Raw genomic sequence first — 72,089 nt, 5'->3', positions numbered from 1 at the left:
TCCGAATCCGACCGAGACTCGAGAGAGCCGGTTAGAGAACTTCATCTCTGTTTCGTTCTTCGCCGGACGTTACCGCTGTCCGTCGGCTTCCAACCTTCGTCGCCGGCATCGTCTCTACCTCCGGCCACTCACTATTGCTACCCGACGCCACCAATTTCAGGAAATTGCAGCACCCGTGAGAACGAGTTGCTGCCCGAGCGAGAGGAAGAAGAAGGGGAGTAATTCATCATTATTGAATTTAATTTTTTATATAGTTTGAACTTAGGTTTTGAATGTTAAGTGAATCTGATTTGATAATTAATGTTTATTTAAGATTTTTTTCTGGATATTTGATTAAATTAGCTAATTAGGATAGGATTATAATTGAGGTTGGATTTTGGTATTTTAATCCGATTTCTGTCTTTCACTCTATGCGACCGAGAGGGGCTAGACGCAAGGATTGAGAAATCAGATTCGTGATTACGTGGCGCTCGAGAGAGGCACGAATCATGGTAAAATCCAGAGTAGATAATTTTAGCATCATCACAATAGGAAATTGATTCTCTGTATTCTATTGTAATCCGCTCTTTATCATTAACTCTAGGCGCCCGAGAGGGGCTAGATGCAAGGTTTGAGAATCCGGATTCGTGGTTTCGTGGCGCTCGAGAGAGGCACAAATCACGGTAAAGTCCAGAGTTGACGTTTCCTGTTGTGTAAGTAGTTAATTAGATTATTGCTTGATAATGTAGGATATAATTAGTGTTTAGTTCAAATTAATTCATCATATTTGGTTAGGCTAGTTGACTGAAGAATACACAAAATTCAATCCTCCCTGTGGATATGACCCTCGCTTACTGCTAGATTACATGAACGATTCTTACGCTTGCGAGGTATTAAAGCCGATGTAACTAAAATTCTACATCAAGTTTTTGGCGCCGTTGCCGGGGAGGCTCCATGGTCTTTGGTTAGGATAAAAAAATTTAATTAAAAAATAAATAAATAAATAAAATAAAATAAAAAACGTGCTTAAGACTCCTATTGGGATGTCTCCATTTCGCCTAGTGTTCGGCAAAGCATGTCATCTACCTGTTGAGCTTGAGCATAGAGCTTATTGGGCCATTAAGGCTTTGAATATTGATTTGGCTCAAACGGGTGAGGAGAGAAAATTGCAATTGAATGAGTTGGAGGAGATACGTCATGATGCTTATGAGAATGCCAAATTGTACAAGGAGCGAACAAAGCTTTTACATGATAAATCTATTTTTCGCAAGTCTTTTACTGTTGGGCAGAATGTTTTACTTTATAACTCACGATTGCATTTGTTTCCAGGGAAGCTGAGATCTAGGTGGTCCAGTCCATTTGAGGTTACACAGGTGTTTCCTCATGGCGCTATTGAGATCCGCAATCACGGAGACGGGTCGGCCTTCAAAGTTAACGGTCAGAGGCTCAAACCGTATCTTGAGAATGTTCCCACACCGGAAGAGGTGATGGTGATTTTCTTGGAGGAACCTGTCCATTCATCTTGACTGCGTCAGAGTCTTGCTTACGACTATAAACTTAGCACATTGTGGGCAATCCCCACGTTTCTATCCTTTTGTACATTACAATTTTTATTTTTTGTTTATTCATTCTTATTGGGATAACCTTTGGTGTACTCTAGTCTTGATTGATTGGAGGTCCCCCGGTGATGCCGGCCTCATCATAGACTTGGGGTACTCTCTTGCCAGCTGAGAGCATAAATGGTTCCGGTAGTCGATGACCAGACTTTTGGTCCCTAGTTTGAGAGGTCTGTACTCAAACAACCGTTCTGGGATTGACCAGTTCAATCTTGAAGTATTGAATGAAAACCTTATGGTGAGTAACTTAAGGACTTGTGTTCAGTGCGTGATTCCTGCTGCCTTCAGTGGCCAGTCACACGGAGATTTCTTCAAAGTGTGATGTGGGATAGCGGTTTCATCTACAGATGATTACCTACGGGTACGGCTGATACGAGTAAACCTTCTTCGAGGGAGACTATGTATCATTCCTGGGGGTCTTTATTGACTTTTCGATACTATTGTTGATGACCAAACACATATGGTCCCACCTATGGATTTAGGAGCCCTGAGGGAGCTTAACCCTCAACCTGCTGGAGTATAACTAGCTAAGTTGTTATTCCTTTTTGTAGTCGTTCTAGTGTTTTAACTTTTCCCCATTGAGGACAATGTCAGGTTTAGGTTTGGGGGGCGAGAACGACTCTTTTATGTTTTAGCAATAATTTTCTTTTGATTTCTGTTCCCGGTTTTCAAATTACTCCTCTTAGTATGTGGTTAACATTAGTAGAGTTAAAATAAGTTGTTCAAATGTGTTTCAAAAATTTTCGTAAATTTGTGTAGAATATGCCTATTAGAAATCTGATATCATTTGTTGTGATTCATGAGAATTCAATGGGATAACTTATATTGCATTAGACTTGGCACTTAGTTGCAAAAGAGAACATGTAAATCTAGTGTTGATCTATGTTAGTCTGAATAGTCTTGTATGCCTATTTGAACTCAATCTTTTTTATACCTCAGTGAAATTCCTTGTTGTAATGTAGGAATGCAAATGGAAATGCTCTTGCTTGCAAAAGACAGATAACTTCAGAAACAGCCTGGGTAAACCTAGGGACATGCACTGGAACAGTCGGTTACTTAAAAATAAGTGCATGTGCAGTGAAGACGAATACAAAATGGTGGTAATACCAAAAGTATTCAGTGAAACAAAAAAATTACGCTGGTAATAACAAAAGTGTGTTGGTAATAGCGTAAAATGGTTTTAAATATGGAAGCAATGAGTTTCCTTAACTTTTATGATGAATTGTAATTTGAAAGAAGTTGCAAGTCAAGACTGAAATTCGTATATTTCTTCTGTGAGATTGTTAGACAACAGGTTTACTCTACTATTTTCTCTTAATTGTGATGTGACCAGGATTTTATTGTTATTTGTTGCCTCTTTGTTCTGTTGAAGTAATAGCTTATGGGTCACATTGGTTCAAGTGGAGTAACAATGAGTGTATTTGGATTGATAATAGGCTATATTTTACACAGGTTTTCAAATTTCGCAAGATCTCATATGATTTTCAGATATTTTACGATACTAAGTGTTAGTCATATGCTAATGAGGAGTAAATGTTCTTCATTTTTTCTTTTTATATTATTGATATAGATGAATTTTGTGGGTAAATTCCATGCAAACCCTCACGAGACATAACTCGTCCACTACTGTAGAGTAGGGGTTTAACGGCTTGTTGCATGTGCTAAATGCAATCGTGCTACCTACGAAAGTGGCATTTTGTTTTCCTAGGCTTAATTTTGGTTCGATTGTTGTCTTGCTAGGGACTAGCAAAGATTTAGGTTTGGGGGTGTGATAGATGTCATGTTCTGACATGAGAACTAAGTTAATTATAATAGAATAACCTTTATAATTATGTTATAGGTGGTTATTTATCGGTTTTCAAATGAAATGAGCATTTATTGAATTTGGCATTAATCACTGTTGATATTGTATATTTTTCTCTCCTGAATTATATTTCATTGTTTTTAAGGTTTATTTCTTCCTGAAATGCTTTTTATAGATTTAATTATGGAATTTCAGGAGAATTTTGGTGGAGAAAGAGATATTTACCAAAATGGCCTTAGTGAAATGGAGGTGATTTTTAGGTCAAATAGTTTTAAAATAAAGAAGATGGTATTTAAAGGAAGTAAGAAAGACCCGAGAGGGGAGACCCGGGAGGGAAAACCCGAGAGGGGAGACCCGAGAGGGGGAAGCATGAAGAGAAAACAGAGACGGAGACCAAAACAGAGGACTTTGACCGGAAGTAGGGGAGGACCCGAGAGGAGTTCCCCACCGTCGTTCGCCGGGCCTATACCTTCCGCCGCGCCACCGTCGTCCACAGCCGTCCACTGCCATCCAGCAACCGAGAACAAACCCGAGGAGAGCTCGAGAGAGTCTCCGTCGAGGTGAGTTCGACAGTCGTCGCACGCCAGGCCGAGAAGTGATCTGAGAGGGCTTCTCCGATGCCAACTCCGCTTTTCGACCATCCTCCAGCGTCGGTTACGTATTTCCGACCATTCCCGGAGCGATTCCGACTCCGACCGAGACTCGAGAGAGCCGGTTAGAGAACTTCATCTCTGTTTCATTCTTCGCCGGATGGTACCGCCGTCCGTCGGCTTCCAACCTTCGTCGCCGGCGTCGTCTCTACCTCCGGCCACTCACTATTGCTACCCGACGCCTCCAATTTTGGGAAATTGCAGCACCCGTGAGAACAAGTTGCTGCCCGAGCGAGAGGAAGAAGAAGGGGAGTAATTCATCATTATTGAATTTAATTTTTTATACAGTTTGAACTTAGGTTTTGAATGTTAATTGAATCTGATTTGATAATTAATGTTTATTTAAGATTTGTTTTCTTGATATTTGATTAAATTAGCTAATTAGGGTAGGATTATAATTGAGGTTGGATTTTGGTATTTTAATCCGATTTCTGTCTTTCACTCTATGCGCCCGAGAGGGGCTAGACGCAAGGATTGAGAAATCGGATTCGTGATTACGTGGCGCTCGAGAGAGGCACGAATCACGATAAAATCCAGAGTTGATAATTTTAGCATCATCACAATAGGAAATTGATTCTCTGCATTCTATTGTAATCCACTCTTTGTCATTAACTCTAGGCGCCCGAGAGGGGCTAGATGCAAGGTTTGAGAATCCGGATTCGTGGTTTCGTGGCGCTCGAGAGAGGCACGAATCACGGTAAAATCCAGAGTTGACGTTTCCTGTTGTGTAAGTAGTTAATTAGATTATTGCTTGATAATGTAGGATATAATTAGTATTTAGTTCAAATTAATTCATCATATTTGGTTAGGCTAGTTGACTGAAGAATACACAAAATTCAATCCTCCCTGTGGATATGACCCTCGCTTACTACTAGATTACATGAACGATTCGTACACTTGCGAGGTATTAAAGCCGATGTAACTAAAATTCTACATCAACGAACAGAAGAAAAAGTATGAAATTCGAGGGTCCTCTGTTTCAGAAAAGCTCCCCAAATGTCCAAAATCCGACGGAGGGGACACCAATTTTTAAAAAATGGAAGGGTATTCAACTCACCCTTTCCCAATGGACATCGTGTGTCTCTCCAAACTGAAGCTACAACGGGGAAGTGATTTCCTAACAGAGGAAATTCCAAAATCATCGGCACTATACGATTTGGGGGTGACCTCAAATCCAAAATCGGAGGGGAACAGGAAATTCCATTGGCACCGTAGGCGAAATTTTTGCGGGTCTCTATTCCGGGGGGCTGAGAAACAGAGGTTCTCTGTCTCGGCAATGCTCCCAGTGGCAAAGCCCCAACGGGCTTCTCTTCACCACCAACGAAGCAGGAGATTTTGTCAGCACCGTAGGTGACTTTTTCGTAAGGGATCTCGATTCTAGGGAGTTGAGCAACAACGATTCACACATTTTCGAGAGCCCTCTATCTCGGAAACTATCCAGGCGACGAAGCCCCGACGGGCTGTGATTCGCCATCAGAAAATCAGGCGACTCCATCGGTGCCGTGAGAGAGGAAGGAGATGTTCGTCGCCCGCCTTCGTCGGTGCCGTGAGGAAAGGATTCGCCGGCCGCATTGTTAGGGAGCTACCGAAGGAAGAAGATGGGTTTCGATTAAATTTTCCTAAGTTAGGAAAATTTAATCAGAGTCAATGCAGTACGCTGACTCTTGCGCCGGACTAGGCGGACCGAACCGAGTCAACCTAGGCCAACTCGGACCAGGTCAACTCGGAAAAAAAATAAAAAATCTTTCTTTGGCTTGAGGCTCTCTGATACCGCGGTTGACACTTACGTAGGGATGGTGCCATCGGCACAGGCTCACAGACACTACTTCCAAGTTTGAGGACAAGCTCGTCTTCCACGGGGGTGTAATGTTATGTATGCAATAAAATTATTATTTTAGTTATTTTCTTTAATTTACTTTATTTTATTTCAGTTTTAGGTCATAGGGGTATTTTTGGAATATTTTATTTATAGGGGTATTTTTAGAATATTTATTGTAAACCCTAACAGGGTGAACCCTTTTTAAGGGGTAAGAGTAATGAGAAAGGGAAGCATTGAAGTATTAAGAATTAGGTTAAATCTAGCATAAAGAGGCTTAGAGTTCTCCTCAACATAATCTAGGGTTTTCAAGCTTCCCTTTGGCTTGATCTTTTGTTTTCGTTCTCCATGTCCCCCTACAATCCCTACTATCCATACGGTAATCGTGGCAGATTAAAGATCCACCCAAAGAATCCTTGTGTCAGATCCAGGACCGTAACAAACAATGGTCAGAATCAAAGAATAGAAGATCAGAACTAGAGATTGTCAAGTCTCCAGAAACAACAATGTCATCTTCGGCAAAACACAACCTCGGCACAATAGCAAGGCAACATTGAGAACTAGCAAGAATTACGACAAATCAGCCAAGTTGATTCATCATCCAAAAATGGCAACTCAGCAACAGATAAGACGATAAATTAGCAGGGTGACGATTGCAACGCAATCTCGAATTATTCTCCAAATGAGATTTTCGACATCATATAATGAGAGAGCTGGTAAAAACCAATGGAGAAGTAGATTTTCTGGTGTCGTCTTCTCCAGGGTGCCAATGTGATTGGTTATGCTTTCAATCAGCGAAAAATACTGGAATGGAAAAAAAGAAAATAAGGCAGTAGTAAATTCGGTCCAGATTCAGAATGAATTCGAGAGCTTCCAAATCCGAGTTTGCAACAGCAAGGAATGACAACGATGATACCAGACAGTCAAAAAGATTTTTGAAAAGTGACTTCTACTCCCCAAGATTAATATTGTCACAGGAGGATGGCCCCCATCAGTGTAGGTTCTAGAAATGGCAGGAACAGCCGCGATGGTGACGGGGAGGCTTCGACTGAGGATGGTAAGCTAGATGGGTCGACTGATGAAAATAAAATAAAATAGAAAAAGATGGGCTCTCTTGTGGTTGCCTCTGGCATATCGGCTTGGTGGAAACTACAAGTAGAAAAAAGCAGGGGCATGGTAAATAGAAAAAAATAAAAAGGGTTTGAAATTTTAAAATACCATAGTTATGAGTCCGGAAAATCAATGCTCTGATACCATGTTGATTTTCAGGACTCCATGGATTTAGCTCATGGAGAAAAAGATAAAGACACCCATTGGGAGAAAATAGGAGGAAGAAGAGGTTATGGACTTGATATCCTAACCCTTCCCCTGAAGCTCAATTTATAGATTAATCAAACTACAATATTATAATTATGCCCCTGGAACTTAAACCTAATTACATCAATCATGATTATCCAAATCTACATAAATCAAGGGAAGATAAAACAATTACATTAATCTAAGAAGATTTGCTAAATCTTCCAACTCATGTGATAAGGATTCCAACTCATGTGATGATTCATCATACCACCTCATGTGATCATGGTGGGTCGCACCAGCTCGTGTGATCATGGTGGGTCCATATCTTATGGGCATCAACCCATCTTCCAACACACTTGAATATGTGGGTCTTCCTTGGTTGTGTGGGCTTCAGCCCATCTTCCAGCACTCTTAGATATGTGGGTCTTCATTGGTCTTGTGGGTTTGGGCCCATCTTCTAACAATGGTTTTTTGTATGTCTTACTCTCTAAAGAGCTCGGTGAAGGCTGATTTTCTGGTTACTGAGAGGAGGACTTTTTTGAAAAAGGTGTTGTTCTTTTTTGTACGATTTTTTATCTTCAATTGGTTGTGTTATCCTCTGGATTATCTTACCTAAATAAATCAAGGAAAAAAGGGTAAGATCAAGTTGTGATTTTAATCACAAAGTTGACACACTTTACATAGAAGGAAAGTTCCTTCTTCTAGAGCTTGAAACAAAGGAAGGTTGGAAAAAGGAAAGTGTTGTGATTTATCTATGTAAAGGCTTCCTATATTAGACTATTCTCTGAAATTTCTTTCCTAAATCATTTAGGAAAGAAAGAAGTCAAAGATTGAGATCTTCTCTTCATAGTTGGCGCCAGAGTCATAGAAGGAAAGTTGCCTTCTTTGAGAAGATCTTCTAAGTTGGTCAAGATCCCTTGAGATTTCACTTGCCTTTATAATTCTTTCTTAATTGAGGAATATTTTAAATCAATCTTTTTTTATTTGGATTAGGATGTGGAGTCATAATCTCTTTGATTACGTGTATTATTAAAGCTTTGGTTTATTTTCGCTTAAGTGTGAATTGTTAATTGACTCAGTTTGGCTCAATTTGGCTTGATTGGTTTCCTTTCTTCTATTATTGGTTGTTTGATATATTGCATTGAATATACATTGGTGATGGGTAAATATTATGTGAATATGAGTTGTAAAAGTGACTTACTTAAGATGACAACAATACCCTTGAGAGGGGTTATCAAATTACTTGAGTTGGGTTCAGTTAGTTAAAAAATTCCTTACCACTAGAGATTTCTTAGGACATTTTTCTAAACCAGTCCACCCATTGATGAGGATGATTGTTCCTATATCAAATGACTAAAAAATGATACACTTGTCATTAGTTGGCTTATTAACATAGCATGGAGGAACATGTGGCAAATATGTTGTCCACTTTGAGACCGCAAAGCATATATGGGACACTTGCTCCAAGTTGTACTCAAGCATCGAGAATTTATAGAAATTATATGATGTGCTTCAGAACATGTTTGATACAAAACAAGGAGAGAACCTGCATGAGTTCTTGGCTAGATTTAGAGAGCTGACTCAAGAGTGAAAACTTGTTCAACCCTATTCAACTAATATATCTGTTCAAGAAAAAGCACAGGAAGGCCTTAGCAATTGTTATCTTCTTGTCCAATATCAAGCCATATCTTGAAGTGGCCAAAATCCAACTCCTTAGCTTCTCTGCACTTCCATCATTCGATGACATCAGTGCAACATAACTTTGAATACCAGATCATTCCTCCACCTCTCATGCTGAAGTATCATTTGTTATATACTCAAGAAATAGGGGTACATCTTCTACCACCTGATGGCATGGTAGAAATTATACAGGAGGTTGAGCAAGAGGTGGTAGAAATGGCTCTGGTCCTTCAAGGTCAAACAATCGGGTATGCACTCTGTAGTCGACTGAACCATTTAAACTTGTTGGAAGCTTCATGGCAAACTAGACTGGGTCACTACCATAAAAAGCCTCTGTTCAAAATGAGACGAATGTTGCTCAATCTGAGTCACAAAGAGGAAAGCAAACTCTCACTGATGATGATTATGACTTCTTCTAGAGGATGAAAACTCTGATAGTATCTCCTTCATCTTCTCCAGCACCTTCAACTACTACTGCTGCCACCACTGTTTCATGTATGCTTTCTACCACTTCCTCCTCCTCATCCTGGATCATCGACTCAAGGGCCTTCAAGCATCTTATAGGTAATAAGAGTCTGTTACATTCTTTATCTCCATGTCTACCAAGTAAGTTTGTTACCATTGCCGATGGATCCCAAACCAAAGTTCTTGGGAAGGGATCCTCCCTTGTTACACCATCTCTTCTGCTTGTCAATGGCTTGTTTGTCCCTCAATTTTCTTTAATTTTGTTAATTGTTAGCCAATTAACCAAATATTTTAATTGCTCCATTACCTTCTCAACTCCTTCTTGTGTCTTCTAGGATCTCACAACAAAGCAAGTGATTGGTGGCGGCCATGAATAAGGGGCCTTTATTACTTGAAACTACATCCATTCACTGCAATTGCCACTTTTTAGACAGGGGCAAGGTTATGGTGCAACGAACTTGGTCATCCATCCATAGCATCGCTTCTGCACTTATTTCTATCCTTAAAAACTTTACCAATTTTCAACTGTGAAGTCTGTCAGTTGAGCAAACACCAGAGGACATCATATTCTCCTTGACCAAACATAAAGTTGTTTTTCCTTTTTCATTAATTCATTTAGATGTATATGGACCCTTAAGTATCTCGAACATATCTCAAAGTCAAGTGTTTTGTCACCTTTGTTGATGATTTTACTCGAGTCACATGGCTATTTCTATTTAAAGAACAATTTGAAAATTTTTCCATATTTAAATCCTTTTATGCTATGGTGTCCACTCAGTTTGGAAAAAAAATACAAGTGTTTCGATCAGATAATGCCAAAGAGTACCTATCTAGTAAATTTCAATTCTTTTATCACGATAATGGAATTATTCATCAAACATCCTATGCCTAAAACCCTCAACAAAATGGTGTAGTTAAAAGAAAAAATCGACATCTCCTTGAGGTAGTCTGTGGCTTACCCTACTCTATGAAGGTGCCATATTATTACTAGTCTCATGCCATTCTTATGGCATGATACCTTATTAATAGGCTACCTTCTTCAATCCTTAGCCAAAAATCCTCATACTCATTATTATTTTTGAATGAAGACTCTTTCTCTCTTCCTTTGCAAGTTTTTGGTTGCACATGCTTTGTTCATATCACATCTCCTCAAAAGAGTAAACTTGAGCCAGAATCACTTAAGTGTATCTCTTTGGGTTACTCTCGTACCCAAAAAGACTATGTTTATTATAATCCCTGACTTAAGAAATTAATTGTCTCTATGGAGGTCACCTTTTTTTAGGACACACATTTTTATTCCTCAAAAGATGCACACCCGGGTCTTTCATCAGTTCAGCCAGCCCCGAAGCCCGTTGTGCCACTTGATGCGATGCTACTTCAACTCCCTGAAGACTCAGCCAACACCACACATGTGGAGTTTATGGATCCCTCCAAAGTATGTCCATCTTCCCCTATTGTATTTGGCTCACAATTTGATACACGACTCATAGCTCTATAGAATAAACCTCGAACTTGCACTAGGCCCTCCACTTCTCATCCTATTTCAAACTTTGTTTCTCACCATCAATTGTCTTCTTCACGCTTTCAGTTTCTTGCATCTATTTTTCCATCTCTATTCCACAATCCCATTAGGAGACTCTGAGACATCCAGGATGGAAGGCTTCCGTGGAAGAAGAAATGCATACCTTATATGAAAATCAGACTTGGTCCCTTATCCCTCTTCCTCCCAGTAAGAAACATGTGGGTTGTAAATGGGTTTTTACTATCAAACACAACCCAAATATTTCTATTGCTCGTTGTAAAACCCGACTAGTTTCCAAGGGATACACTCAGTGTTATGGAGTGGATTATGAAAAAGTATTTTCTCCAATGGCTAAATTAAACTTGTTATGCATCTTATTATCTTTAGCTACTTATTCCACTTGACTGGTATTTCAATTGCATGTCAAAAATGTTTTTCTTTTTTGAATGGGGACAAAAAAGAAGAGATATATATGCATTAACCAACTGGTTTTGTGGTTGAAGGGGAGTTTTTATGCAAATTGAGAAAGTCTGTATATGGGCTTAAACAGTCTCCTCGAGCTTGGTTTGACAAATTTAGTCAATCAATGTTACGGTTTGGATTCAGCCGGTGTTCAGTAGATCATTCTGTTTTTATCAAGTTGAATTTATGGAAAAGAGAAATACTTCATTGACTTATCATAATAAGAGTACATGAACCTCTATTTATAATAGAGGAAGGTAGTAGAGTCTCATTACAATAAAATTACTCTTGTCCCAATTACACCCAAACTCTAACACCTAAAGATAAGTCCTAGCATAATTAAATAACCCAATATAAATAGAAGACTAACATGACTAAAACTCCTTTAAACTAAAACTCCTATGTGAGACCTGTTTCCATAATAATTCTAGCTCTATAAGACTTCTTATTTTGTAAGATTTCTTATGCCACCTCACGTGATCATGGTGGGTCCCATATCTCTTGGGTTTGGGACCATCTTCCAACACTTCCCCTCAAGCTGGGGGGTGAGAGAACATCATGAACTCCCAGCTTGTTGCAAATGATGTATAGGATCTTCTCGTATAAAATGGCAGTCCTTCATATCTTCTAACACTCCCCCTCACGCTAGTGGTCTCTTCCATGAGGCCCAACTGGCATAAGATAAGTGAGAGTAAAATCACTCCAAGCCGTATGACATTGTCTATACGTAATGGTCAAAAGTATAATAAAACTCCTCCATCACTGTGTCCCTCCACAAGACAACGACTCTCAAATGGTATGAGTAATAAATACCAATTAAGGGGGGTAACATATATGTAGTAATAAGCTCCTCCATCACGGTGTCCCAACCTGGGCACCGACTCTCACAGGTAGAAATGGGAGATAAATGTCTGTCATTCACAAGATGGAGACATGATACATGATAAATGTCTGTCATTCACAAGATGGTGTTAAAAGACATGATAAGTGGGTAATGCCTGTCATTCATAAGATGATGACAAAAGATCCATGGGTACATAAAAAATTCTCAATGAACTTAAAACACCCTACCATGATGGACTTAAACTCCCAACCAAAGCAACACACAAAAGGTTGGCCCAAAGATATATGTGAGAGTCAAATAAAGGATGGTAGGAGTAAGGTTGTCAAATAACAATAGGTAATAGGTAAAGAGGAAGACAAGATGTTGAGGCCACCACTTCTTCAATAATAATGTCTCATCCAAAGAGACACAATAACTGCAGCTGAAATGGGCCACGACCCAATATAATAAAAATCCTTGTAAAGGACCCATGAAATAATCCGATGTGAGTATTTGCACCAAGTAATATGTTGAAAATACCTCAAAATAATAATCCAGCCAGATAAATAGAATCGAGTTGCCCCAAGTCAAATAGTAGACCAATATAGCGAGTCGCGGCAGAAATATATGTAAAACTTGGGACCCGGACCCGTATATCCAATGCAGAAAACAAGTCATCCAAGTCAGATTGACCTAGATCCAACTTGACTCATTGAGTTGACCAGGACAGAGTTGGCCAGAGTTAATTCAGTAGACTGGTGCTGCTGGACAATAGCTAGAAGGGCAGCCCAGTTCGCTGGGTTGACTCGGGCGGGTCTGGTCTGAGACTCAGCAGGCGCTGAACCGGTGCTCAATTAAATTTTCCTAACTTAGGAAATCTGATTTTTCATCATTTTCCTCCCCATGATAGTGGAGTCATCTTCCCCGCTTCCAAATAGAGCGGAACAGCAACAACATAAGGTCGGTTCGAGACTCGAGCAAAAGATTATAATCTTGCTACCTATCTTGGCGAGATTTAAATTCAGAAGCAGTGTGTCCTTCTTCCCTGCAGCACAAAACAACTTCGTAAACCAGCCAGAGAAAAGGGAATGGACAACAACACAGTGACAGAATGAAATCCCATCAATTTGGCCGAGATAGTTTTGCCATGCCAGCGAAGAAGTAATTCCAGAAATAACCAGAAACAGCAACGGAGATTACAGAAATTTCCAAAACCAATAGAGGGATTGCAACTTTTATGCAATCAGATAGCGACAAAAAAAAAAACTTCTGATGATAGATGGCAGCCATCAAAATTAGATTTCTTGAATGAGATTACAAAGATAGCAGAGAATCCCGGGTCGACTGGGTGAACAACTCTATTTCCGATTCTTCCTACACTCCAGGATATAACTTTCCAAGATAAACAACTTTAGTGTATAACTTGTTGGATCCTTGATTCAAGCTGATTAGTACAACCAGATAAGTAACGAGATTAACTCGGAATGAATCCGATGACCTGGCTGGATGAGAGAAGATGGAGTTGTGAGAGCAGATTGTGATCCTTCTGAATTGGTTTCAGACCTCGGATGGAAACCAAAAAACTTACCAGTAGGAGACTAACACCCTGGACTCGCTGAATTACTGTTGACTACTTGGAAGGAAGATAGAGCTTTCAAAAATATATGGACGCCTTTAATTCAGCTTAATATGAAGAGATACAAACAACAACGAAATTTGTTTTTGAATGTTGGGTGTTTGTTGGATCGGAGATATCATATCACCGAGCAGAAGAAATCATAATAGAATGATGCTCGGAGTCTCAGGCTGGATGTGTGGAGAAGCAGGCTAAGCCAGTTGTAATAAAATTATAGGGTGCCATGATAGCGATGAATAATTCTCATAGAGGAAGCAAGATAAGCCATCTATAATAAAATCACAGGGTGCCACGATAACGATGAATAATTCTCAGAGAGGCAGCCACGAATGAAAGTAACTTTCCGAAATAACGTCTCAATCATAAACTCGACATGAAGGATGGAGATGCAGGATAGCATCGACATGAAGCTCGACACCAAGGAGGAGAAGCTTCAAAGACAGAGAGGGATCATGGCGGTCAGCGGTCATGAACCAGAAACTCTTGGAAATAAAATAGCAGTATAGAGGTGCTTTAATGTAAAACAAATAATGGGTATAGGGACTAAAAATGATAAATACGAACCTAAAGTGTTAAGATAATATATCAGAAAATATCACATTACCTCTGTGGGTTGACCGAGTCAACTCACATAACCTGCTCTGATACCAGGTTGAATTTATGGAAAAGAGAAATACTTCATTGACTTATCATAATCAGAGTACATGAACATCTATTTATAATAGAGGAAGGTAGTAGAGTTTCATTACAATAAAATTACCCTTGTCCAAATTACAACCAAGCTCTAACACTTAAAGATAAGTCCTAGCATAATTAAATAACCCAATATAAATAGAAGACTAACATGACTAAAACACTTTTAAACTGAAACTCCTTTGTGAGACCTGCTTCCATAATAATTCTTGCTATATAAGACTTCTTATTGGGTAAGACTTCTTATGCCACCTCAGGTAATCATGGTGGGTCCCATATCTTATGGGCTTGGGCCCATCTTCCAACACTTGGATATGCGGGCCTTCCTTGATATTATAGGCTTGGGCCCATCTTCCAACAATCAAGAATACCTTAAAGGGAAAGGTATTACTAGCAGTTTATGTGGTTGATATTGTTTTAACTAGTAGTGATGCAGACAACATAAAATAAGTCAAATAAAAGGTATGCCAAGAATTTAAAACAAAAGATTTTGGTCTTCTAAAATATTTTCTAGGAATTGAAGTATTCCAGTCAAAGCATGGGATTATATTATCTCAGAGAAAATACATCTTGGATCTACTAGGGGACAGAAGGATGATGGGGAGTTGACTTGCTGATACTCCTATGGATGCTAATGTAAAGTTATGTGCAAACTCTAGAGAAGATGTTGATATGGGAAAATATCAGGGGCTTGTGGGAAAACTTATTTACCATATGATGACCATACCAGATATACCATATGTAGTAAGTCTAGTGAGTCAATATATGCACAAACCACAACTTACCCATTGGCAAGCCTTGGAGAGGAGACTAAGATATTTAAAAGGAGCTCCAGGAAAATGGTTTCTCTATAAGAATCATGACCACTACAACATAGAAGGTTTCTCAAATGCATATTGGATTGGATCACCTGATGATAGGAAGTCCACTTCAAGGTATTGTACCTTAGTTGGAGGAAACATGGTTACATGGAGAACCAAAAAAAAGAATGTTGTTTCAAGGTCCAGTGTAGAAGCAGAGTACAAAACTATGACATACATAGTACATGGGCTTCAATGGATCAAATCCCTTCTTACTGAATTGGGAGTCTATAAAAGAGCATCTATGGAATTATATTGCAACAGCTAGGCAACCAGTCATATCACTTCAAATCTTGTCTTTCATGAGAGGAAAAAACACATCGAGGTAGACTGCCACTTTAAATGATAGAAATTTCAGACTGGTATCTTATTTCTTCGTCATGTTTCATCACAAGGGCACGTGACAAACATTCTTACAAAATCAGTCACTTTCAAGATGTTAACCACTACATGCAGCAAGTTGGATATCTACAATGTTTTCTTCCTACCAACATGAAGGGGAGTTTTGGAAGACACCTTAAGTGGCATTAAGATAATAACCTTACTCCCGTCAAGGAAGTGGCACAAAGGGTAATTAAGTGCTCTTCTCATAAGGACGGTACAAGGGTGTAATTATGTAAAATGATATACGTCTATTTATGTTTTTTCCTTTTGAAAACTTATAACCCTAAGGGTATTGTAGTCATTATAACTGTTATGAACGCAATAACATTATTTTTTTTCATTTACTTTATTTATTTCAGTTTTAGGCCATAGGGGTATTTTTGGAATATTTTATTTATAGGGGTATTTTTATAATATTTTATCTTAAACCCTAATAGGGTGAACCCTATTTAAGGGGTAAGAGCAATGAGAAAGGGAAGCATTGATTTTAGGTTAAATTTAGGTTAAACAGGCTTGGAGCTCTCCTCAACGAGCTCTAGGGTTTTCGATTGATTTTCATGTTCCTCTCCATGTCTCCCTGCAATTCTGCCATGTTGTTCTACAATTCCCCATGGCCGAACCGGAAAGTTAAAAACGAATCCTTGTGTCAGATCCAGGACCATAACAACTGGTATCAGACCAGGAACACAATGATGTATTCTTCTACCCGAGAGGAAAGACTTGCCTTTGCCTAGGATTTGCGTACAACTAGAGAAAAGGCCACACGACCTGAAATCTCTGAGCACGATGTACGCGAAGGGAAAGCACCAAAAGTTGTGTCGGTTGTCGAACGACAGTGGATGACGGTGGCGTGCGGTGAACGACAGCAGGAGGGAGCCCTCTCGGGTCTCTCTTCTTTTGGTCGGCGGCCGGCTTGAGACTCTCTCGAGTTCTCTTCTCTCCCCCTTTCCTCAAAACAATTTTGCCCTAAAAATACCTCTCCCTTTCTGGAATTTTTGTAAATATCTCCTTCTCCACACAAAATTTTCCTGAAATTCCATAATTGAATCCATAAAAATCATTTAAGAAAGATATAAACCCTAAAAGCAATGAAATATAATTTAGGAGAGAAAAATATGCAATATAAGCAGTGATTAATGCCAAATTTAACAAATGCACGTTTCATTTAAAAACCGATAAATAACCACCTATAACACAATTATAAGGGCTATTCTATTATAATTAACCTAGTTCTCATGTCAGAATCTGGCATCTATCACACCCCAAACCTAAATCTTTGTTAGTCCTTACCAAAACAACAACATAACCAAAATTAAGCCTAGGAAAAAAAAATGCCACTTTCGTAGGGAACACAATTGCATTTAGCATATGCAACAAGCCGTTAAACCCCTACTTTACGGTAGAGGACGAGTTGTGTCTCGTGAGGGTTTGCATGGAATTTACCCACAAAATTCATCTAAATCAACAATATAAAAAGAAAATCGAAGAAAATCTACTCCTCATTAGCATGTGACTAACACTTAATATCGTAAAATGTCTGAAAATCATTTGAAACCCTGCTCAATTTGAAAACCTGTGTAAAATATAACACATTATCAATCCAAATACACTCACGAGTACTCCACCTGAACCAATGTGACCCATAAGCAATTACTTCAACAGAACAAAGAGGCAACAGATAACAATAAAATCTTGGTCACATCACAATTAAGAGAAAATAGTAGAGTAAGCCTGTTGTCTAACAATCTCACAAAAGAAGTATACATGTTTCAATCTTGACCTGCAACTTCTTTCAACTTACAATTCATCATCAAAGTTAAGGAAACTCATTGCTTCCATATTTAAACCCATTTTTCGCTATTACTAGAATAATAAAAAAAAATTTCACTGAATACTTTTGGTATTACCACCATTTTGTATTCGTCCTCACTGTACATGCACTTATTTTTTAAGTAATCGACTGTTTTGGTTCATGTCCCTGGGTTTGCCCAGGCTGTTTCTGAGGTTATCTGTCTTTTGAAAGCAAGAGCATTTCCGTTTGCATTTATACATTACAACGAAGAATTTCACTGAGATATAAAAAGGAATAAGATCAAATAGGCATACAAGACCATTCTGACTAACATAGATCAACACTAGATTTACATGTTCTCTTTTGCAACTAAGTTCCAAGTCTAATGCAATAGTAAGTTATCCCACTGAATTCTCATGGATCACAACAAATGATATCAGATATCTAATATGCATATTCTACACAATTTTCCACATACTAAGAAACACATTTGAGCAACTTATTTTAACTCTACTAAAGTTAACCACATACTAGGAGGAGAAATTTGAACTCCACGCACAAAAATTAAAAGAAAATCATTGCTAAGACATAAAAGAGTCGTCCCCCCCCCCCCCCCCCTCTGAATCTAAACCTGACATTGTCCTCAATGGGGAAAAGTTAAAACACCAGAACGACTACAAAAAGGAATAACAACTAAAGAATATTAAAACTCATGGAAACCACATGCTCCATGGGCACATAAGAAGTAAAGCAAAGCCAAAATAGTGTAAGGAAAAGAGATATCAGCAAACACCCCTAAACCTAGAGCATGACACATCATCAAACAAACCAACTAACAATCACTAAAATATCTGATTATACTCCAGTTGACTCACAACTTAGCTGGTTATACTCCAACAGAGTAAGGATTAAGCTCCCTCAGAGCTTCTAAATCCATAGGTGGGACCATATGTATTTGGTCATCAACAATAATACCTAAGAGTCAATAAAAACCCCCAGGAATGATACATAGTCTCCCTCGAAGAAGATTTACTCGTATTAGCCATACCCATAGGTAATCATTCATAGATGAAACCGCTATCCCACATCACACTTTGAAACAATCTCCATGTGACTGACCACTGAAGGCAACAGGAATCATGCACTGAACACAAGTCCTTGAGTTACTCACCATAAGGTTTTCATTTAATACTTCCAGTTTGAACTAGTCAATCCCAGAACGGTTGTGTGAGTACAAACCTCTCAAACTAGAGACCAAAAGTCTGGTCATCAACTACCAGAACCATTTACGCTCTCAGCTGACAAGAGAGCACCCCGAGTCCATGACGGGGCCGGCATCGCCGGGGGACCTCCAATCAATCAAGACCAGAGTACACCAAAGGTTATCCCAATAAGAATGAATAAACCAAAAATAAAAACTGTAATGTAAAAAGGGATAGAAACGTGGGGATTGCCCATAATGTGCTAAGTTTATAGTCGTAAGCAAGACTCTGCTGCAGTCAAGATGAATGGATAGGTTCCTTCAAGAAAATCACCATCACCTCCTCCTGTGTGGGGACATTCTCAAGATATGGTTTGAGCCTCTGACCATTAACTTTGAAGACCGACCCATCTCCGTGATTGCGGATATAAACAGTGCCATGAGGAAACACCTGTGTAACCTCAAATGGACCTGACCACCTGGATCTCAGCTTCCCTGGAAACAAATGCAATTGTGAGTTATAAAGTAAAACATTCTGCCCAATAGTAAAAGACTTGCGAAAAATAGATTTATCCTGTAAAAGCTTTGTTTGCTCCTTATACAGTTTGGCATTCTCATAAGCATCATGACGTATCTCTTCCAACTCATTCAATTGCAATTTCCTCTCCTCACCTGCTTGAGCCAAATCAAAATTCAAAGCCTTAATGGCCCAATAAGCTCTATGCTCAAGCTCAATAGGTAGATGACATGCTTTGCCGAACACTAGGCAAAATGGAGACATCCCAATAGGAGTCTTATAAGTGGTTCGATAGGCCCATAAAACATCGTCCAATCGAGTGGACCAATCTTTCCTATCAATGCGAACCGACTTCTCCAAAATCCGTTTGATCTCCCTATTAGAGATTTCCACTTGACCAAGAGTTTGTGGGTTGTATGGAGTAGACACCCGATGAGGGATGGAGTATTTCTTCAACAAGGTCACAAATGCTCTGTTACAAAAATGAGATCCCCCATCACTGATGATCGCTCTCGGAGTACCAAACCGATTAAAGATGTTTTCTTTTAAAAACTTTACCACTACTTTGTGATCATTTTTCTTACATGCAATAGCTTCAATCCATCTAGAGACATATTGAACAGCAACAAGGATGTATTGATAGCCAAACGAGATAGGAAAAGAACCCATGAAGTCAATACCCCACACATCAAACAATTCAACAATAAGAATGGGGTTAAGAGGCATCATGTTCTTCCTAGAAAAACAACCAGTCCATTGGCATCTATCACACATACGACAAAACTCATGGGCGTCTTTAAATAATGAAGTCCAATAGAAACCACATTGCAAGACTTTAGCCGCGGTCTTTCTAGCACCAAAATGTCCACCACATGCATGGGAATGACAAAATTCAAGAATATTGGAAAAGTCTTGCTCAGGTACACAACGCCTAATGACTTGGTCTGGACACACCTTGAACAAATAAGGGTCATCCCAAAAAAAAATTTTGGCTTGGGAAAAGAATTTCAACTGATCTTGTTTACTCCAATAATCAGGAATCTTACCAGTTACAAGATAGTTGACTATGTCAGCAAACCAAGGCAATTGGGATACTTGGAGAAGTTGTTCATCAGGGAAGGAATCATTTAAAGGAAGGGATCCTTCATGAGGTGCTACACAGATCCTAGATAGATGATCAGCAACAACATTCACAAAACCCTTGTTATCTCGAATCTCAATGTCAAATTCTTTCAATTGCAAGATCCATCTAATCAAGCGAGGTTTAGTGTCCTTGATGGATAATAAGTACTTCAAAGCAGAATGATCAGTGAACACTATAACCTTTGACCCTAAAAAATATGATCTAAATTTGTTCAAGACAAATACAACTGCTAGCAACTCCTTCCTAGTGGTAGTGTAATTCAATTGAGCATCATGAAGAGTGCGGCTAGCATACTGTATGACACAGGGAATTTTATCCACCTTTTGCCCCAAAACAGCCCACAATGCATAATCAGAGGCATCACACATCAACTCAAAAGGCAAAGACCAAGTAGGGGGTTGGACAATGGGTGCAGTGGACAAACATTTCTTCAGTGTCTCAAAAGCATGAATACAGGCATCATCAAAGGCAAAAGCAACATCTTGAGCAAGCAAATCCGTCAAAGGACGAGAAATTTTGCTAAAGTCCTTAATGAAGCACCTATAGAACCCAGCATGGCCAAGGAAAGAATGGACCCCCTTCACAAAAGTAGGTGGTGGCAGATTGGCAATTAGGTCAACCTTGGCTTTGTCCACTTCTATACCCCGCTCAGACACTACATGTCCTAAAACAATTCCTTCTTTTACCATGAAGTGGCATTTCTCCCAATTCAAGACTAAATTGGACTTAATGCAACTGGACAATACGAGTGAAAGATTGTGCAGACATGTCTCAAAACTAGAGCCAAACACAGAAAAATCATCCATAAAGACCTCTAAAAAGTCACCAATCATGTTAGAAAAGATACTCATCATGCACCGTTGGAAAGTGGCGGGCGCATTGCATAAACCAAAAGGCATGCATCTGTAAGCAAAGCTGCCAAACGGACACGTGAATGTGGTCTTTTCCTGGTCTACTGGAGCAATGGGAATTTGAATGTAGCCAGAGTATCCATCAAAGAAGCAATAAAAACTGTGGCCGGCCTATCGCTCTAGCATCTGATCAATGAAAGGTAGTGGGAAGTGATCCTTCCTAGTGGTGGAATTAAGTTTTCTATAGTCAATGCATACACGCCACTTGGTGGTTGTTCTTGTGGGAATCAATTCACCACTCTCATTTTGCATTATCGTTAGCCCCCCATTCTTAGGGATAACTTGAATTGGACTCACCCAGGTGCTATCAAAAATAGGGTAAATGATGCCTGACACAAGCAACCTAATGACTTCGTCTCTCACAACCTCTTGCAAATGGGGATTTAACCTACGTTGCATCTCACATGAGGCTTTAGTCCCCTCCAAATGAATATGATGCATGCATATGGAGGGGATAATCCCTTTTAAGGCATCTAGAGTCCACCCCAATGCATCTCTATGTGCTTGTAAAACTTTAGTCAATTGTTCCTCCTGCTCAGTACTCAAATCAGAGGCAATAATGATTGACAATGAGTTCATGGGTACCAAGAACGCATACTTCAACGTGGGAGGAAGTGTCTTAAGATCTAGCTTGGAAGTTTCAAGAGGTTTGTCCAAGTCAAGATGAAGATCCTATGGATGATCAGTTGTGACAACCTCATAAGCTTCCTCCAACAGAGGTACAGAACTGAGTAAAGAGTCAACCTCTCGGAAATATGTTTCCTCATCAAAATAGTCCATGTCTAAAGATGTTATGTAAGACTCAAAAGATTCAAGAGTAGATTCATCATCAAGCATAACAGTCACTATCTTAAATGCAAGACTCAAATCATTAGACTCAAGTGGATGGTGACCGGCGTTAAACACATTCAACGAGACCTTAAAATTTCCAAAAGACAACTCCAACTCACCACTTTTACAATGAATGACAACATTAGATGTGGTTAAGAAGGGACATCCTAGGATGACAGGAATTTGGTTGGTCACATTGACTACTGGTTCTGTATCAAGAACAATGAAATCAATCAGGAACAGAAATTAGTCCACTTTTATCAAAACATCTTCAACTATTCCTCGTGGTATCTTGATAGAATGGTCAGCTAGTTGAAGTGTGATGGGGGTAGGCTTCAATTCCCCCAAACCTAATTGCTGGTACACAAAGAAAGGAAGCAAATTCACACTTGCCCCTAAGTCAAGAAGAGCTCTTTGGATGGTATGTTCACCAATGACACATGAAATTGTGGGGCATCCAGGATCTTTAACTTTAGGAGGAGTGTTGTGCTTCAGAATTGAGCTTACATTCTCAGTAAGAAAGACCTTTTTGTTAACATATTGGTTTCTCTTCTGTGTACAAAGGTCTTTCATAAATCGGGCATAAGCAGGGACTTGCCTAATAGCATCAAGAAGTGGAATGTTAATGTGAACCTTACTAAACCGTTCCAACGTTTCATGCATGCTATCTCCTTTCCTAGGTGGGCCCGATAACCTCTGCGGATAAGGAGATGGTGGGACTTGGTTTGGGATCTACCTGGCTGTTGGTGGAGAATTTGGAGGTTCTTCACTCAATGATGTGTCCCCATTGTCATTCTTTGACTCCTTAGACTTAGTGGTCCCTACCCCATTGTTCAACTCACGACCACTCCTAAGGGTGGTTATGGCTTTGGCTTGCTCGTGGTGGGGATTTGAACTCGACCCACTCTCATGTGTGCTTTTGGGGTTAGGAATGGTTTGACTCAGGAGTCTATTTTGTGCCTGTTCACTCATGTGCCTGGCCAACTGACTCACTTGCATTTCAAGTTTAGCAATGGAGAACTGTGTATTCTGCATGAATAATTGAAGTGTATCCTCAAGTGAAGGTTTTTGTGAAATCAATGGCTGTTGAGTGAAGTGTGGGCACGGAGCTTGGGGTTGAGTAAACCCTGAAGGACCCCCAACCTGTGGGCCCTTGGACCATGAGAAATTTGGGTGCCTAGCCCAACCCAGATTATATGTTCCCGAAAAAGGATCGTTCCGGTTTGGTCTATGGAAATTATGGACTGCATTCAAGTCCTCAATGAGCTCTGGGTAGGATGAACTAGATGGACACATTTGTATGGGATGAGATGAACTAGAGCATATGGCACAGACAGTTGATGGGTTAGGAGCAGGTGAACTCTTGGACACCATAAGGGCATCAATTTTTCTAGTCAACCCCTCAATCTTGGCCATGAGCATGGGTGTTTCACTAACCTCGTAGAGACCCTCTCTTTTGGCTTTGTGGGATCTCCTATCAACATTAAATGACAAACCCCATTGCTAAGATTGATCACTCAACGTTTCAAAGAAGTCCCACGCCTCACTAGCACTCTTACCCATCAAACTCCCACCACTCGTTTGCATCTACCATGGATGTAACCTGGGGTGTAAGACCTTGATAAAAGTATTGCACTAAATGCCATTTCTCAAACCCATGATGCAGACAAATCCTTCCATTTCTCCCAAGCCTCATAAAAGTGTTCACCCTCCTGCTGCATAAAGTTGGAGATTTCTCTCCTGAGGGATGTAGTTCTCTGAATGGGAAAGTACTTGGACAAAAATTTCGTGACTAATGTGTCCCATAAGTAATGTTGCCCACCTCTAAGGAATTAAGACTAGACTTGGCCATATCCTTAAATGAAAATGGAAAAGTCTTAACTGGATAGAGTCATCTGAGAAATTCTGGAATTTGAAAGTCGCACGGATATCTAAGAATTCCTTGATGTGGTAATAAGGGTCCTCCTTCTCCAACCCATAGAATGTAGGGAGGAGTTGGATCACACCCAGTTTCAACTCATAACTGGCAGCAGTAGTGGGTGGCAATATAATGCAAGAAGGTGATGTGAAGTTGGATGGGATAGAATAATCCCTCATGGCTCTATGGTCACCTGTTGCAGGTAACTGTAATGGTTCACCCTAATTGGCCATGGTAGCTCCTAACTTGACTTATGGTGTTTTCCTACAAATATGTTCTTCCTCTTCAACAAAGGGAGCTAATGGTTCACCTAGGGAGTGGCGCCCGTGCATAAAAACACAAAAATAAACAAAACTAACTATCAAATTATGCTAACAAACTAACTACTGAAAATACGAACTAACTAGAAGAAATAAAAATAACTCCACACAAAATCATCAAGATAAAACAAAAATATAAAATTATGAAAGCAGAAAAATAAATCTAACCTAAGACCATGGAGAACAAAGAAATACACTTAATACATGGCTCCCCAGCAACGACGCCAAAAACTTGATGTGAAATTTAATTACATCGGCTTTTATACCTCGCAAGCTTACGAATCGTTCATGTAATCTAGCGGCAAGCGAGGGTCATATCCACAGGGAGGACTGAATTTTGTGTATTCTTCAGTCAACTAAACTAACCAAATATGATGAATTAATCTGAACTAAACACTGATTTTATCCTAAATTATCAAGCAATGATCTAATTAACTACTTACACAACAGGAAACATCAACTCTGAATTTTACCATGATTTGTGCCTCTCTCGAGTGCCACATAACCACGAATCCGGATTCTCAATCCTTGCGTCTAGCCCCTCTCGGGCGCCTAGAGTTAAGGATAGAGATCAGATTATAATACCAACCTAAATTACAATTCTGCCCTAACTAGCTAATTACTCAAAAAATTCGGAAAAAAAATATTCGATAAACATCAATTCTCAAATCAAATTTAATAAGCATTCAAAACCTAAGTTCAAACTATAGAAAACTAATTAAATTACAAAATGACAGATTACTCCCCTTCTTCTTCCTCTTGCTCAGGCAGCAATTCCTTTCTCACGGTTGCTACGATTTCCAAAAATTAAGGACTTTGGGTTGCAAGAGCGAGCGGCCGGAAGTGGAGACGACTCTGGCAAAGAGTAATCGAAATCCCCCGAGGGAGGTGATGCGGCGAAAGACGGAATGGAAGCGAAATCCTCTTACCGGCTCTCTCGAGTCTCGACCGGAGTCGAACTAGGCTCGGGAAGTGCTCGGAAATGCATAATCGATGCCAGAGGATGGTTGGAATGTGGAATCGGCGTCAGAGGAGCCCTCTCGAGTCACCTCTAGGCCTGGTGAGCAAAAAATGGCAGTGTCGAACTCGCCGCGATGGAGACTCTCTCGAGCTCTCCTCGGGTCTGTTCTCGATTGCCAAACGGCGATGGACGACGGTGGTGCGCAGCTAAACGACGGCTGGTGGGAGCCCTCTCGTGTCTCTCTTCTTTTAGTAGGCGATGGGCTTGAGACTCTCTCGAGCTCTCTTCTCTCCCCCTTTCCTCAAAACGATTTTGCCCTAAAAATACCTCTCCCTTTCACTAATGGCATTTTTTTAAATATCACCTTCTCCACACAAAATTCTCCTAAAATTCCATAATTGAATCCATAAAAATCATTTAAGGAAGAAATAAACCGTAAAAGCAATGAAATATAATTCAGGAGAGAAAAATATGCAATATAAGCAGTGATTAATGCCAAATTCAATAAATGCACGTTTCATTTGAAAATCGATAAATAGCCACCTATAACACAATTATAAGGGCTATTCTATTATAATTAACCTAGTTCTCATGTCAAAATCTGGCATCTATCAGCTGGTCATGATGTTGTTGCTGCCATGCTGTGCAACTTTGCCATTGGGGGGCCACCGTGAGGGGCTCTTTCACACTAGTCTCAGACTGAGGGAGGGCAGCGTTGTTGTTGGGCGAGATGTAGCGACATTCGACACGCTTTCCTACAGTTGACAAAACAAAAAAAAAAAATCCTAGAGGGAATGCTCCAATTTTGGGCGTCCAGAGGGCGGATATAGCTATCGCGGATGCCACTTGGGAACAGGTGGAGACGTCGGCCTACAGACCCTACTTTCGAGCTTGAGGACAAGCTCATTCTTCTAGGGGGGTGTAATTTTATGAACACAATAAAATTATTATTTTATTCTTTCTCTTTCTTTTACTTTATTTATTTCAGTTTTAGGCCATAGGGTATTTTTGGAATATTTTATTTATAGGGAAATTTTTGGAATATTTTATTGACAGAGGTATTTTTGTAATATTTTATCTTAAACCCTAACAGGGTGAACCCTATTTAAGGGGTGAGAGCAATGAGGAAGGGAAGCATTGATTTTAGGTTAAATTTAGGTTAAACAGGCTTGGAGGTCTCCTCAACGAGCTCTAAGGTTTTCGATTGATTTTCAACTTCCTCTCCTGTCTCTCTACAATTCTGCCATGTTGTTCTACAATTCCCCATGGCCGAACTAGAACCTTAACAACGAATCCTTGTGTTAGATCCAGGACCATAACAGTAACCTTCTTTCATAAACTATAAATAGAGGTTCAAGGCAAGGGGTAGATCATTAAGTCTCCCCTCTTCTCTCGAATTCGTCCCTAGCCTTTCTCTCTTCTCCCAAGCTCTCTCGAGCTCCATCTCTCTCTAGCCGTCTTTCTCTTGCTCTTTTCTTCTTTCTTCCTCTCATTTCTTCTCCTCTTCTTCTTCCTCTCCTCATTCTCATCCTTTACTCGAGGACCTTACCACGGGATCCTAAATTCAACACTAAAGTATTTCAATTTTTCACAAATTTAAAAATTCTTGAAATTCAAAATTAAGTTCTTTGACAATAGTTTAGACTTGCTTCACCCCACTTAGCTAACACTTTCTTATTGAGCACTAAAAGTTGTTGTAACCGTGGTGACCACAATAGTGGCATGTATGCAATGACAAACATGGTGACTTTTGCCATATCAGTCCTATGTTTACCCTTAACTCTTTCTTTTCTCAATTCCTCTTCTTCAAACCAGAATACTTTTTTTTTGGGAAAAAGATTTTCTTAGAGCAACTCTCTCTAGGGCATGGAAAATCTCATGATTTTCTTTCTTCTAGCTATTTTGAGACTTCGATAGCTCATTTTTTTCTTGAAATTATAAAGTCCATTCACAGATGCTTTCATACTTATTGCTCATCTAAAAAGAGGTTGAGGAGTAGCCTTAACCTTTTGACAGTCAAAAATAAGCATATCATTTTCTCATCTAAATTTTTCTAATTTTTGAGGAACTCTAATTTCACAAAGACTCAATTTCCTTTTCCAACTTAGTGAGCTGCACATTAAGTTTCTCATTTTCTTTTATCTGTCTTTTGAGGGAAATTCTTGACTCATCTAATAATGCTAATAATTCCCCCATGTTTGGTCCTCATCACGTCAACTCTCAAATTCATCATCTCTATTTGAGAGGACATCACCAATCAATTATAAGTGCCTAGTTGTGTACTTAGAGTGAGAAGAGTTATACTCAATGTCCCTAAAGTAATCATTCAAATTTATCCTATATATCTTTAGTGTATTTACAAGATGGAACCAAATCAATCAAATAATTGCTCAAACCATTGACTATAAGTAAAAGATTTTAATGTAATTGAGTAAGAGTTCAACAAAGATTATGCAAGTGCATAATGATTTAAAATAAACATCCTAGTGTACTTGAAAATGCAAAGGTCCACAAAATGAGGAACCAAAGTGGGAAATCTTGCTACAATAGGTTCTTTTGTTGGTATGCAATTGATTTCAAAGTAAAAAGTAATTATTCAGCGATAAATACACTAAGTAGAGTCTCTGTTGGGATCTTCCTGGGCCATGGATCTCGTCATCCTTCTTCCCTCTCTTCCCTCTAGATTGACTATTGACGCTGGAAGAGAACTTCTTTTATTTGAACTTGTAATGGTGGAATCGAAATGGAATGGATTGAGCTTTGAAGGAAGCTCGACCTGGACCTCTGAGGGAGAATCCGACCTGGCTAAAATTAATTTACTCAATGTTTGCCTTCATTCAACTTTCGATCTCAATAAATATGTTTGGGGACAAAAATACAACTTAGACCCATGGGTCAATTGGTTCACGCCAAATTACATCCAAACCAACTTTAACATACATGGAAAGGGAAATAATTTAATTCCTAGCCTGTTGATAACTCGGGATGCTATGGAGTCCATAACATCACCCCCCTCCTGGAGAAAGAGCTTGTCCTCAAGCTCGAAAGAGGGGTAGAGAGTCCTAAAAGCGTCTAAGGGCTCCCATGTAGTGTCATTGGGGTCACCATCAGCCCACTGCACTAGAACCTCCCAATCGCCCTGAATGTGGTGAGCCTACAACACCTGTGCCGGAGTAGAAAAGACCCGACCTTCATGTAGCAGTGGCAGAGGGGTGTGTAGCAATGGGGAGTCTCCCTGGAAGGCCTTCAATTGGGAGACGTGAAACACGTTGTAGATCTTGGCTTTTGGTGGAAGCTACAAGCGGTAGGCGACTTTCCTAGTGCGGTCCATCACCTGAAAGAGACAATAATATTTTGGGGAGAGTTTGTGACGTTTGGAGGCGGTTAGTGAAAGTTTCCTGTAATGTTGGAGACATAGCCACACATAATCCCCGGGAGAGAAGAACACTTCCCGGTGCTTCTTATCATAAGATAGTTTCATAGCATGTTGGGCCTCTTGGAGATGAGTGCGCACCTCACTGAGCATGGCGTCCCTTTCTGCTAAAGCCTGGTCCAAGGTGGCTACCTTGGATGTACCTGGTTCATACGACAAAAGCCAAGGCGGATCTCTGCCATATACTACCTTGAATGGAGTAGTGCTGAGGGCGTTGTGGTATGATATATTATAAATGAACTCTGCCCATGCCAGCCAATTAACCCTCCTTTTAGGTGAGTCCCCCACAAAACAATGGAGATACATCTCAATGGTCCTGTTATCTACCTCGGTCTGTCCATCAGTCTGTGGATGATAGGCGGAAGAGAATGCCAATTTCGTGTCTTGCAGCTTGAATAGTTCTTTCCAGAAAGTACTGGTAAAGATGGTGTCCCTGTCACTGGTAATGAACGCAAGCATCCCATGTAACTGGACAATGTTATCCATGAAGATCTGAGCCACGTGAGCGACTGTGTAGGGATGTGCCAAAGGGAGGAAATGGCCATACTTGGAGAAGCGGTCAACCTCAACAAATATAACGGATTTAGCGAAAGGGGCGGGAAGGCCATCAATGAATTCCATGGAAATATCTGACCATATCTATGATGGTAGTTGAAGTGGTTGGAGCAACCCCGCTGGACTTAATGATTCGGCTTTGTTCCATTGACAAGTCTGACAAGCCGCCACATAATCTGTTACACTGCTTTTCATACCATTCCAATAAAAATCTCTACTGAGGCGGAAATATGTTTTCTGTCTGCCCTCATGTGTACTATCATGGAAAGAGGCTACCATACTGGGAATAAGTGGCGAGGTGTGGTGCAGAAAAATCATGTTCCTGAACAAGATAAGACGATCCTGGATCGTCTAATGGATATCCGATGTCACCTGCTGAATATCATGATATAATGCAATGAGTTCCAGATGTTGTTGTGTCTCCTCCCGTATAGAATCAAGCAAAAGAACTTTGGGCTAATTGATAGCATGTAAGTGTGGCTCTGGAACGTCTCGACGAGACAAGGCATCAGCCCCTACATTCAAACTGCCAGGTTTATACTCAACTGTAAAGTCAAACCCCATCAGCTTACTCAACCAATGCTGCTGAGGGGAGGTAGTGAGACGCTGCTCAAGAAGATACTTCAGGCTACAATGATCGATTCGAATAAGAAATGGGCGCCCCCAGAGATAAGGCCGCCAATGTTGTTTTACTTTTGGTAAACCGATTAATTCCCTTTTATAAGCCGCTAGTTTGTGATGGTGTGGGCCAAGCTGTCGGTTGAAATAAGCGTTCGGGTGGCCTTGTTGCTATAACACTGCACCTTTACCTCCGACCGAAGCATCACATTCCACTACAAATGACTCATCAAAATCTGGGAGCTGCAAACTGGCACTGAAGAAAATGCTTCCTTCAACTGTTGAAAGGAATGATTCGCTGTCTCGGACCAGGTGAAAGCATTTTTATTGAGGAGATTGTGGAGCGGCGCTGCAATCTGGCCATAGCTGCGGATAAATTTTCTGTAATACCTAGCGAGGCCCAAAAATCCCCTTAACGCTGTGATGGAGGTAGGAGGAGGCCAGTCTGTGACGGCCTGAATCTTGCTCTGGTCAACCTTCACCCCAACTACTAAAATAACATGGCCCAAGTATGCCACCTCGGAGGTACCCATAGAACATTTGGACTTGTTTAAAACCAAATGATGGGAGTGGAGAAGAGTAAATACCTAGTGAAGGTGCTTAAGGTGCTCGTCCCAGTGTTTGTTATACACCAATATATCATAAAAAAAAACAAGAACATATTTCCGCAAGAGAGAGCTAAATACCTCATTCATGAGGGCCTGGAACGTGGATGGCACATTGGAGAGACCAAAGGGCATGAAGAGGAACTCAAAATGACCATGGTGCATGCGGAACACGGTCTTCTCCACATCTGAAGGATGAACTTGAATCTGATGATAACCTGACTTCAAGTCCAGCTTGGTAAATATAGTGGCGCCATGTAACTCATCTAGCAGCTCCTCCACCACTGGAATGGGACATTTGTCTTTAATTGTGTGAGCATTGAGTTGCCTGCAGCCCACACAAAACCTCCACGACTTGTCATGCTTTTTTACCAGTAACACCGGCGATGAGAAAAGAGACCTGCTAGGCTGAATAATTCCTTAGATGAGCATATTTTGGCACTGGCACTCAATTTCATCCTTCTGTAAGTGGGGGTAATGATAAGGCCGAACCACCACAAGTTCAGTCCTGATATGCAATCGAATGCGGCGATCACAGTGGCGAATAGACGAAAGAACAGAAGGTGCCTGAAATAAATCTTCAAAGTCTGTAAGTAATTGAAATAACTTACAGCGCTCAGTGCTCTGGACCTGAACTGCCTGAAGTATGCAAGGCACAGTAGCATGTGTGCCATGCAAGGTTATCTGACGCTAGGCCTCTGTGAAGGTCATGGTCTGGGCCTGAAAAATCCCATAAAATAGGCCCCAGCATTTGGAGCCATTTAACTCCGAGTACCAAATCAAATCATGTCAGAGGAATCACAAAGAAATTGGCAATAAAGGAGTGGCCCTCAATAGAAAAGGGGGTGGCTGTAGAGATACCCACACTGGCGATTTTGGCCCCATTGGCCACTGAGACTGAGAGGCCTGTGTTTTGCTGGATTACTAACCCAAACTATTCTGCCACTAGCTGACTGATGAAGTTATGCGTGTTGCCCGAGTCAACTAAGGCTAGTAACTGTAGAAGGTGCAACTGTGCCCGAACTTGCATTGTGTTGGAACTGCGCAGGCCAGTCAGGGCATGGAGTAAAATAGTTGGGCCCTCCTGGTCTGTCTCAACAATGTCTTCCTCGGGTAGTATGTCCTCAGAATCAACACAGAGAATTACACCGAACAATTTTTTGCATATGTGACCCTGGACATACTGGTCATCTGTTGTGGACTCAATAGCACACCGAGTCACACTACGAAGGAGGCAACAACAACTCACTCAATAGGATTTATTTCTTATCTTACTTTGAGTAGGATTTATTTCTTATATTTTTTTAAGTAGGAGTTATTTTTAATTACTTTTATATGTAGGGGCATTATGGGAATTATTGTAACCCTAACCCTAAAACTCCATGACGTGATCTATTTAAAGGAAAGAATGAATGAAATAGGTAAGTTTTGAGATTTTAGAATAACCTAGTGTAAACAAGCTGAGATCACCTCTTGATCTCGAGTTTAGGGTTTAGTCCAAAAATTCAACATATCCTTCACCCTTCATTGTCATCCATCTTCATCCATCTTCCATCACCAGCATCCCAAGTAAGAAGGGGAGCTTCCTGACCCTTTTCCGAGCCCAAGGAGAAGGTTTGTCCTCCTTCTCGGTAGCAGTAGCAAGAGAGGCCTCAATTCCTCCCTTATCAAGCAGAAAAATGAGGATCTTCATCCTCAGGCCTTGAGCAGTCCTGGTGCAACTCGTTAGGACCATCAAAAAAGAGGGAGTTGATCATAGCAGCAAAGAAGAGGTAATAATCTATTCCAAACTCGTATTTCAAGTTAATTCAAAAAGAAGGATTGCAATCTTAGCTAGAGCAGCAGCAAAGAGGGCCAAACCCTCTTTGTCGTGATAAAAAAAGAGAGCAGCTTGCTCTAGCAAGCTCAGCATTGTTGTGGGGTATCCTACCTTTCTCAGCAACTCGTTAGGACCATCAAAAAAGGAGCTTTCCTCCTGGCCGAGCACTAGTCAAGAGAAAGACTCACATACAGACCCTTGACGTGAAGTGAGCTTTAATTCTAAGTGCTGAAGTCTCAAGTTCCACCCCGTGTTACTCGATCCATGACTCGGGACTGTAACAACATGGTATCAGAGCAGGGTAACATGGGGGATACTCTCAGCAATGAAGAAATCCAAATCAGGATACAAAAGATAGAAGATAGCCTTGAAACAACACAACCAGTGTTGGGGAAGGTTTGTGGTTTGGAAGAAGAGATGAGCCGAGTCATCAGCATGCTAACTGAGCTGAAGGCAGAGAGACATCAAAGCCTAGAGGTGAGAGAGGTTGCTCAACCATATCACAGAAGAGGGGAGCAGTGGCCTGGGCGTACTGTTGTCCAAGGACCCCAACATGGAAGCACAGTTCCAAAGTACACCAAGTTAGAGTCCCCCTCTTTCAATGGTTCAGTTGATCCCTTAATTTTGTTGCATAGATGTGAAAAAAAATTTGAACCAAGGGACTACTGAATGGGATAAGGTGCAACTAGCCTCTTTCCATATGACAGATGAAGCTATGTTATGGGTTACTCAAGTAGAAAAAGAAAGACCAGGGATGACTTGGGGAGAATTTAAAAATCTATGCACAGTTAGATTTGGCCCTCCCGCCAACAGTAACCCCCTAGGGGAGTTAGTCCTATTGCGACAAATTGGTTCGGTGGAACAATATCAAAAACTGTTCCAGGAAAAGTTGGATCGTGCTGGTGAGAGGGTATTGGTTGACCAACAGGTCTCCCTATTCACATCGGGTCGCAATGAGTATTTACGTCTAGAGGTAGAACTCCTTATGCCTACGGATTTAGATCATGCAATGAATATGGCCCGAGCAATGGAACAACGACAACAGTTGCAGCAATGTAAGCCGAGTTGGTCGGGTGAGAGGAACACTTCCTCCACGTGGCAAGGGCACCGCTATACTTCATCTGAAGGAGCATCTCCAGTAGCACCATCCTCCAGACACACTCCGACTACGACTCGGGTAGCCGATCCCCGCCCTGGTAATTCCCTACCGAACTTTATCAAAAAATTAATGAGTGCGGAGATGGCAGAAAGGCGGTCCAAAAATTTATGTTATAACTACGATGAGCAGTATCGGGTGGGGCACCAATGTAAATGATTGTTTTGGCTCGAGGTGGAGGATTCAGAGCATCCAGAGGAGCCAGAGGATATTATCGAGGAGGAACCACCGGAGATATCCTTGCATGCTATTACTGGGCAGAAATCGCCTAACACAATGTAAGTCCGAGCTCATGTCATCGACCGAGAATTGGTGGGACTAGTTGACTTGGGGAGTACACACAATTTTTTGAGTTTGACAGCCGCACAGCACCTCCAGCTCTAGATACACACTCATCTGACAGCCACCGTCTCAGTGGGCAATGGCGAGAAGGTCCCTAGCTATGGGATTAGTAAGGCGGTAACTTTTTCCATTGGCTCTACTTCGTTTAATGCTGAATTTTTTTGTTATTCCCCTGACGGGATTTGATATTGTATTAGGCATTAAATGGTTACAAACGTTGGGGTCCATTCTGTGGGACTTTTTGGGTGCTCTTACAGGGCTGTCAAGTGGACAGGGCCCACCGCATGCACACTTTGCTGACACAGGAACAGCCTGACAGTACTAGTGATGGTCTGGTTGAGGAGTTCTCTGACCTCTTCCAGGAGCCTTCGAGTTTGCCTCCCCTGAGGCACTGTGACACAGGATCTGTCTAAAACCAGGATCTGAGGTAGTGGTCGTGCAACCATACTGTTACCCACACCTTCAGAAGGACGAGATAGAGAGTCTGTGCCAGGAGATGTTGAAACATGGTCTTATTCATCCCAATCACTCCCCATTCTCGTCACCCGTCTTACTTGTGAAGAAACATAATGGGACATGGAGGTTTGGCGTGGATTATTGGGAGTTGAACGTGCAGACAGTGAAAGACAAGTTTTCGATTCCAGTAGTGGATGAGCTCCTGGATGAGTTACATGGGTCGTGGTTATTCACTAAACTCGACCTCTATTTGGGATACCATCAGGTCCGGATGCACCCCTCTGATATCGAGAAGACGGCGTTCCGCACGCATCATGTCCACTTTGAGTTCGTTGTCATGTTGTTCAGGTTATCCAATGCACCCTCCACTTTTCAAGCTTTGATGAACAAGGTATTTATCCCCTATCTTCAAAAATTTGTTCTTGTGTTTTTTGTTGATATTCTTATATATAGCAAGTCGGTTGAGGAGCACTTGGCACACTTGAGGATTGTTTTCGACTTGTTATGAGCACATCAGCTCTATTTAAAACATTCCAAGTGTTCTTTTGCGGCTTCACATATGGGGTATCTGGGACACATTATCTCACATGAGGGGGTTACGGTGGATCTCGAGAAGATCCGAGTTATTCACAAGTGGCCGAAGCCATAGTCTTGTTCTGCATTACGGGGTTTTTTGGGTCTTGCGGGCTACTACCGTAAATTTATTCAAAACTATGGGCCGATGGTAGCACCATTGACTAGTCTGCTCAAGAAAAATTCCTTTATTTGGAATGAGGAGGCCACCAAGTCGTTTGCGGCACTCAGCTTCCCTCGCATCCGCACCAGTATTACAACTTCCCAACTTTGACGAATTGTTCGTGGTAGAGTACGATGCTTTGGGCGTGGGCATTGGGGCCGTTTTATAGCAGTTGGGGCCATCCTATTGCAAATTTTAGCAGATAGTTGGCAGTCCACCATCACAAGCTGGCAGCCTATGAGTGCGAATTGATTGGGTTAGCCAAGCCGGTCCAACATTAGAGGCCTTATCTCTGGGGCCGGGCTTTTCTCATGCGCACGGATCACTATAGCCTTAAATTCCTACTAGAACAACGTTTGACGACGTCGCCACAGCATCACTGGATCAATAAGTTGTTGGGGTTCGACTTGTGGGTGGAATATCGTGCGGGGAGATTAAATAAGGTGACAGATGCCTTGTCACGGTGTTTTGAGGATCAACAGTCGGTCTATTCGATCAGCCAGCCGAGATTTCTCATCCTGGACTTGGTGAGAGATGCACATGCCACTGACCCTGCACTGCAGAAACTTCATCAGAAAATTTTGGAAGGGACAATGAATTTGAAGTGGTCCATCCAAGATTCACTTATTTATTACAAGCAGCGGCTTTTCCTTCCACCTGAGTCCGAGTTGATTCCAGCTATTCTCTCGGCCTACCATGACAGTACACACGAGGGGATACAGAAGACCTTGCACAAAATTCGAGCTGATTTTAACTGGCAAGCCATGAAACCCTCTATTGCGACTTATGAGGCGACTATCAGGTCTGACAGCGCAAAAAATCCGAGCACTTGAGTCCAGCTGGTCTTCTCCAACCTCTGGCCCTTCCTACGTAGGTTTGGGTCGACATTAGATGGAATTTGTGGAGGTCTACCCATGTCCTCCGACAAATCCATACTTTTTGTGGTGGTTGATAGATTCTCCAAGTACGGACATTTTATACCACTGGCTCATCCTTATACAGCAACACGGATTGCTCAGACTTTCCTGGACCAGATAGTTTGCTTACATGGCATTCCAGAATCCATTGTGCGTGATAGAGATGCAATTTTCACAAGCACCTTTTGGCGGGAACTTTTTCGCTTGAGTGGGACTAAATTGAAGTTCTCCTCCACCTATCATCCACAGACAGATGGGTAGACAGAGGTGGTAAACTACACCATCGAGATGTATCTACGGTGCTTGGTGGGTGATCGTCCGTGGCAATGGGTTCAATGGCTTCCGTGGGCCGAATACTGTTACAACACGTCGTTCCACTTTGCCTTGCAATCCACTCCTTTTCGGGTTATATATGACCGGGATCCACCTCGCCTTCTCTCGTACAACCCAGGGTCCACCCACATGGATGCGATTGATCAGGCACTCATGGACTAGGATCTGCTGCTACAGAATATCACAGAACGGCTACGACGCACCCAAGCTCGGATGAAGAATGTCTACTACAAAGGCCACCGTGAGGTCTCTTTTGAGGTTGGGGATTATGTGTGGCTACAACTCCAGCCCTACCGCCAGCAGTCTCTTGCAGGACCTCCACGACATAAGCTCTCTCCCAGATTTTTTGGGTCGTTTCCCATTCTTCGACGCGTGGGACCAGTTGCCTATCAACTCAAATTACCGGACACGGCCAAACTTCATGATGTGTTTCATGTCTCTCTTTTGAAGCCACATTCCGGGACGCAGCCTACATCCACTCCATTCCTACCACCGGTTGATAATGGTGAGGTTATTCTTAACCCTACTGCGGTGTTACGTGCTCGGCTGACCAATGACGATTGGGAGATTCTCATTCAATGGACAGACACTGACCCCGACACTGCAACATAGGAACATGTGAACATCTTCAAACAAGTCTACCCAGCTTTTGAGCTTGAGGACAACTCTTTCTCCAGGGGGGAGGCAGATGTTGTGGACTCAATAGCACACCGAGTCACACAACGAAGGAGGCAACAACAACTCACTCAATAGGATTTATTTCTTATATTACTTTGAGCAGGATTTATTTCTTATATTGTTTTAAGTAGGATTTATTTCTAATTATTTTTATATGTAGGGGCATTATGGGAATTATTGTAACCCTAACCCTAAAACTCCATGACATGATCTATTTAAAGGAAAGAATGAATGAAATAGGTAAGCTTTGAGATTTAAGAATAACCTAGTGTAAATAGGCTGAGATCATCTCTTGATCTCGAGTTTAGGGTTTACTCCAAAAATCCAACATATCCTTCACCCTCCATTGCCATCCATCTTCATCCATCTTCCATCACCAGCATCCCAAGTAAGAAGGAGAGCTTCCTGCCCCTTTTCTGAGCCCAAAGAGAAGGTCTGTCCTCCTTCTCGACAGCAGTAGCAAGAGAGGTTTCAATTCCTCCTTTATCGAGCAGAAAAGTGAGGATCTTCATCCTCAGACCTTGACCAGTCCTGGTGCAACGTGGGAGCTGATCACAACTACAAAGAAGAGGTAATAATCTATTCCAAACTCATGTTTCAAGTTAATTTAGAAAGAAGGATTGCAATCTTAGCTAGAGCAGCAACAAAGAGGGCCAAACCCTCTTTGCCGTGATCAAGAAAAGAGAGCAGCTTGCTCTAGCAAGCTCAACATTGTTGTGGGTATCCTACCTTTCATAGCAACTCGTTAGGAACATAAAAAAAATGAGCTTTCCTCCTGGCCGAGCATTGGTCAAGAGAAAGACTCACATACAGACCCTTGACGTGAAGTGAGCTTTAATTCTGAGTGCTGGAGTCTCAAGTTCTATGCCGTGTTACTCGATCCATGACCCGAGACCGTAACATCATCACAATTAAAACAAAGGCCCTTGGCCCTCCTCTGTTTCATCTCTTGTCTATTTAATTTTTTTATGTAAGGGACTGGTGGCGTGGAGGAACAACTCTCTACACGCCGGGCTGCAGTAGGACTTGTACGTGGAGGCCCTGAATTGGGTGATGGCGTAGTGGTATTTGCCCTGCTTGGCCAAACTGGTTTTCTGATCAGTGAGTCCTTTAGAACATGCTATTTAGTATCAATTGTCCTGGCCAGATTCATAGCGTGGTCCAAATCTCTAGGGCCATGTAATTCATCCTCCAGACGCAGGGCCTCAGTTAAGCCAGCAGTAAATATTTGAACATACTGGGAGGGCCTGACAATATTGCAAGCTCTGGTCAAACGTTCCTGGAAGGTCTTTTGGTACACATCAAGTGGGCCTGTCTGTTTAAAATTTATCAATTCGCCCAGCAAATTGCTAATGGCTGGAGGACCAAACCTCATCATGCAAGATTGTCTAAATGTCTCCCAATTCTGAACCAAATGTTCATTTCGGAATTGGTGGAACCATAGGAGCGTTTCATCGAGCATATGGTATGCGGCCAACTAGACCGATCATCCGTCGATGTTTTTTGATGGTAAAAGAACTGGTCACATTTGTGTAACCATATCAAGGGGTCCTTAGACCCATCAAATGTCAGAAAGTCCAGTTTCACATACCTGGGAACCGAATTTGGGCACTGGGCGTGAGGTGCCATAGGTGGACGGGGGTGGCGCGGCGGTGGTGGAGGAGGTGGTGGTGGCTGGTGGTGCTCAGCCGATGGGGAATAGGCTGCTGGCGGCGGCGGTCCGCGACCCCCACCTTCATCAAGTCGCCGGAGAAGGAGCTCTAGTGTCGTATTCATGGTCTCCATTGAAGTACGAAGATCATCAATACCTACATCTAATCGTTGACGATTTGCATCCATAAGCTGACGGAAATCCTCCAGGGAAGAGGAATCTCCAAGGGTGGACATGTCTGATACCAAGATGTTGGGATCTTCCCGGGCCATGGATCTTGTCACCCTTCTTCCCTCTCTTCCTTCCAGATTGACTGTTGACGCTAGAAGAGAACTCCTGTTCTTTGAACATGTAATGGTGGAATCAGAATGGAATGGATTGAGCTTTGAAGGAAGCTTGACCTGGACCTCTGAGGGAGAATCCGACCTGGCTAAAATTAATTTACTCAATGCTTGCCTTCATTCAGCTTTCCGTCCCAATAAATATGTTTGGGGACAAAAATGCAACTTACACCCATGGGTCAATTGGTTCACACCAAATTGCATCCAAACCAAACCAAACCAACTTTAACATACATGGAAAGGGAAATAATTTAATTCCTACACCTGTTGATAACTTGGGATGCTATGGAGTCCATAACAGTCTCATATTTAAAAAAAAAGTTCAGTGTGCTAAAGATTTTTAAACGAACAATAGATGAGAGAGATTTGAAATTGAATTTGATATTCTTGGATGATTTGAAAGTAAAATGATGTTTGAGAGAGTGGCTCTTCATTATGATTTGAGGAACATAAGCAAGTTTTTAGTTTCGAGAGATTTCTCCTAATACTTGCTCATCAAATGCTTCATTGGGGTTATTTATATAGCCAAAAAATCAAACTACCTGGATTTTTTTACCATTGGGGGTTGACTCAGCCCGTCTATATGACTTGACTCAAGGCACCTATAAAAAGTAGGCAAAAGAATAGTTTTCCCAATGGTCAAGTGGACTCGAGGTGCACCCAAGAGCAGTTTAAGTTATTGTTAGAGGTTGAGTTGACTCCGACTAAAGGCCATCTAAAAGTAGTTTAAACTAGCTATTAGAGCTTGAGTCCACTCCCCTTAAGGTGGAGTTGACTTAACTTGAGGGCATTTCACACTTGCTCAACCAAAACTTGGGATTTTTGCTTTCAATGGGTCTTTTACATTTTTAAAATGATCCTTTTTGTGCTCTTCAAAAATCTGATAAATACTTGATGGAATTTATAAAACATAAAAACTTTAGTTTGAGTTGTTATGCACTATGGTAGGTCACTCATATAAGATTTTGAGACCTAACTTGTGCACACAAGTGGCTTGAAACTCTTTTCTTTAATTTCTTGTTTGTTCAATCATTTGGATGTCTAAATTGCTTCTTGCTCAAGCCTATTAGTCTTCATTCAAATATTGGCAAGGATCATACAAATGGTGCTTCTTCTGGTTGGTTTCTTCAAATGCTTGGCATGAGACTATTTGGATGCTCTTGATCTTTTTTTTTTTTGTTCATTCTTCACTTTCGCTGTTCGAATTGCTAAGGCCAAAGAATATGTTCACACTTAACTCAAAGAATATTGTTAATTACAAATATTTTTTATTAACAAAACTTGGTGGAATGAGATTTTGAGACTAATGTCCTCCCAACATTAAGCTCAAGTTGTACTTTGGTTCTTGAGCTACAAAGCGGAGAATAAAAATAGAGGAAAGTGTTACAATGTGGGACCCACCATGGCTACACAAGCTGGTGGGACCCACCATGAGCTCGAGAGGTGTCAACCAGAGTCCTCATACAAAGTGGTTCAAGCAAAGAGATAAGGAACATGTGCTGGAATTAAATAGAAGATTTGAATATCAAGTGAGACCCTCAATGATACTACGAGCTGGTATCTCTATCAACATGAGCTGGAAGATCATGTAGGACCCACGAAGATAAGATCATGAGTTGGCTTTCTATCTTGGTTCAAGTGATTAAAGAAGAGTTAGAAGTTGAGTTAAAGTAGTCTCTTAAATAGATAATGTAATCTTATCATGATAGACTTATCTTAGAAAGTTCTAGTTGGAATGTAATTAGGAGTCCTAAGATTACTTGTACATGAACTCTATCACCTCCTCAACTATAAATAGAGGTGATCGTACCTCGGAATTAATCAAGCAAGTCTCTTCTTTTTTCCTCCTCTCTCGTGTGAAGTGCTCTCTCTCTAATCTCTTTTATTTTTCTTCTCTTCTCTCTCTACCCGAGAGCCTGTCTCTTTTTCCCTTTTTTCTTTCTCTCTCCCCTTGCTTAAGGTATTATTCATGGGGTCCTAAATTCAACAAAAAGCTAAGTGGAGTGGCCAATGATTGTGGCCAATTTTATATAATAAACAAAATGAAGGAAATGAGAGAGAAGTTACTTATCTAGAGATGGATTGCTATTTGTAGGTCAGAGATCCCTAGTAAGAATATGGAGGTTGAAGGTTGTTGGTGGAAGATGGAGAAACTTCATTGGAGTTTTGGGGCATCGAATTTGAAAACATAATGAGGGGACTAGGGAGAGATCAATTGTGGGGTTGGGGAAAAACCAGGTCCTTGGTCAAGTTGGAGAAACTTCATCGGAGTTGGAGTTGATGCGTGAAAACCCCTCTTTCCTTTTATAATGATATGATTAATGAAGAATCAAGGAAGAACGAAGAAGATCAAAAGATTTTATGGTGGTTCGGCGGTGTGTCTACATCCACCGAAGCGACGGTTGAAAAATTCACTAACTTCAATTAGGGTTATATAATGCATATTTATACTAGCCCTAGATGGATAGAGTATAGTACAAAAATACCACTATACAAAAATATGCCCCAACCTCATGTATGGGCCATATACTTCCGAGGAGTCTACCATATGAAAGGGCATTTTCGTGCTAAAAGTAAACTGGTAATATCAGAACAATTGGTTAGATGATGGTAATATCACTAACATTTAGTGTATTGTCGATAAATTCAAATGACCAATGGCCATATGTACAGAGCTCGAGCTTCAGCAGAGCCTTGGGCACCGCGCTGAGGTAGCAAAGGAGCTCCTATCGTATCGACTGTCGTATCCGCTCCTTTGTATAAGCTAAGAAGACTTCTAGCGAAGCAGCTTGTAGTTAGTAGCGAAGGAGCTCCTATCGTGTCGACTGTCGAATCCGCCCCTTTGTATTTTCCGGTTAAGCAAGAGAGGAGAAGATCATGGTGTGGTCGTCCTGTATTGGCTCTTCCGCAGGGTGCTTTCTCCTTTCAACCACGGTGCCAGCACCGGTAAGTTAAAACATCATCTTTGAATATCAAAGCTTAATATCCTTTATCTTAGTTTCTATGTTGTGCGTATCGTGAAGAGGGAGATAAGCGCATGGATGGTTTGTTGAGGATAAGCGACTGTTTTCTTTTCCGCTTCAGCTGAGCATTTTACTTCCGAGTTGTAACGATAATGTAGAAGTTCAAATCCAAAGCTTGGGAGAACGAAGAAACACTTTGATGTCATTATAGTGACAATTTTTCATGTTCATGTTGACACCTCCCAGACTGCATATCTGTTACAATAGTCACGAAGTTTATATTTTTTTCTAGTTTTGCTCCCCCCAATTTATGTGCCAGTCGAGCACTGTAAAGTATAGTATTTTTTCTTTCTCGTAGATTTTGTTGTATGTAATGGTTTAGGTATCGCGGTATTAAAACAGAATATCTATTGGTTATTTGGTCTTGTTCCGGAACAATTTCAAACGAGCACCGAAGGAAGGAATCACATCTTTTAAACTGTTTGAGAGACTGCTCTCTTTGATACTTTGAGCATCATCTGGAAACATCTATTTTTACCTTAACATGGTCTCCGCATCTGCAGAATGACTTTGATCGTCATCCCTTGTAGGTCATTCATTATCATTCATTGTTTGCTTTTTTTTTTAATAGGGTTTTCCTCTTTCTTATGTGTTTTCTCTTTTGATGAAAATACTAGTGATACTTTGGCCTCAAGAGAGGTCAGAGGTTTGTCATAGACTGCTACAAATGAGTTGGTTGGTATATTGCAGGAGGTGAATATATTCCATCCCTTTACTGTTGATGGAATGGAAACAAGAAAACAACATGGACAAGTGCACATTGCAAAATTTTTGGATAGTTTAGGGTCAGAATTTGACACTATTAGGGCACAGCTATTGGCCTTAGAAGATGTTCAGTCTTATCCCTAGCTTATAGCCGAATTTGCATACACAAAATGCTATTGTAGCCCATGGAAGTAAAGATGTGACTGGTGTTTTTGTATTTGCACTAAATATTCTAGGTTCCTCAGAGTCGCCCAGGGGCAGAAGTGGAAGTACTAGAGCCAGAGGAAGAGATAGTCAAGGTAGAGGTAGAGGAAATGTGATGCTAGCCCAGACATGAAATGTGCTCACTATGGCCGTACAAAATAGTTTTTTGATAAGTGTTGGGGAAAGTTTGGTAAACCCACTTGGGCCAACTCTCTTGTGCATGAGAGTACTGATATGCCCCCCCCGTACCTATAGCAAATAGCGTACCTTGAGCATTAGATGAAGTGCAACAGTTGCTTCAGCGCATGGCCCAGTTGACTACTGCCTCCTCTTCAGCCACTGTGGCTCAGTCTTTCACTCATACAACCACACTCGCTAATTTAGGTACGTCTGCTCTACATGTGTGTCCTACTTTCACTTGGGTTTTGGCCTCAGGAACTACAACTCATATATCAGGTATGTCTTCCATGTTTTCTACTTTAAAAGAGTCTCCTAATGTCAACTTTGTTTCCTTAGCTGATGGATTAGTGTCATCTGTTTAGGGAAGGGGTACACTAGTTCTTGCCCCTTTTATGTCACCGTAGTCAGTGTTACTTTTCTAAATTTTCTCTTTTGTTGTCAATAAGTCAGCTTACAAAGTCCATGAACTACTTAGTATCCTTTTATCCATCTTATTTGTGATTTTATCATCTGGAAGGACACTCAAAACCTTCTTTACATGCTGAGAAACCAATCTTGAGTAGTTCTAGGCGTGAGAAGGGGCGGACTTTTTCATCTGGAAGGACACTCACAACCTCCTTTACATGCTTTACATTTTGTAGTATCACGACTTTAGCGGCATCCTTTTTCAGCAAAGTTGATTCTGTTGCCTCTAGATTTTCCTTCCAGTTTATCTTTTGAGTGTGATTTGTGTTAGTTGGGCAAACATTGGACTATGTTCACCTTGAGCAAAACTAAAAGCACAAGTCTATTTGAAATTGTTCTCTTAGATGTATGGGTATCCTGTCCCGTGTCCATTGTCTTTGGTCATAAGTACTTTGTTTCCTTTATTAATGATTTTAGTAGATGTACCTGGGTGTATCGCCTACAGAAGAAATCTGAAGTATTCAATGTATTCCAAAATTTTTACAATGAAATAAAGATCCAGTTTAATGCATCATTTCATGTCCTTTGCACTAGCAATGGTCTAGAATACATGACCCACAAGTTTGATACATTTTGCCAAACCTTTGGATTTTTTTTTTTTTTTGAGAAAGTGAGATTTTATTGAGCAAAACAAAGAAACAACAACAAGCAAGCTAGGGGAGCACACCCTTTACAATAAGGGATTGGAGGGAGGTTTCTTGCTTAGCAAGCATATCAGCAACATGATTAGTTGACCTAGGAATTTGGGACCAAATACAGGTAATGTGGGAATTAAATCCATAATTTCATTGCATACGCCCCTTGTCCATGATGAATAACTAGGAGGAGGAGAGCCTTTAGTTTGTGGGCAAGCAATCTTGCAATAATCTTATAAGTACTGGAAATAAGATTTATAGGACGAAAGTCACCTGGGTGCTCCACATTAACTTTTTTTTTGCACAAGAGTGATAAAGGAAGCCCTATACTCCTAAAAGTTATACCCCATCCGGGCTGGTAGCACGGTCACATGCCAAACTCAGCACAACAAGTTCAATCTCATTGTTGGAGAAAGGCAATTCTAGGAAAGAGGCGACAACATTGGAAATTTTGGCAAAGGGAAGATGCTGAAGTTTGGGCCTGTAAGAACACTCCTTGGAATATAGATCTGCATAAAACCTAGTTAAAACATCAGTGACGGAGGCTCTGTCAAAGTTACTTCATTATTGATGAAGTGCAATAGGAAGGTTTAAGTTACTCACCTCAGGATTAGCAGGCAAGGAGGATTTATGAGTTGATGTGAGAGGACCTGGAGGTTGATTTTTTTTTTTTTTTTTTGAAAAAGATATATTAATAAAATGAGAGAAAGTACAAGATTTGAGGGAGCAAGTCCCTTACAACCAACGATTGTAGGGTAGCTCTCTACCTGGCAAGCACATCTGCTGCCGAATTTGTGGATCTCGGAATGTGAGACCAAATACAAGATATAATTGAGGTAATTTCTTAAATTTCCCGAAAGGTATCCCAATGCCGCCACGGGGGAGGGGATGCACTCTCACACCAACCAATAACCACTTTTTGAGTCTTTTTCAATATGAAGAGGATCACTGCATTTGTCTCTGAAGATGCGGAGACCGGAGAGGAGGCCATGAAGCTCTGCAAACGTAGAGTCGGATATGCCTAGAGGGCTGGCATAAGAGAAAAGCTGATTGCCGGAATGATCTGAAATAACTCTTCCGAAACCAAAAATTCTAGGATTACCAAGAGACGAGCCATCAAAGTTTAACTTAAGGTAACCGGGTTCAAGAGGAGTCCATTCTTGCAAAACCGGGATCTTTGTCCCAGAGTACAACATAATCAAATTTCTCCAGTTTTCACTGATAGGGGTGCCCAAAAAAGAAGAGAAAGATTTCTTAGTCATAAGCCAAGTAGATAAATAATCCAACACTTGGTCCGCAACCCGATATGTAGATTCACTTTTTGCATCGAATCATTTTCGATTATGCTCATTCCAAAGCCCCCACGGGATGAAACTAACACAAGCAGAGAGTAGATCAGCCGCCATGCAAAATTGATGTTGAGTCACTTTTTGATATACTTGCAACGGTTTCTCTAAAGTGGCATCAAATGGAGGAATGGGAACACATCCTCCACTGCAATAGGGACAACAGTCTCTGGACCTATAGGACTTGGGGATGCATTTGTAGAGAGTGAAGTGAAGAATGGAGTATTCTCAAAAAATGTTTCATTGGCACATACAAATGTCTTCCTAGTAGAAGAACAAAAACATTTGTGTCCCTGACTACAAGAATATTCCAAAAAAATGCATTTTACTACACGGGAGATAGTTTATTCCCGGAAGGACCAAAAACATGTGCAAAGTAAATGCATCCAAACACTCTGAGGAGACAACGGAAATAAGGGGCTAGATGGCATCAACACCTGTAAAGAAATTTTTCCTCCAAGAACTGAGGAAGACATCTTGTTGATGAGGAAACAAGCAATAAATTGGCTTTTCCAAAGGTGATATACAGAGGTCAGAGTGCCTTTGTGAAGGGATGGAATATTTTAGATTCTACCATGGTTGTTCATGAAATCATTGATTTCTTCAAAAGATCTGGGTTGCCTCGATTTACCTTTAATCTCGACCTTGAGAAGGCTTTTGACCGGAGTCAACTGGCTGCTATTTGATGATATGCTTGGGAGTATGGGATTTGCACAATAGTAGAGGTTTTAGATTAAAAGTTGTCTCCTCTTCTTCTTATTCTCTCCTGCTCAATGGAGTGGATTCGTTAAAGGCTTCAAAGGTATTAGGTAGGGTGATCTTCTCTCTCCTATGCTACTCAATAACATTACAGAATACATATTTTCCATGGTGTATTCAGCCAAATAAGCTGGATGGATCAGACCTATCTCCACACGTATGGAATTTGATGTCCCCCTACTTTAGTTTGTTGACGATACAATTTGCTTTGGGGAAGACACTATGGAGCAGATTAGGCAGATCAAAGCTCTCCTTGGGCTATTCGAGCTTTCCTCTAGGTAACATATCAATTGGCACAAGATCACATTGATCCTGAGGAACTTCAATCTATGGCTGACTATCTTGGTTGTTCCCTAGTCTCTCCCCCTACCACCTATCTTGGCCTTCGTCTATTTGACAACAGATTGCAGAAGAACTTGTGGTTCCCAACGGTTGAAAGACTAGCTACTTGGAGGGGGAGACTTCTCTCTAATGCTGAAAGACTTACTCTTCTTAATTCTTGCATTGCAGGGCTCCCAAATTACTACCTGTCCTTCATGGTATGCCCAACATTAATTTGTAATCGCATTGAAGTCATCAAAAAACGTTTCCACTTCAAGGTACTGGGAGTGCATTTAAGTATCATCTAGTGATTTGGAAGGAGGTTTGCTTGCTTAAATCTCTTGGTGGACTGGGTATTCGCCTTACCAAGGATATGAATCAGGCAATCTTGCTTAAATGGCTTTGGAAATTCAATACTTGCCCTACCAACATGTGGAGGCCTATGATTACTGCAAAGCTTCGTTGGGATGGCGACTGGTGGACTCGGGGAGGAAGTCACAATTGGCTATCCCCTCTCTGGATGTCTTTGTTTCTCCTCCTTGCTGTATTTGAATTGGTAGTGCACTACTTCGTTGTGATGGTGGTAAAATTCAGTTCTGGATTGGTAGAGTGGATTGGGATCACTACAATGCCTGTTGCAGATCACCATGCGCCTGGATGTTATTGTTGTTGCCATTCGGGATACTAGAGCTTGGAACCTTCATTTATGCCGAGGTCTTGATGATGAGGAAACATCTGATATTTGCGATATCTCTGGAATCATGTTCGAGACAAGATGATCTTCATGCCTGCAAATAATGGCAATTTCCCAATCTCCTCGGCATACAGGCACATTAGGGGATGGACTCTTGCTGCATGGAGCACAGGGCACTACTTGGGAAAGCTGCTCCTTTTGGCATGCTTAGCACATATCTCTTGGTGCCTTTGGATTCACAGGAACAATCGTGGATTCAATTGCAAATTTGGTAGTGTGGAAGATACCATCAATTGCGTTGTTGGGCTGTATCTTCGTGGCTCCATATAAGGTAGGAGTTTATTTGCCCGTCGATTGTCTCCCTCCATGTCAATTGGCGTGTTGTAGAAACAAAAATATAACAAAGAAGAGGGTCCCTTTTATTATGAGTATGCGGTAAGTCTTCTTGTTTGTAAGGCATGTGAGGTTGGTTTTCTCCATTTTGTACTATTGGTATGCTATTGCCAAAAAAGGAAGAACAAGAAAGCATAACAGTGGATATAGATAAATTGTTGAACCATGTGAACTTGTTTTAGTCTTTTCCTTGCTTGCTTTTTTTATTTATTTGCACTATTTCTTCTCTATAGGACGTGTTTGCATAATACTTCATCTCCTTTTGACAATCTTCTAATAACTCATTGTTCACTTGTTTCTCATCTTGAGATAGATGATATTTTTTTTTATTATGGATAGGTTTTGTAAGTCAATTAGTTAGTTTGGAAAACATTACCATTAATATTTTCCATAATAGATCAGTTCAAAAAAAAAATTTCCATAATACATTCATTAAGTATTTAGTTTGGAAAACATTTCCATCAATATTTTGAGTGTTTTTATTTTTACTAATGAAAAGAGTGTATTTGGTTTTGAGATTGTTGTATTTTGGACTAGTTTTGTTGATTGCAGAAATGAAATCAATCTCTTGATAGAATTTTTTTTTGACTGTCGTCATCTTTACTATTGAAAGGGAGCTTATCTTTCTAAAGAAGGAAGTATTAAAGTTGGGTCAATTCCTTCCAAAATGATTACCTGAAATTAGGAGACCTCTTCTTGACAAATGAGCAAAGGATTTTTCAAGCACAAATGTATGTGGGACTATTCCCTAATATGGAACAATTCTCAATCTTAAACAACTAGCCTGATATATGAAGTATATGTACGTAAATCGATGGCCTTTTTACCCATCAACTCCCCCTTATGTCCAGGCCTAAATTGTCGATTGAATGAAGACTTGGAGAACATAGACTTGCAAGCCTTGGAAAACAAACAAAGAGGCCACATAGAACAGAAATATATGCTTGAGCTAACTTTGGTACTATGTTGAAGTTGGTCTATGTCCTCCCAAAATGACAAGCCTAAGTTTAGAGGCCTCTTCTCAACTAATTAGCATATGATATTTTTAATATGTGTTGATTTCTAAGGCCAACACATAAACACAAAAAATCGAGGGAAGGAGAGAAGAGAGGAACCCTAGCTCTTGGGAGAGAGGAGAGAATAAACCAAGGAAGAGAAGGAAGAGGAAAAGAAAGGTGTATGGACGAATTTGAACCAAGAGGAAGAGGCTTGAATGCTCTACCCCATGCCTTGAGATTGTATTTATAGTTGTGTGAAGGTGTTTACAATGATTACAATGCCCTTAGGGATACATGCTTCAAAAGGAAAAAAGGCATAAGTGGCCATACACCAGCTTGCATAATTACAACTCTATACCATCTCTATGAAAGTTTTCCTCATTTATTAGCCCTGCCACCCCTACACACCCCCTCAAACTAGTGTTTGTAACTTCACTTTAGAAATAATTTTAGTAAAAAAATTTGTGTTTGAAAAAGAAATTTTGTGGGGGGTTAGTCAACAAACTTAAAATTTGAACTTCATCTTCATCTCCTACTTCAAATTCATTTTATCCATCTACATGAAATTCAACTTCAAACTTGGTGTTAGTGTGGACGAGTTCGTGTGCACTAGAAAACAGTTTCTAATATTAGTGCCCCAAAATGAGAAAAATATAAAAAACAAGAGAATGAGTAACTTATAATAGTATACTTAATTAAAACATAATACTTAAACCCCAAATTAGGTAAAACAAACATGATTACTACACGAATAAGTAATTTAATGTATAATTAAAATATATAAATATACTAATTAATTAAATTATATATTATATTATTTAATGATTGCAGTTTCTTGTACATTAATGCAGTAATTACGTGAGCGAATTAACTGTGCACATGATTAATTATAAAAAATAAATAAATAAACAGAAAAAATTGATCAAATGCTAACTTTAACGCACTATATTTTTATGTATTATTGCATCATGCGGAGGAAAGGTAGCACTAGAGGCGGAGGAAAAGTTGCATTGTCCGAAGGAAAAACAATGGCAAAGAACAGGATTTTTTTTTTTAAATAGCACATGAGAGTTCACACGCTGTGCGGGATGGGGCGTTGAGGGGGGAAAATAGTTTTCTCCCTCAACTTAGGTATTCGGGGGGGTTCTGTGAAGCGCCGGCGAGAGCGGTGGCCAGCTGATCTAACGGCAGCATGCAGTGGTAGGCGGGTGACGACAACAGGAGAGTGTTCAGAACAGCTGCTCTGGTTGGGGTACGATGAGACGAGGGTGAGGCTACGGGAGTCGACGGCGACAGGCGGCGGCGAGAGGGAGAAGGGAAAAGAGAGGCAGAAGGGAGACGGAGGCCGAGAGGGAGGAAAAATTTTCGGAGGAAGAAGAGACAAGAGAAGGAGACCGAGAGAGGGAAGAGTGCGGGAGAGAGAGATTGAAAAAAAAAATTCGATGAGGGTTCGACGCTTCCCGCCCGCTTCATCCGGTGTTTCACAATATACTACGGAACCCATATTCCTGAAATTAAACCGTGGAGATGATTTTCGGATTCATTTGATTCATCAACATGAATCAGGCACTGGTGCTCCACTAACGACGTCAGGAGATGAACCGAGTAGTGCAGCTGAAGTTCATCTCCTGCGTCAAATTGACAAACCCCCCTTTCTTTGATTGCCTTTCTTTGATTCATCTTGTTCTTGTAGTCTTCATTTTGTTCTAATATTGTTCTCTCCCTTACTAGATATTTTAGTCACGTAAAATTTGATTACCACAATACATGGAATTCTTCATTATAGATTATACTTCTTCTTCTTAAACGTGGAATTCAGAAGGAGGTGCAACCACTGCAACCCTCGACTTCCAATCTAAATTTTTACACGTAAAGAAAATAAGTAGAGGACGTACATCAAATCAATAGAGTAATGAACGTGACCTGACTTGATTCAACTTGTAGAATCCTTCACGGTGGATTTTGTCACCTACCCCATCCTTCATATTTTTCCTTCTATTCTCCCCCTCAAGCTGGGAGGTAATGGTAATGATCCCAGCTTGAAATGAAAAACAGTTGTAGTAATTATCTTGTCCATCAAGGTGTCTCAAGGATAAGTACTCGATCGGACACTTACTCTCAAAAAGTAAAAAACATGGGTGATAAAGCAGGAGTCGAAACCATCCTCAAAGGATTTTGAATATAATAGTGATAATAATCACTAAAGAGGGGTAATGCCTGTCATTCAAAGGACGGCGATAAAAACCCAAAGGACACAAATAAAAAAATCTCAATGGACTTACAACACCCGTATATAAAAAAAGGACCAACCAAAACAACGCACCAAAGGGTTGGCCTAAGAGGATAAACGAGAGTAAAAAATGCACGATAGGAAAAAGGCAACCAAGTAAAAGGGTAATGGGTTATTAAAGGAAGAGAAAATAATTACCTTTGTAATAAAAAGGAGACTGTAGGGATAGTACTGAAATAACTTAATAAATTTGACAAAGTATAACCCAAGAGTGAGATAAAAAAAATCTCCAATAAGAAATTTTTGAGATAAAACATAATAATGAAAACTTTCTAAAATTAGACTTCTCATATAATGCAATTAGTTTTTAACACACCTTGACCAATTCAGAAAGAAAATATTCAAGAGATAAATTCTGGAATAAAGGAGATTTAAGATACTAAAATATTTGGAATTTAGAATAAAGAAACAAGACTTTCTAATTCAAAATTTTCAGACTTTGTTAAAAAAGAAACTAAACTCATTTAGGGAAAAACTTCTCTTATGGAAACTAATATAATGTGAGATCAAAGAAAGAAATCTTTTAAATAGGAAAGACACTTAAATTGGTGAAATCTGGACTAAAATTTGAAAAAAAAAAATAGGAAACTTAACCATCAATAGCAACTCAAAAAATGAAGCAAAAAATTCGGCTTTAATTCAGGTTTGCTCATCTAACAAGATACTAACATGACCTTTGATTCTTCCAATATGGATCTCTCTCTAGAAAGATCATATTAAGAAACAATTTATTGGGATAGAAAGTGGACTAACATATCTTTCTTTTGAGATATAATTCTCAATATAAATCCTTAGTCATGTTGGTACAAACCATTCAGAAAGTTGACGCTGTCTGTTCCTACATGAAACTTTTCTTCTGCTTAACTTTTGCTGCTTCAGGTGTCGATTTCTCTTTCTAGAAAAATCTGATTCCAACAATTCTTTTTGAGTTGAAAACTAGTCTCAGAGATATTTACAATGGTATATAATTTGCTATATAAAATATATGGTAAAAGAGATGAGAAAACCAATAAAAATAGGAATTGGGAAAGAAACTAAAGGGAATGAAAACCTTTTCTTTTCTTCTTCTTCTCTCTCCTTTTCTTCTCCATCTTCTTCTCTTTTTCCATCTCAGATCTTTGCCTGTTCTCATACCATATTGATTTCTAGGGCCAACACATAAACACAAAAGATTTCAAGAGGAGAGAAGAAAGGAACCTTAGTTCTTGGGAGAAAGGAGAGAAAAAAATCAAGGGAGAGAAGGAAGAGGAAAAGAGAGGTGTATGGACAAATTTGAGCCAAGAGGAAGAGACTTGAATGCTCTACCCCATGCCTTGATGTTGTATTTATAGTTATTGAAGGTGTTTACAATGATTATTATGCTCTTAGGGCTACATGTTTCAGAAGGAAAAAGACAAGAGGACATACACTAATTTGCTTAATTACAACTCTTTGCCATCTCTATGAAAGTTTTCCTTATTTACTAGCCATGCTACCCTTACACACATGGGTGTCTCTTAACAATCTGAAACCACTCTAGGATTATCCTTTTACTCATAAAAACTCTCACTTTTAGACAACTGGCCTGAAACATGGAGTACTTGTACAACTAGAGATTGGTGGACCTTTTGGAAAAACAACAGAAAGAAGAGAACTAGGGAGATTTTGTGAGGACAAAGAACAAAGATCTAGTAACGAATAACTTTTTGTGTAAGAGTTGACATGCTCATAATGGCCGTGGAGGCTGAAACCTATTTCTTCTTTTAATTTTCGTCTTCAAGAATGGGATTTTATGGTTGCATCCTGTAGTTTGTGTTCAGAAATTAGCATGCTATTGCTATCGGCAGCTCTCTCCCTTTATGTTTGGATTATAGGTTAGTTTTACCATGGTTTTTATTGTATGCTTACAATTTATAGCTTTTCATTTTCGCCTCTCTTGTAGTTTTGGGCTTTATATCTTCTTTGCTTATACCTGATCTTATTCTTTACGTTCTCTTTGAGCTCCTTTACTGAATTCTCTTTCTCATGGTTCTAAAAAGTTAAAAAATCCCAAGTGTGATATTTTATAGAGACTAACAACGGCTTTTTTTTTTTTTTTAGTAAACTAATAACGGCTTTGTTAAACCAGAATGAACATTCTTCTCTTGTTAACTTCGGCCTGGGCTATATGTTTGGCCTACAACTGGGACAACATGAATGGTTCCTTGCAAGTTCTATGAAGCCTGTATTTTATTTTTTGCCAAAGAAGAAAGTGAATATCAGAGATATAACCTTTTGTTTGATTGCATTAACTATTGCTAACAATATTTTCTGTGACATGAATGATCTTTGAAGGCATGGGAAATTGTCTTCACTGTAGTACACAATTTGATTGCATCCTCCATTTCCTTTTTCTACATTGCAGTTGCTCTTTCATCATCATCATCATCATTATCATTATCATAATCACCATTATCTTTTTCTTCTTTCAATGTTCACTGGGCATTCAACCATCATTATCACCTCTGCCATTATCTTTTTCTTCTTTCAATGTTCACAGGGCATTCGTCAACAGGCATTGCTGGCAAGGAGCTTTGTTTTTGACAGAATTTTGAGTCTTCGAGTTCTTGAGAGAGGTCTGTTAATTGTACATTTGAATTTCAGGAGAAAAAAAATAATTCACTAACTTGATATTAACTGAGTATGATGAGCCTCTATTTATAATAGAGAAAACAAGTTGAATCATATTATAATTAAATTATCCATGTACTAGTTACACATAAAGTCTTAACTCTTAAAGATAAGTCTTAGAATAATTAAACAACTGAATATAAATAGACAAACTATTTCAAAAATAAATAGAAGATTATAATAATTAAAATATCTTTTAACTGAGACATTTCTGTACGACTTCCTCTCGTGAGACTTTTGTAAGACTCTGTCACGTGAATTGTTGTTTTGTGAGACTTCTTGTTGTGAGAGTCATGTTAGACTCTTCTATGACTATTCTTCAACATGTTCATATCTTTATCGTGCAAAAATGCTAAGAGAGCTTGTTTGCTTAGGTCAAACATGATATTTTCCCATGTTTACAGATAAATTAGTGAGCACTTAATAAACTGTCTCCTGTGCCAGTGTACTATTTATGGTTATTTATTTGCTATGCCATGCAAAGTACAACATATTCCACTTTCGTCATTCAACTAAAAGGAGTAGCATAGTTCCTAAAAGTTTGTTCAACAAAAGCACTGATCATACAAATATCATCTGAATTCAATGTGGGCCTTATCCTTAAATATTATCATAAAACCTCCCTTTATCCTTAATAATTTCGACCATCTCCTGTCAATTGCATATTCTGTTCACACATCAGACTGTTGGAAGTATTTTATTTCCTGTTTTGTTATTCAGTAATATGATCATGTTGCATGAGCTGTTTTTTCCTTTCTCAGCTTACTTGGTTTGCAGAAGACAATTGACACACTATCTGCAGTTCCCCTTCGCTTGACCGGTCCGAGCGTTGCTTCTCAGAACCTATTAAAATAGTTAAAAATAATTAGTTTTACATTCTTTAAGGATAATATGATTTTGTTCAGATGAGCTTCCACCAATACACATCTCCAGGATTACTTATTATCTACTTTAGCTTTTCTTCTTTGATGTTTTTGTTTTATTATTTCAGGTAAAGATCAATCTTGTGCTGAGAGACTTCTTTTTCTTGATTTGCATCTTTGTTTGGTCTCTTTGAATGTTGTGTGCTGCTAGAAGAACTTTTTAGAGTAGTGTGCTTTTTATTTGCTGCAAGTAAACTGGTTATCATGCAGATGTGTGTATTTGCAGGAATGAAGCTGTGGAAATCGCCCAAGTTGGTTAGTGGAAACTGCACGCCAGTGTATCCTGGTCATCTTTTGTATCGGTTGGCACCTAGACAACATATCTTTGAAGCAAATTTAGATAGCCCAAGTGTACTTTCCAACAGGCATACAATAATTGTTGGTTATTGGGTGGGTCCAGAGTCAGAAGATGGATGGGGTTACATAGAAGCTGCTGTAAATCGAGTATTCAAGTGCTGAATGTTCTTCCCAAATAAGACACTCATTATGGGTAAGTGGTTGCTCTTCCCAAATTACTTATACTGAGCTTTTTTTAATATTCACGACTGTGAATATTGACCTTTGTCAGGGAAGTACATTTTTATTTAGTCGTGGTCAGCAGAGATTTTTGAGCTCTCGTGCTCAATCATTTAGGCCCTTTTGTCTGAGAGAAAGGGCAGAGAAAAGGAAATGTGAGAAAAAGTTACTGTGCAAAAGCGTAGACTTCTGAGAAGTTTTCTCTGTAAAAACATGGACTTCTAAGAGAAGGGAACAAAGAGGAGAGAGTTTTTATCAGTCTTAAACCCAATCACACTGTTACTTTTAACTCTTTCATCAACCAAGTTTGATGCTGCACAATTTATCTTTTGTAAGATTACCTGTAGTTTGTTTGTTTCACATTTCTTTATTCTCACTGTTCAATGGTTACTCCTTTAACCACTATGCCTCACCTGATCCCCATGACCAATTTGTTCATATTTCCATCTTAATTGAGGCCATCTCACAAACAGAACAATCAACTCTTCCATCAAGATTCTATTGGAATAAAAATGAATTTAGGAAATGATGGCCCCATTTGCTATGGGTTTGGTTTTCTCAGAAAATCACCGGGAAAGTATTCATTGCCATGTACTATGAGAAACGTGAAGATTTTACTGCTAACAAATCACATTTCCAGAGGCTGATGATTTTGATTAGGAAGGAAGCTGAACGGGATTGAAATGGAGAGTATTTTGTTTGTGAACCAAGCAAGTTAGAATATTGGAGAATAAACTAGCTGTATGAAGGGTAGTTCTTTACCTACAATTTGTTTTGGGGAGTGAATTTATATGTTTTTGCAAGGTTTAACTAAACAAGAGCTCCTTGAAGATGCAAGCATGAGCTTTTTGGAAGTGTTTTTGGATTTGATGCCTGATGTACATAAAGTCAGAGTGGCAAATGGTTTACTGTACAGGATACAATTTGGAAATAAAGAAGAAACCTTGTTAGTTGCTGCTGTGTTTTTGTCAAAGTAATTAAACCAAACTAGGAGAAAAATTGGCAAAGAGGCTTGCCTGCTTGTGTTCTGGAAGAAAAAAATGGACTTGCACTTGAGCAGATCTCACCTACTCATTCCTTTCCCATTCTAGAACCATCAAAACCCCTCCACCAAGGAGAAGTCCAACAAATCATGTGAGACCAGGAATTTGCTGGGCCATCCATAGACTATCAGATCCGAGCTCAGCCAACATGAAGCTGACACACGATGTGCCGCGTGATCTTCCATCTTGTTCTGCGAGTAGCGTTATTTTAAAATTAATAAGACAAGAAAATCGACGAGTCTCTCAATAATGGAGAGAATCCAGGCATCTGAGACTCTATTATTGCGAGGAAGACCCATATTAAACGATTTCCGGTCATCGTAAGGAAGATTTGTTATATCTGGAGAGAAGAAGCACCAGCTTCTGCTAAAAAGAGACCAACGAGAGAGAAAGCTTCCTTGTTCTTTGCTCTTCTTCGTGTAACTGTTAACGGTCTCATTCCTCTTCGCACCGTATAGTGAAAGGGACCTCCCTCATTTCTTTAAGTGAAACGGCTCAGCATCTCCACTAGTTACCTTTCATGCATGAGACATCCAAATTTCTGTTTTTTAGTCTCTGGCCTATGGTGGGTCAACCCTCATGTAGCAGAAAAGTTGTTGAAGCGCTGGTTACTGATTTTTTTTATAGGAGAAGCCATTCAAAGTGATTTTTCTTATGTCTCCGTTATCCAGCCCTGAAATCGACAGCTAAAACTCTTTATCTTTATTGTCCACGCTACCAAGTTGACACCTTCCCTGGGTATGAACGGAATCAAGGTAGTTGGATCGTGTAGGTTTCACAGAAATGGATAACATTGGATTCAGGCCAGGATAGCAGCTAGCTCAGAAAATTTCAGGGGCCATGGGGTTACCTCCCATGGATTAGTTTTGCCTAAGATAAATACATTGCTACAGCTTACCCTGTTGCCCAAGTTGCACCTTCCTAGCTTCATTACAAGAAGCTGAATCCGTTATGAAATGAGCAGAAAAATATTTTGGTCATTTTACACTGTTGGAGCTCTTATTTTCTGTATTATCTTATTTAGCATGTTCTATTGTATTTACGATTTAAATTTTATGTATTTTGAGTATATATTGTAGGAGATATAAGGTGTTTAATAATGTTTAAGTAGAGGGTATTTCTATCATTTGTATCATTTCCACTTAATAATAGGACTAGGGGTCGAACTTGACCCCTAATCAGACTGTTTTGGCATCTTCTTCACTCAACTCTTCTCTCCTCTTATTCTCTCTTCTCAATCTCTCTTACTTCCTCTAGATTAACAATTTTTCGTGGTATCAAAGTACTAATCCTGATTGGGAGCTCTTATTCTTCATTCTTCTTCTTGTACTGAAGTAAGCGACTTCTCTAATAGAGAGATCTCAGGAAGTTTGTGTTTCTTGGTGACAAAAATTTGATTTTTTTTCTTATTTTCTACCATAACCTTCTAGGTTAATGGCCTTTATTACTATTGAGTAGTCTGTGTAATTGATTACTATAAAAAAATCCTTTGTATTTTGAATCTCATCTTTTCACTCTTCGATTTAAACAATTTATACAAAAATAGAGTACATAGATTACAATATTCTTTCCTGTAATCTCTTGGAGGATAAATCAGAGGAAATCCTCCTCTGATTTCCCTCGGACAATAAATCAGGGGAAATCCTCTGATTTATCGGGATACAACTCTTGCTAACAATCCCCCTCAAGTTAGTGCATATAGATCTTTGATGCCCAACTTGCCAAGTGAGTTGTAGAAGTTTTTGCCGCATACCACTTTTTTAAGTATGTCTGCTAATTGATCTTCAAATTTAATAAAAAGAAATTGAATTATCTTGGCCTCAAGGTTTTCCTTGATGAAGTGTCGATCTACTTCCACATGTTTAGTCTGATCATGTTGATCCAGATTATGCGAAATAGCAATAGCCCCCTTGTTATCATAGAATAAATTCATCTCATGGCTTGGGGCAAAGTCGGTTTCGGTTAATAGTCTCTTAAGCCAGAGAAACTCACGAAGACCCTTAGCCATCCCATGAAACTTGACTTCATCACTTGATAATGCTACCACCTTTTGCATCTTACTTCTCCGTGTAACTAGGTTCCCTCCAACAAACATAAAATAGCTTGAGGTGTCTATTTGAAATATTCCTGCCCAATCAACATTTGTATAACCTTCAACCCTTAGGTGGTTGTTTCTTGAGAACATAAGTCCTTTCATAGGAGAAGACTTTAGGTACCAAAGAATTTGATTCACAACATTCATATGATTTTGACTTGGACAATGCATGAATTGGCTTACTACATTTATTGCATAGGCGATCTCAGGTCATGTATGGGAGAGATAGGTTTTCCAACCAACTTCTGGTACCTTCCTTTATCTATTGGCACTTGGTTTGGGTATTCTCCAAGCTTATGATTTTGTATTATTGGTGTATTTGTAGGCTTACACTCAAGTAGTCCAATTTCAAACAATAAATCTAGGATATATTTTCGTTGGGAAAGGAATATACCTTGCTTAGATCTAGCAACTTCAATTCCCAGAAAATATTTGAGTCCTCCCAAAATTTTCATCTCAAGTTATGTTGCCAGTTGCTCTTAAAGTCTTACTATTTCTTCTGGTTCATCTCCTATAATGATCATATCGTCTACATAAACTATCAAAGTTGTTACCTTACCCTGTTGATGCTTTAAGAATAACATATGATTTGAATTACTTTGTTGAAACCATATTTCCTCATTGCCATGCTCAATCGCCCAAACCAAGCTCTAGGAGATTGCTTCAAGCCATACAATGTTCATTGTAGCTTGCACACTACTCTTGTTTTTGAATTTGCCATATATCCCGGAGGAACATCCATATAGATTTATTCTTTAAGATCTCCATGGAGAAAAGTATTTTTAACATCAAGCTGGTGTAATGGCTAATCAAGGTTAACTTCAAGAGATAAAAATACCCTTATAATACTTAATTTGGCCACTGGTGAGAATGTCTCTTGATGCTCTACGTCATATATTTGCGTGTATCTTTTTGCTACTAGCCTTGCCTTGTACTGTTCAATGGATCCATCAAATTTGTACTTGATTGTTATGCACGCAATAACATTATTATTTTAGTGTTTTCTTTAATTTACTTTATTTTATTTCAGTTTTAGGTCATAGGGGTATTTTTGAAATATTTTATTGTAAACCCTAACCGGGTGAACCCTATTTAAGGAGTAAGACTAATGAGAAATAGAAGCATTGAAGTATTAAGAATTAGGTTAAATCTAGCGTAGAGAGGCTAAGAGTTCTCCTCAATGAGCTCTAGGGTTTTCAAGCTTCCCTTTAGCTTGATCTTCGTTTTCGTCTTTCCCATTTCTTCCTACTACCCCTATGGTAATGTTTGGAAGACCCGTAACCCATGGCAGATTGCAGATCCTCCCAAAGAATCCACGTGTCAGATCCGAGACCGTATCAACTGGTATCAGAGCAGGAACACAATGAATTATGGAACACAAGCTCGCATGGAGAAGGTATACAATTCTGCGGACAAACTTTGCAAAGAATTTGGAGAAGCACGAGCATTATATGAAATTTTCATGGAATGCTGGACAAGAGAGCCACGCGCTGCCGCAAAACAGGTCACACGACCTGAATTCGCCGAGCACGACAGCTGCACAGAAGACACAGAAGCTCTCTCGGATGAACAGAAGACTGTCTCGAGAAAGCTCTCCAAAAATCCAAAATCCGACGGCAGATACACCGGAATTTCAAAAACGGCAAAGGCTCACCCTTTCCCAATGGAAGCCGTGCGTATCTCCACACCGAAGCTGCAGCGGGGAGGGGATTTCCTAACAGAGGAAATCCCGAAATCGTCGGCACCGGAGGAAATTATGTCTTCCAAAAATCTGAAATCGGAGGGGAATAGAAAATTCCGTCGGCGCCGTAGGCGAAATTTCCGACGGAATTTCCGCTGGGCTCTGTTCCGGGGGGCTGAGAAACAGAGGTTCTCTGTCTCGGCAATGCTCCCACCGGCGAAGCCTCAACGGGCTTCTCGTCGCCACCGGCGAAGCAGGATAGTTCGTCGGCGCCGTAAGAAACTTTTCCGCAAGGGATCTCGGTTCCGGGAGGCTGAGGAACGACGATTCACAAGTTTTTGAGACCCCTCTATCTCGGAAACTATCCAGGTGGCGAAGCCCCAACGGGCTGCGATTCGCCACCGAAAAATCATGCTATTCCGTCGGTGCCGGGAGAGAAGAAGGAGACGCTCGTCGCCGGACTTCGTCGGTGCCATGAGGAATGGAACTGCCGACCGCAGAGTTCGGGAGTGGCCGAAGGAAGAAGACGACTCCCGATTAAATTTTCCTAACTTAGGAAAATTTAATCGGCCCGGTCCGCCGAGTCGCAAGCCGGACCGGGTTCCTGAACCGGGTCAACCCAGGTTAACTCGGACCGCCCCCCCCCCCCCCAAAAAAAAAAAAAAAAAAAAAAGTGGGCAAACAGAGGGGGCGTCATAGCTTTCGCGGATGCTACTTCAGCACCGGTGAAGACGTCGACATACAGACACTACTTCCGAGCTTGAGGACAAGCTCGTTTTCCAAGGGGGGTGTAATGTTATGCACGCAATAACATTATTATTTTAGTGTTTTCTTTAATTTACTTTATTTTATTTCAGTTTTAGGTCATAGGGGTATTTTTGGAATATTTTATTTATAGGGGTATTTTTGGAATATTTTATTTATAGGGGTATTTTTAGAATATTTTATTGTAAACCCTAACCGGGTGAACCCTATTTAAGGGGTAAGACTAATGAGAAATAGAAGCATTGAAGTATTAAGAATTAGGTTAAATCTAGCATAGAGAGGCTAAGAGTTCTCCTCAACGAGCTCTAGGGTTTTCAAGCTTCCCTTTGGCTTGATCTTCGTTTTCGTCTTTCCCATGTCTTCCTACTACCCCCACATCCTCCCAAAGAATCCACGTGTCAGATCCGGGACCGTATCATTGATGGAGAATACCCATTTACCCCCAACTATTTTTTGACTTTCAGGTAACGGAACAAGACTCCATGTCTCATTTTTCATTAATGCCTCCATTTCTTCCTTCATAGCTTGAAACCCACCTAGGGTCTTTCAGAGCTTCATCAACACTTGTGGGAATATGGTGTGAGGAGAGTTTACTTAAAAAGTTCTTGAGGGGTTCAGATAATTCTTCTGTAGATACATAATTGGCAATTAGATATCTTGATCAATGTTCCTTCACTTCAGGAGAATATCTATTCGATGGTTTGCCCCGATTATGTTTTTCAGGTAATTCATAGCCATTGACAAGAATATCTGCATCATTAGAATTTTGAGGTGTGACAGGAGTACTTACCTCACTGATATTCTCAGGAGATGGGTCACTAGATACTGAGGAGAGGAGGGATATTACTGCTTCAACTTTCAGGGATGTTAGCTTTGGATTAGGTCCTGCTACTTCAACTTTTGGAGATGTTGTTGTATTAGTGTCCGTGAACCACTCAAATGTCAACTAATTCAGTTCTTCTTCTCGTGTCTCCCCTTGAAGAGAATAATTGGACGCGACAGGAGAGTAAAAAAAATCAAATTCCAAGAACGTGACATCCATAGTCACATATGTGTTTCGAGTAGTTGGATCGTAGCATCGGTACCCTTTTTGATGGACCACATATCCCAAAAAAAGACATCGAATAGCACAAGGATCCAGTTCCGTGTGCTGGGTTTTTTGGAGATTAACAAACACAATGCAATAAAAAATTCAAGGTGAAAGCATCAACACCGTAGGTAATGAAACATAGGTTAACAAAACCTGTAGTGGAATCTTGAACTCAAGCACTTTGAAGGGCATGAGGTTAATAAGATGGACTGTCATAGTAACAACATCAGTCCAATGGTGGCTAGGCACATGAGTTCCAAGTAAAAGAGCTTAAGCCGTTTCAAGGATATTACTATTTTTTACTCTGCAATACCATTTTGCTGAGGAGTTTGGGGCATGAGGTTTCATGAAGTAGTCCATGATTTTTTAAATAATCACAATTTTTTATTCACATATTATCCACCATTATTAGATCAAAGAATTTGAACCCTAGTGGAGAACTGAGTTTGAATCATTTTATGAAAAGATTGAAATGTATGGAAGACCTCATCCATATGTTTCAACAAATAAACCCAAATCATTCTAGTGCAATCATCAACAAATATCACAAACCAATGAAAACCAAACAAGGTATATTTAGGGTAAGGACCCCATACATCAAAGTGAATCAAAGCAAAAAGGGACCTCACTTTTATTGAAACTTAAAGGAAATGGACTCGATGATTATTAGCTAGAATACAAGTTTAATAGTTAAGTCTAGAAAATAAGGAAACATATGTTTCAGATAACCAAACGAAGGATGACCTAACTAATGATGCCATAGCCAAATCTATTCCACTTTGATCACTTGGGTGGCGCATGTGATATGCTTGACCCATACAGAAATATTCCATGTAATAAAGCTCCCCTCTCTTACTACCATGTCCAATGATTTCCTTAGTGAGAATATCTTGAATAAGCACATCACAATTCAGATTTTTGGTAACTTGACTTATGGATAATAACTTGTGAGAGAGAGCATGCACAAGTAAAATATTAGATAAAGGTAGGGATGGTGACAACATCACCGTTCGCGCCCCTGTTACCGAAGAAATAACTCCATTAGCATTGGTAATGCTAGTTCATCGGGGAGGAGAGATCTGACAAAAATCATTCTCATCAAATGTCATATGGTCCGTTGCTCCCGAATAATTGCTACAGTCAACCGCTTTATTAGATCCAAGGAAAACATTACCTAGACTGAAATTTGAACTGTTGGTAGGAATAAGGGAAAGATTTGGCTCTACTGCATCCACTGCAACCTTGCCCATGCCTTCATTATTCCCTCCTGTATCCCCGTGCTTTCTAGCCTGAAGTTTGTGCCACCAATCAGGATACCCGTGTAGCTTGAAGTAGGTCTCACGGTTATGCTTCACATTCCCACAATGAGAGCATCTAGTTCTATCATGTTTTGGAGTTGGAACCAGATTTGCCACCATGCAGAGAGATAGACCTAGAGTGTGCTTGAGGGTGTGAACCAAGTTTGACACTTTTAGGTGCCAGAACCGCTCTTGGAGAATCATTGGAGTTACAAGTTGTCATCACTGCTTGACTAAAAAACTCTCAACAGATGTGAACATAGGATTGCTCCATGGTTGGAAAAAGTTGTATCTGGAGAACATCACTCTGGATATAATCTAGGTGATCATCGAGACCATCCAAAAACACATATACCCGCTGTTCTTGAACCAAAGTATTATAACGTTGTATATCGGATTTGATCGGTGGAAGTCTATTTTACGCTAGAGGCCCTGGAGATTATTGAAGATTTTTTCAAGAGAGCCACTAGACTGTTTGATATGTGTCATGTTAGGAATTAGACACCCTAATTCCAAACTAATGAGAGTAATAATAGTAAATGCGGAAGAAGAAAAAATAAGCACGAAAAGCATAACAAGATTTATATAGGTTCGCCTCAAGGTGAGACTACGTCCTGTCTTCCACTGCTGCAGTAATTCACTATAAAGATGAAATACTTTACAAGAGAAAGTGCACACTTACAAGTGTTTCTCTCTAACCTCTCAGGCTACAACTCGAGATACTCCTTGGATTAAGATGATTAAAACCCTAATAGAGGTACCCCTCAATTATAAAGAGAAAATTAGGGCAACTATGATACAAGAGTAAAATTCCTGAACTGCCCTTAATGAAATAACAATTAATATATCGTGGACCTGGCGAGGGCTCCGCGCTCTACACCCCCCTTCCAACCCCCACGGTGACCTGACCGTGCAGGTCGATCCACGACCAATTCAGTGTAGGGCGTTAATTAGGCTCCACAACTTAACATGTCACACATCTCAGCAGATCATACACCCGAGAGGTGTCACTGCCATCAAAATATGTAGTAGCAATGGCATCCCAAACTATCTTAGTTGTTAAAAATCGAATGAAGTTGCTGATGAAGGAAGAATCCATAGAATTAATCAACCATCCTTTGACAATAGCATTGTCTGTGCGCCATTGTCGAAACGTAGGATCCATCTGAGGAGCTTGAGGGAAATCTCCATTCAAATACCCTAGTTTGTCTTTGCTTGAGATATACATCTCGAAAACTTGGGACCAAAGTACATAGTTGGTGCCATCCAACTTAGTTCCAATTGGTGCAACAATATCGGTTGTCTAGGTCGGGGTTGAGGTTTTGCTCAAAGCTTCAGTCATTCTCGTGGTTAACTCGACCAGAGTAGAAGAGGGTGGAGATTCACTAAAATAGAAGTTTGTATTGGCCATGGATGAAGACACGAGTCTGGTCCGAGTCGGGTCCAAGTCTGGGTTGCTGGGTTGATTCGGCTTGGAGTTCGGTTCGGTCCGGGTCACACAAACAGTAGGTTGAGAAAATTAAGTTTCTGCGCCTACCTTCGTCTTCCCCTTAAAGGTGATTTTTAGAACAGTTCGGGACAAGCTCCGAACAAGAGCGAGGGCTACCGTCGGGATGGGAGGATCATTATCGGAATGATGTTCCATACGTCAGCAGGCTACCAAGTACGGTTGTGGTGGGGGAGAATGTATCTAGCGACAGGCGACGGGCGACGAGCCAAGGTAGTTTTTTTTTTATGTTGGGACCACTGGTGCGGGTGGCCAAATGGTCGAGCGATGGCTCAGCTATAGTCATCGATGACTTTCAGAAATTCTTCAGGAGTTTTGATGGCGGTGATAGACTACAGATGAGAGGGTGAAAGAAGGAGAATCGAGAGGGAAGGGATCCGTTTCTTCAGTGATGGGAGATAGTGTTAGGAATTAGACACCCTAATTCAAAACTAACGAGAACAATAATAATAATCAGAGAAAAATAAAACACAAAAATACAACACAAGATTTATACAGGTTCATCTCAAGGTGAGACTACGTCCTGTATTCTGTTGCTGCAATAATTCACTATGAAGATAAAATAGTTTACACAGAGAAATCACACACACTTATAGGTGTTTTTCTCTAACCTCTCCCAAGTTGAAACTCAAGGTCCTTCTCCATGATGATAAAACCCTAATAGTAGTGCCCCCAAATATAAAGAAAAACTTAGGGCAACTGCAATGCAAGAGTAAAATCCCCAAACTTCCTTTAATGAAACAATAGTCAATATATCGTAGACCTTTCGGGGGCTCCCCATCCCCCTTCCAAACCCCACAGAGACCTTACTATGAAGGTCGATCCATGTACCAACTCGGCGTAAGGCGTTGATTAGGCTCCACAACTTAACAAGTAAGGTTTGGGACACTCTGATACCATGTAAAAAAATTCTTCGAATATTGAATCTCATCTTTACACAATCTATACAAAAAATAGAGTACATATATTTTAGGATTCTTTCATGTAATCTCTCAAAGGATAAATCAGAGGAAATCCTCTGATTTCCCTCAGAGTATAAATCAGAGGAAATGCTCTAATTTATCGGGATACAAATCTTGCTAACAATTACTGCCCTAGAAGGGGTTTTTTAACTTGGATTTGATCCATATATCTTGTGAATAATCCCAAACCTGTACTGTTCTACTTGCATAACTTTTGAATGCTAATGTCTGACATAAACTGATAATTCTTGGCTTGATTTGAGTTATATTTGACTGGAATTGCACCGTGAAGTGGTTATTGGCCAGCACACAATGTACTTTTCCTTCACCCTAATCCATTGGAAGTGGGACTGTAATGTGCACCAAAATTGTTCCTAGAAGGGCTAATTGTTGAAGTGTATAATTTCTAAAGTGCTTAGGAGTTTGCTGAAGTCTATACTCCCTCAAGGGAATTAATGAATATTGAGGGCAAAGAATCAATTTTGATTACCACTGAGATATAATATGGACAAAATTATCTAGGTTGTGTTGAAGTTTACGCTTGAGGATAGCCTAGCTAAGTCATGATTTGACTGATGAATAGTGTTGATTCCATATTAATGAATTAGATTATGAATTGCAAGACTTCCAAGGAGATATGGATGTCTCTTGAGTCATTGTATGCATATGAGAGCAACCTGTCTCGTGTCTGTGAACTGCATGCAAAACGTTTCAGCCTCAAAAGAGGTGATAAGCCAGTTATAGAGTACTATAATGAGTTTTTAGGGCTATGACAAGAGATAAATGTGTGTCACCCTTTGACTATTGATGAACGGGAACTGAGAAAATATCAAGGTCAAGTACTTATGGTGAGATTTCTCGATGGCCTAGGGCCTGAGTTCAATGTAGTGAGGACACAAGTGCTTGCTTCAAATGATGTCTCTTTTCACTGCATTTAATTAATCATGCATGTTAAAAATGTTGCAGTCTCCAGGGGAGGTAAAGGTGTTAAATCTTCATATGTGTTTGCCTTTAATACAATGAACTATTTAGAGTATTCTAGAGGAAGAAGTACTAGTGGTAGAGGAGTCAAAGAGATGGCACAGGCAGAGGCTGAGGAAGGAATGGTGGTGAAACAAAAAGAAAATGTAGTCATTGTGTTTGAACCAATCACTTCTCATATAAATGCTAGTTTAAATTTTGGAAGCCCCCATGGGAAAATTCTATTGTTCATGATTGTGTTGAAAACCCTACTATAGTGCCAAGAACTATTGTACTTGGGGCACCTAATGAGATGCATCGGCTTGTTCATCGTATGGCTTAGTAAGCTACTACCATTAGGATCAACATCCATAGCTTAGACTTCTACTCCCACAACCACCTTGGCTGATTCAGGTACGTCTGCCTTCCAAGCGTGACCTGCATCTACCTGGGTCCTATATTTAGAGACCAATACACACATGCCATGTATGACTTCTTTGTTTTCATATTTAAATAATCCTCATCCATTAATCATGTCACCGTAGCTGATGAATCATTAGTTGTAGTTCAAGGAGTTGGTACATTAGTTCCATCCTCTTTCTTGTCTCCATAGTTAGTTCTATTTGTTTCTATATTTCCTATGAACTTATTATTTTTCAGTCAACTTACTAGGTCTATGAATTGTTCTCTCACTTTTTATCCATCTCATTGTGTCTTTCAAGATCTCAGGACAAGGAAGACGATGGGTTTCGCTCGTGAGAAGGATGGATTATACTATCTGGAGAGTGACTTGCAAGTTACAACCATTGCATACTACATAATCACCCCTACATTGACACCATCCATTAGGTCATCCTTCTCCAGCCAAACTGAGTCAACTGTTTCTGAAATGTTCTTTCTAGTATTTCTTTTTGGTGTGAGTGCTATTAGCTGCCCAAGAATCATAGGACACCATTTCCTTTAAGTGAGTCCAAGAGAAGTCGAGTGTTTGATATTGTTCACTCAGATGTGTGGGGCCCATGTCTAGTTACTAGTACTTTTTCTTTCATTTATTGAAGACTCTAGTAGATGTACTTGGTTTTATCTCTTATGGGAGAGATCTGATTGTTTTGATGTATTCCAAAAATTTTATGCTGAAATAAAGAATTAGTTTGATGTTTCCATTCATATTGTTGGAAGATAAGCTCAAGCCCACACGACCAAGGAAGACCCACATATCTAAGATTATTATAATATGGGCCACATGACCAATCAAGGCCTACAAGATGGGCCCAAGACCATAAGAAGCAGGACCCACAATGATTACCATCAGCTAGCATCCTTATCACATCAGCTGGAAGATCAAGGACTCACAAAAGTATCTTTTTCTTAGGGTCACGACCAAGAAGAGTTTTAGTTTGAGTTATGTTTGTCTTTTATCTATATTTAGTTATTTAATTATGTTAGGACTTAACTTTAAGTGTTAGATTTTGGGTGTAATTAGGACAAGGGTAGTTTTATTGTAATTGGATTCTACTACATTCCTCTATTATAAATAGAGGTTCATGTACTCTGATTACAACAAGTTATTGATGTCAATGAAGTATTTCACTTTTCCATAAATTCAACATGGTATTAGAGCAGGTTCTATGAGTTGACTTGGTCAACCCACAGAGGTAATGTTATCCTTTTCTCTAAACCCTAAACCCTAAGTCCAGGTTCGTAGTTATTTTTTTCAGTCCCTACACCCGTAGTTTGCTTTGAGTTTTTCACCTCTATAAGTAGTTTTTTATATTTCAGATTATATATTAACGGAAGTATATTTGAGTCTACTTTCCAAAGAAAACCTATTTGTTCCAATCGAAGTTATCTACAGAGAGATATTGACATTTGAATGAGTAAAGGTCAGATTGCAAAAAGGTTCGAGCAGCAATAGCAGTCTTCAGATTCCAAGGTATTTTTTGCTATCAAGAACTAGACTTTATATGGAGAAATATATATCAAAAGAAATATCTGTAAGTCTATTATTTTACCTATTCAACCAAATTTTTATCTGAGTTATCTATAAAGAGAAATTGATATTTGAAGCAGCAAAGGTTAGATTGAAAAAGAGGTTTGAGCGGCAGCAAAAAGCTTCAAATTCCAAGCCATTTTATGCTACCAAGAAAGAGACTTTATATGGAGAATTATATATCAAAAGAAAGATACGTAAGTCTATTTTCTTACATATTCAACCAATCCTCGATATAATTTTTTTTATAAGGAGATATTGATCTTGGAAGAGTCAATGGTCATTCTGGAAAAACCGGAGAAACAGTACTTAGTTTGGCCAGATGACAGAGACCGAAACCTATCAGATTATTTATCTTTTGATAATTATATTTTATGGAGAGATTTTTTACTTGGATGAAAGGTATTTAATTCCTATTTCAGACGAAGAAAATTTCATGTCAATCTGATCTATATTTAAAGATATATTCACATTGGAAGAATCAAAGGTCATGCTGGTATTCTGTTACCTTGAAAATCCGAATTTAAGCTGATTATTTTACGTCACTGTTTGAGTTGATATATCAGAAAAATATCTCACTTCTCCGTGGTTTGAGGGCTTATTTATACATCTCTGTTATTTGGGCTTATTGCTACATCTATGATATTTGGTTCAAGTTGGGATCACTGCCATTACCTCCCAGCTTGAGGGGGAGAAGTAGAAGAAGTACAAGAAAGAGGTATTTTATTTCATATGTTGTGAATAAGTTTATGTGACCAAAATATTCAAGAAAAAGGGAGCACAAAAGATGAAGCTTGTGCATCTAAGAAGAAAATTTTATATTGGATTATTTCATGGGTTCTTTTACAAAGTTTATTATTTGGTTCGTGTTATATGTGTTGGAAAATGGTCGTGTTATGTTTAGCTGCAGCTATTATGTCTCTTTGGGGATATTATTATTGAAGAAGAGGTGGCCTCATGTCATCCTTTATTTTACCCCGTGAAAAAGATCAAAAATTATTTGTAGTTGGGAGTCCATGACGGAGGAACTTCATCCCCGTCAAAAAGATCAAAATTACGCCCCCCTGTAATGGCTTTTATGTCTCCTACCATTTGAGAGTCGCAATGGCTTTTATGTCTCCTACCATTTGAGAGTCGCTGTCCTGTGGAGGGACACAATGGTGGACACTTCAGGGCAATACCAATAGACACACTACCGATAGAAGACAGAGTGTGCCCTACATCTAGCATTAGAATTGGAGTATGAAGCAATGACTTACCGACTAGGAGTGATTTTTACTCTCACTTATATAATGCTCCAGGGCATCAATGAAGGACGCAACAGCGTGAGGGGGAGTATTGGAAGATGTGCCATTTTATAAAAAAAATATTTTATACATCATTTGCAGCAAGCTGGGAGTTCATGTTGTTTTCTTACCCACAACTTGAGGGGGAGTATTGGAAGATAAGCTCAAGCCCACGTGACCAAGGAAGGCCCACATATCTAAGATTATTATAAGATGGGCCACACGACCAAGGAAGGTCTACAAGATGGGCCCAAGCCCATAAGAAGTAGGACCCACAATGATTCCCATGAGCTGGCATCTTTATCACATCAGTTGGAAGATCAAGAAGGACTCACAAAAGTATCTTTATCTTAGGGTCACGACCAAGAAGAGTTTTAGTTTGAGTTATGTTTGTCTTTTATCTATATTGAGTTATTTAATTATGTTAGGACTTAACTTTAAGTGTTAGGTTTTTTATTGTAATTGAGACAAGGGTAGTTTTATTGTCATTGGACTTTACTACCTTCTTCTATAATAAATAGAGGTTCATGTACTCTGATTACAACAAGTTAGTGATGTCAATGAAGTGTTTCACTTTTCCATAAATTCAACACATATGCTTCTTACTAACAAAGGTTTGAAATTCATGAATAATAAATTTGATTTATTCTATCAGAGTAGAGGATTATCCATCAAGCACATTTGTGTTTTATCCACAATAGAATGGAGTTGTTGAGCATAAAAATTGCCACTTTTTAGAGGTAGTTCGTATAATGCTCTTGCATATGAGAGTACCTGATCTTATTGGGGTGATGCAATTCTTACTACATGCTTTCTCATTAATAGGATACATTCATCTATTTTTTTATTGTAAGATACCAATTCACGTATTAATGCCATCTACGAAGTTGTTTTCACTTTCTCCTTGAGTTTTTGGTTGTAAAAAGTTTTCTCACATTTTTGGTTCTACTAGAGACAAGTTATCACCACGAACATGTAAGTGTATTGTCTTTGGGTATTGACATACATAGAAAGGATACAAATATTTTTGTGTCAACTGCAAAGACATTTGTATCCGTAAATATGACATTTTTTTAACATACCCCATTTTTTACCTTGTATTTGTTCCTCTTCTAGTGCTATTCTTGACAAACCATTGCAGGTAAACAAGAGGCAATGGATGACTCCAACACCGACTTCTTCTCTCACACTGAACCATGAACCACCATCATCTTGTGATCCTAAAGTAAGTGATCTTCACCTTCCTTTTCAGAATGGTGTTCGTTAATGAACTCGATATCTCTACCAAAATTTGTGTTTTTTTATTCTTTATTTGATATATACAAAAAAATTATCTTGTCGCATTTTTCTTACACTAATCCTTCTTCTGTGTAGGATACTCCTTTATTTCCTCTTTGGAAGCAAGCTATGGATGTTGAGAAAGAAGCCCTATTGGATAGAGGTATTTGACAGTTATGTGAGTTACCCCCTAGTGCTACAGTTGTTGGGTGTCGATGGGTTTGCATAGTGAAATATAATGTGGATGACACTTTTGAATGTTAAAAAGCTTGGCTCATAGCCTAGGGACACACACAGACGTATGATATTGATGTCTTTGAATTTTATTTTTTATGTGGCTAGATTATCATGTGTAAGAATTTTGATCTCTATAATGATTAATTAAGTGTGAAAATTAAGTCGACTGGACATTAAGAATGCTTTCCTGTATGATGATCTCGATGAGAAAGTGTATATGAAGCAACCTCCTGGATATGTTGCTTAGGGGGAGAATGACAAGGTATGTAGACTCAAGAAAACTATATATGGTTTCAAACAATGCCCTCGAGTGCGGTTTGAGAAATTCAACCAAGTTTTCATGCTTTTGATTTTTTTAGAAGCCATTGGGACCACTCTTTATTTGTTTTGAAGAGATCTTCTGGTATTGTTGTGTTGCATGTCTATGTTGATGATATCATTCTATCTAGTCGTAATGTTGTTGGTATTGAGGAGTTAAAAACCTTTTTGGGAAGACATTTCCGAACTAAAGACCTAGGTTCATTAAAATACTTCATGGGTATTGGGGTAGCTAAAAGCAAGACAAGTCTTATTTTGACATAGAGATAATATGTTAGGGATATGCTAAAAGAATATGGGTTGTTGGGTACCAAACTTATTGATACTCCAATGGAGATGGGACATGATCTCCTTGGTGGTCAAAGTGATGAAGTTAATGATAAGACAGTTTATCACAAGTTGGTAAACTTGTTTATGCTATTGTGACTCGTCATAACATATTGTTTGTTGTCAATGTTGTGAGTCAGTTTATGGATTATCCTCGAAAGAATCATTTGGAGGTAGCGTAAAGAATTCTCAAATATTTGAAAGGGTCACCTGGAAAAGGTATTTTT

The 72,089-nt window shown here is 39.8% G+C and overlaps 1 long non-coding RNA gene and 1 pseudogene across 2 annotated transcripts; both read left to right on the top strand.

The window, feature by feature from the left end:
• Positions 1-23,737: 23,737 nt before the first annotated feature.
• Positions 23,738-23,834, top strand: LOC137960715 (small nucleolar RNA R71; annotated as a pseudogene).
• Positions 23,835-41,643: 17,809 nt separating this feature from the next.
• Positions 41,644-55,394, top strand: LOC137960422 (uncharacterized). Of its 2 annotated transcripts, XR_011114158.1 has the most exons (4): positions 41,644-41,870; positions 53,456-53,531; positions 54,736-54,999; positions 55,078-55,394. It is a non-coding gene; the product is annotated as an uncharacterized lncRNA (long non-coding RNA). The 2 variants fall into 2 exon arrangements; XR_011114157.1 differs by having other exon boundaries at positions 54,736-55,394.
• The last annotated feature ends 16,695 nt before the right edge of the window (positions 55,395-72,089 follow it).

Source organism: Aristolochia californica, unplaced genomic scaffold (assembly GCF_029961685.1).
Source record: "Aristolochia californica isolate CCGP_79_NKW_82.1479 unplaced genomic scaffold, dmAriCali1.0.hap1 SCAF_3, whole genome shotgun sequence".
Taxonomy (NCBI): domain Eukaryota; kingdom Viridiplantae; phylum Streptophyta; class Magnoliopsida; order Piperales; family Aristolochiaceae; genus Aristolochia; species Aristolochia californica.
The sequence above is the reverse complement of the archived record's forward strand: the minus strand, read 5'-3'. Positions and strand labels throughout refer to the sequence as shown.